The sequence below is a fragment of the Halichoerus grypus genome, chromosome 5 (assembly GCF_964656455.1).
Source record: "Halichoerus grypus chromosome 5, mHalGry1.hap1.1, whole genome shotgun sequence".
NCBI lineage: Eukaryota > Metazoa > Chordata > Mammalia > Carnivora > Phocidae > Halichoerus > Halichoerus grypus.
In genome coordinates this window covers 171,027,779-171,079,045 of record NC_135716.1, presented here as the reverse complement: position 1 = coordinate 171,079,045, position 51,267 = coordinate 171,027,779, and the positions used below count along the sequence as shown (strand labels likewise).

Below are 51,267 nucleotides of genomic sequence, written 5' to 3'. Positions count from 1 at the left end.
CTGGGCAGAGAGCCCGAGGCCCTGGGGAGAGGGCTGAGTGTGGGCTCTCCACGGACTCTGCTCTGGGGTCCTTGGCTCTCTGCTGCTGCCTAGCTTCGTGACCCGGGCAAGGGACCAGGGCTCTGGGCCTCCTCTGCAAGCCGGGATGAGAGTTTTTGCACACACAGCGTGCCGGGAGTAAAGCAAGCTATGACATGAGCGACGCCTGCCCACCATTGCTGCGCAGGAAGTGATCGCCATTCCCCTAACATAACAGCAGCCCCGAGCGGGATCGGCAACCGCCATCACGGACCCGCAGCTGCTTACGCACCAGGCGTTGCTCTAAGCTGTGTCTAGGAAAGCCCATTTCATCCCATTTGACTGCCCGTGGGGAAGCTACTAGTATCCCCATTTTACAGATGAGGAAATGGGGCCAGAGAGGTTAAGTAGCTTGCTCACGCCTCCTCCCTACCGACTGCCCCCCACCCCGCATCCTCCCCTCCTGACACCCTTCAATGTGCCCAACCCCAGGGTCTGGACTTCGGTCCTGAGCCTGCCCCTTGCCACCTGCCTGCTCTTAAATTTCCCCGGGCAACCCTCTGCCTGCCCTTCTGACAGACACGGCCTGCGATCGAGAGCCCATCACCATTCCCTCTGCCTGCCTGGAGTCATCGGACCTTCCAGAAGGGCCTCCCTGCTTTCCCACCATGACCTGTCCCTCCAGCCTGACCTTTTCCACCGCGGATAATCCCTTGCAGTTTGGTCTTATTACAAGCTACCACCAGGCAAGGACAGGGAGTTTTCTGTTCAAATAAATGTTCTTGGCACCTTGCTTCCCGTATCTATGACAGGTGACCCCTGGAAAGATGGAAAATAACTGAGTCAGATGGAAGATTGGGCCCTGAGGCCCTCGTGGGTGGGCGAGAGGGGCCCGCCCAGAAAGGGAACAGTTCCCCGGGAGAGAGCAGCCTGCTTTTTTGCCCTGGCACTTAAGAAGGACAGTGGCCCAGCTGAGCCTGTCTGAAGCCCTGGGCTTTCCAGAACAAGCAGCCCACGGAAGGCGTCTTGGCAGAACTGGCCCCACGTGGCAGGCCCACAGGTGGGGGCCACTGTCCTGAGGTGGGAACCAGTGGGAGCCACAGGAGTATACGCCAGCGTCTGCAACCCTGAGCTGCTCTTGGGTCATTCGTTCCTTCAGCAAGTCCAGGTCCATGCCCACATGCGCCGGGCCAGCCTTGGAGGAGACACCACCCCGGCCCCCTCACGTCCCCAGGTGCCCGGAGAGGAGAAATGGGGTCCAGCAAGGACATGTCACTGTGATACATTCTGTGATGGCAGAAGTTTAGAAGGCTGAGCGGCATGAAGACACGCCTCACCCAGATGTGGGGAACCAGAGGGGGCTTTCTGGAGACCAGGAGTTTGAGTAGGCCAAGGCTGAGTTCCCCAGGCAAAGGGACAGGGCAAGGGAAGAGGAGCGTCCCAGCCGAGGGAGCACAGCAGATGGCGGGGCGGAGGGACTGGAAGTTCAGAGTCTGAGTGGGGAAGTAGGGGTGGTGAGACCCTCACCTGGAGAGGAAAGCAAGAGCCAGGACACAAGACTCTTGGTGGGGAATTGACCCAGAAGAGATTGCCCAGTGCTTCCTGAAAATTCACTGTTACAGGATTTGGTGGCTACATTCGGCCTAACCAACCCTCCCTGAGTATATTCCACATGCCTTTGCTAAGTGCTGTGTGAAGATACATGATTGCCCACGGAGGAAGCTCCCCTCACGGAGCCGCCGCAGCCCCGAGTGCCCAGCGGGCTCCGAGCGGTCCCCGCGCCCAGGCCGCCATCGCTGGCCAGGCTGCCCGAGCCACAGGCCCAGATGACCGATGACCAGGGCAGGCCAGGGACTTTTCACATAAGGAACTAATGTCCAACAGGGGGAGGCCTTGGTCACACAGGCGTGAGTGGTGAGGCCAGAACTCAGGGCCCAGACTCCCCAGGCAGGGCTTTCGACTCAGCCGCGTGGGCCTCAAAGCGCCAGGTTCTCAGGAATCCTCCTCGAGGGTTGATGCAACTGCCTGTCTCCCTTCGGTGCCTCTGTCCCGAGCCTGCGGCGGGCCGGGCACCGCGCTGCGTGTTCGGAGCCCGAGCCGTGGGGCAGGAAGAGGCATGGCTATTAAACAGCATCTGACCCACAGCAAGGCCTCCGGGCAGGATGCAGGGGATGGGCGAGCGCTGTGCAAACACAAAGCGTCATCCAAAAGAGGAGGCGGCCATGAGGGACGCAGGCTAGGGCCTCCACCCCGGCCCCCGTCTCCCCATCCTTAGGCCAAGGGGACTATTGGAACCATTCCGCAGGGTCCCCTAGCCCACCCTCTGCGGTGCTCCCTGAGCCTGTGTGTGCACGCACGCGTGTGTACGCGTGTGCACAGCCCACACGTGTGATGAGCCAGAGCTGCTGACAAGTGCCCCAGGTGTATTTCGGGGGCCGCTAAAGCTCCGTGCTTAATGGCTGGAGCCACAGTGGTCACGGCTGTCATAGGGGATTTCACGAGCTCGTTTACATCTTTAGCTTCTTCCTTCTGGGACGACTCCATCATCCCCAGCAACCCCCCCACCCAGCCCCTCAGCAGCGCTAGGGAGAGGAGGTGGGGCCAGAGCACTAAGCGCCATGTTGGGGTTCAAAGCTCTGGTGGGGGGGGACAGGCTGACAGAACAAGCTCAAGGCCAGACCGATGGCCTGGGGGCAGGGCTTCTGGCAGGGTCCAGGGTCGGAAACGCTTATCCTCCCCCTCCAGCCAGCACAGGGAGCGCGTGAGTTGGAGGGAGGTGGTGCTGAGAGGCTAGTCTGAAATGTGGGGATAGGATTGCATGCAGGAGGCAAGATTGGAAGGCAAGATCCGGACGGAAGCCCAGAGGTCACGCCTGAGCGAGGTCAGGAAATCCAGGATCTGCTGAGGGGCTGCAGAAATGGGGCCAGGAGAGCCAGAGTGGAGACGCTGTGGATTCCCAGCTGTCCTGGGAGCCTCGGCTCCTCCCTGCCCCTGCCCACCCCCCCAATCCCCACCCTCCATGGGAAGCTGCTCAGATGCCCAGAGCTGCCGGCGGTGGGGGATGGGGGGGTGGGGGTGTGTGTGCTGGTCCCTGCCAAAGTCTGGCTGAACAGGGCTGACCTTCAGCCAGAACCGGGGAAAACCCTTAGAGGCTGAAATACCAGAGGTGGGATGTGGCATCAAGTGCGGACAGTCGGGATCCTGGAATTCTTGGCTCACTTCAGCCACTTACCTGCTGGTGCCTTTGAGCAATCACTACCCCCTTTATAAAGTGGGTAAACATAAGGCGCCCCAGTTTGCTGGGTGAAATGGCCACATGGGCATTTACCATGCTCTGGTCAGAGCCAGGAGGGAATGAAGCAATGTGGGTGCTCAGCACATGCCCCGCACCCGTGAGAGCCTACCGCAGCCACACATCAGGACGGGGAGGATGACGAAGGGGTAAGTGCCGGGGACCTGGGGGGCCCTAACCCAGACTGCAGGGCTTCTGTTCAAGGAAGGCCTCAAGGACGAGGTGAGTCCGAGCTGAGACTTGTGGGAGAAGTAGAGGTTAGGCCCCATGGGGAGGTGGCAGGGCGCGGCAGGGTGCCACATGCAAGGGTCTGGAGCAGAGAGAGAAGGGTGTGAGATGCAGCCCCAGAGAGAAGCAGAAGCCATACCACGAAGGGCTTGGCTTTGCAGGCCGAGGAGCTGAGCCTTCTCCTGGGGCAGTGGGCTCGCTGCACACGGTAAGCAGGGGCATGTGGCCATTCAGAAAGATTCCCCTGGCTGTGCGTGGGAGCCGGGTTGGAGGTGGGGCACCTGGAGGCAGGGAGGCCGAGGCCAGGAGAGGGGGAGGCGATGGAGTTGAAGAGGGGACAGATGCAGTGGACGGTCCAGAGCCGGGACCAGGCCGGTGACTGGGTGATTCCCAGGGCTTCTCAGGAGGAGGCATCAGAGAGTCTGAGGCCCTGCCCAGAGGCCAGAGCTGGATCGCTGTCTCCAAGCCATGGGGCCAGGCTGTCTCCACCTCATCAGCACTCCCTCCACAGCCCGGGCCTGTCACCAGGAGCCCCAGGAAACATCCCCTCGGAGAGGCGCCTGATGGACCTGTCACCACAGTGCCATCCCACCCAGCCGGCCCCTCACACTGGCGGGGTAATCTGCTTTCACCGGGAACATTGTCCTTCAGCCTCCCCCAGCTCCCAGCTCAGAGCAGGGAGGGCGGGGCACGCAGGGCTGAGAAGCTGCTTTCTTCCCCGAACAAATGACCTTGGGCCAGGAGTGGGAACAGCCTGGCTAGAATTCAAACAGCTTGGGCCCCCAGCAGCCCCGTGCTCTCAGCCCCCTTTCCACTTGCATCCCAGGGAGTAAATCTGCTTTGGGAACAATTCCAAATCAAACTAGACCCTTGGGAGCTCCTTCTAGGTGACCCCAAGCCACTGAGGGTCTCCAGCTTCCAAGTTACACTCTGTCTCCTTCCCAAGAAACCTGCCCCCAGGGGGTTGCCTGGCCAAGGGGGACAAACCCAGATCTGAGGATCCAATAGCCCTGGGTTCACTTCTCAGTTTGCCTGCTTCCTTGGCTGGGTGACCTTGGAAGCTTGCTCTCCCCCTCTGAGCCTTCCAGGAGCCCAGTGTAAGAGGCATGATACCCCTGAAACCTTGGAGTGAGGTTACTGGAAGAGAGGGGAACTGCAAAGCATCCAGCCTACCATGGGTACCCCACAAACGAGGACCCCTTCCAGCTGACTATTTCCTCCTGCCCTGCTGGGGAGCAGGACAGAGACTCCCCCACCCTGCCTCGCCCCAAGGCTGACATGTGAGCAAACCTACAGCCCTGCCCTTTCTCCACGTTCTGGCTGCTCCACGGTGAGATGGTCTCGTGTGAAGCACTGGACGAGGAGCTGGGCAATTGGGTTCTGGTCCCACATTTGCTGCTGGTTGTGTGACCTTGGGGAAGTCAGCTGCCCTCTCTGGGCCTGTAAGGACTCCCCTCCTCCTCCCCACATGTACACCATCCCCATGCTGTTTAGCATTCCTTCCTTTTGACCCTTCCTTAGCTTCTCGGAGTTCCCACCCACCCTCTGGAAATGGCCTATTCCAGGTCAGACTAGCAGTTCCCGGAGAGCACCACTGGCCCCTGCCCCGACATCGCCCGGCCTCAGAAACCATGGATGGAAGGAATGGGACAGAGGTGGGACAGGGGTTCTTCGCTCCTATGACAGAGCAGCATGGGGGCCCAGGAGGCGGGGGGAGGACGATCGGCCCACATGGAGCAGTGGGTGGCAGCCCTGGGTTCAGCTCAGCGACCTGGCGGCTCAGTGACCAGGATGGCCTAACGCAGGGCCAGGGTTCCCCCTGGGCCGTGGTGACTAGTGACAATAATAGCGGTGGTGGCTGGAAAGGTGGTCATGACCCTGGCTTTGGCTCCTGTCATCAGACCTTCCCCGGCAGCTGCCGCCCCTCCCAGCACACCCTCTGCCTCAGCAGCTTTAATGAAAATCAGACAGAGATCTTTAGAGCTGGTTAGCATTTCAATACTTTCAATAATGGGTATTACCAAGTCACCCTCCTAAAACTACTCCTCTGCTCTGGAGAGGTGCCCCCGCCACCCACCCGCCCGTACACTCACACCCACACAGCCCCGGCCTCCCCACCCGCATGGCACTGTCACCCAGGCTCGCTCGCTCGCTCACACTGTGTGCTCGAGCTCTCCCTCCCCCTCTCTCCTTCCCTCCTTTCCTCCTTCCCTCCCTCTCTCCTTCTCTGTCTCTCTCTCCCGCAAATACCCGCAAACACAGAGAGCTGTTCCCATCTGTCAGAATGCTGATGTGGGCTCATCTCCTCCCGACAAGGCAGAATGATGATAAGGTTATTTTTTAATATCAGGGATATTAATACTCCTCTTTCTGATCATGAGCCATGGCTGATCCCTCCTGCTCCCTGAGGGAGGTGTTGGGGTTGGGCGGGGGGGTGGGGGGAGTGGGGGCGAGGCTGAGATGCAGGAGGGCCTACTGTGTACCAGGAACCCTTTCAATCTTCATCATATGAGGGCAGCGGTGGTGTCCCCATTTGACAGATCGGGGCCTGAGGCTCAGAGAGGGGAAGTGATTTCCCGAAACCACAGAGCGCACAGCGAGTGTCAGGCCTGGGACCCCAACCAGGTCTGACTCCAGAGCCCAAGCTCTTTGCTGCCTCCCAACACATTTAGAGACTTTCCCCCACCTGCTGCCAGGAGCCCCATCCTGATACTCCATAGGGAGGGTCCCTGCTCCACCCCATGGTCAAGCTGAAAGGTCAGGCCCCGTTTGGCCCTGGCCCCAGGCCTGGCCCCATAATCCAGCCTTCCCAAAGGGTGCGGGGCCCTGCAGACCCCAGACTTAGCAGAACCTCCCTGCCCCATCCCCTGCGGTTGCCCAGCCGTGGCCTCTCCTCGGGGCCACGAGCTCCTTTACCTTCCCCCAGAAGTCTGAGGGGCTTAGGGAAGGGTCAGCACACGCACCGGGTAACCCACAAATCAGCAGCCAACATGGCATCTGCTTTCTCCCTCCCTGAGACCAACCCCAAGTTCTGAACTTTCCCCTCTTCTGAGCACCCACCACTGTCCCCGCTTCCAATGCTTCACGACTAAATGCGTGGGCTCTGGAAACACAGATGTGAATTCAAATCCCAAGCCCGCCACTTAGTAGCTGTGGCATCTTGGACAAATATGTCACCTCCCCCCATCCCCGATTATTCTCATTTATAAAGTATAGATAATAATAGAACTTACTTCAAAAGGCTGTAGTTAAGATTAACAGGTATAGTGAATACTGGGCCATGTCATCCTAGATATTCGGAGCCCTTAGAGACCTTCCCCCAGGCTGAGCAGCGCCCCAGAGAGGTACCGAGAGTGGTCTAAAGTTACATAGGCAGTTAGTAGCAAAGGGAATCTAGCTCTAGTTCCGGGCCTGGGCAGGGCTCAAAAGGGAGCCAGGGATGGGGCAAAAAAGCCCTTACGGAGTGTGCCAAATGTTGAAGGTTTGGTGCCCAGGAGGAGCAGAGGAAGTCCCTGCTCTCACAAGATGGTGTCTCGAATCAAGGAATCAGATACGTGCAGGTAGGATTCCGAGCTGAGCCAAGGGTTCTGCTGGAGATGGGCAAGATTCCGTGAGAGCACTGACCTGGGCCAGGGCTCAGGCAGGGCTCCCTGAGGATGAACGGGGATACAGAGGTGGGAGAATGTTCCAGAAGAGGGACCTGAGGACAAAGTCTGTGTGCAAGAGGGGGCACAGTACATTCAAGAAAGTACAGAAGGGGAAGAGCAGGTGCCTGGAGAGTGTCCAGACCACCTGCACTGGGCCTTGCAGGTGTGATAAGGATTTGGGTCTTTATCCAGAGAGAAGAGTAGAAGCCTCTGGAAAGGCGCTACTCAGGGGAGGAGAAGGTGTGGGGCAGTGGCTGATCATGATCTTTGGCACTGCATGGCCTTCTGGCTACAGTGTGGGGTGTGGCTGAAGGGACCCAGGGAGGGTGCACGGAGCCAGTCACCCCGGTGAGAGGTGAGGGCGGCTCAGACCAGGCTGGTAGCCATGGTGAGGAGGAGATGGATTCAAGGTATGTTTTGGTGGTAAAATCAAAGGATTTGGGATGTCCTGGATACTTGGCTGATGGAGAAGGAGGTACAAAGTTCAGTTTCCTGACTGGTGCAGCTGGGTAGATGGTAATGCCATCCGAGGCCAGGCACGGGGCAGAGAAGCGGGTGCGTGGGTCTGGGGCAGGTGGTGTTTGAGGGGCGGTGGAGGTGATGGGAGCTGAGGCGGGACTGAGAGAGAAAGCCGTGGAGTCTGTGGAATACACAGTTTCTTCAAGAAGTTTCCTGGGAGCGGGGAGGAGAGAGGGAGACAGCATAGGCCAGGGGAGTGAGGGACAAAGGGATGGCGTGGTTTGGTTTCTCGGGACAGGAAAGACTTGTGCACGAGGAATAAGCAGCCCAGATCTCAGAGACCCATCCCAGTGTGGTCCTCCTTCCCCCCTGTTCTGCTGCTTCCCGGGGCTCCAAACTGTGCAAGTGATTGATTATATATAAACAGGAGGAAGCAATTAGTCTGTGCATGCCCGGCCATTAATAAGCCTCTTAGGTATTTATAACAACACCTCATTTACCCTCCAACCTGAGAACAAATCTCCTGAGAGCAGTGAGAGATACCTGAAGAGACCTCTGAGCCACCACCTCACCGACATTAAACTCGGTCTCCACTAATAGGGGAGCCCCTCGCTTAGAGCCCACTGAGTCTTACTCTACGTACAATTCTAATAGCGTTTGTGTTTTTTCAGGCCACCTTAGAAGCAGCAGCTCAGGAGGCCATCGAGACACGCAGAGGCAGGAGCCCAGCAGCGGGGAGCCGGGGAAGACGCGGTCACACCAGGGAAGCAGAGAAGCCCGGGGTCACATCGAGGTGGGTCACCCGCCATCAGTTGGCCTGCAGGCGCCTCTGGCCCACACGGGCCCACCACCGGTGGCTGGGACGAACTCATCTCGAAGTCCTTTCCCACATCAATATTCAAGGATTCTTTGTTCACAGGGATGATTCTGAGCCACCGAGCAAGGGCTAAATTACATTCAGTATTTTTTGCTTAAAGAGGACTTTTTTTTTTTTGAAATATTTTAAATTGTAAATTTTATTTTAAGTTTTCCTACAGTTTCTGAAATATTCCCTTATGTGGAAAGGGATTTTGTAATTGCCTAGTTAATTATCTGCTTCCCCGGTAGGCTGAAGATCCGGGAGAATGAGGACCACGTCCGTGTGGCCCCACCATCTTCATCCCAGCACCTGGCACGGTGAGCCAGGATGGGCTCGACAACAGAGTTGTTGAATTAGTGAATTGATTAGTAAATTAACATTGCATACCAGGCAACATTCACTCAACAAATATATTATGATGTTCGATGCGGCCTATTTCTTGTTACTTTTATAATATGGCTACTAGAAAAAATGTGAATTACAAATGTGGTGCTCACTCTATTTCTACCTGACAGGTTTGTCTTAGGCTTTCCTGCCCCAGCTCTACAGGCAAAGTACAAAGTGTAAACACATTGCCCACGTTCCGGGTGAATCTTTCCTATGTAACGTGAGCTACTTCCTCCGTTGTGTTTGGGGGGCTGCCTCCCCTCTAGCCTGCGAGCATGTTCCTGGGGGGGCGGTGGTCAGATCTCCAGTGGAGTGCCAGCACCACGTTCCCTCCGTGCCGGTTACAACTCGGGAAAACAGGTGCAGTGGGCACATTACAGATGGGAACACTGAGGCCCTAAGTGAGGAGGCAACATGGGCCTCATACTAGGAATCTGGCTCTTCCTAAGACCTCCCAGGGCTCCATCCTCCAGCCTGGGGAGAAGGCAAAGTTTCTATATGCAAAGGTGAAGAATGTGCCCCCCTCCAGTCCCCTGACAGTGGAGGGTGAGAAGGGACTGTGGGGTGGGCTTCTCTGCAGGAGTCTGGATGAGACAGCCTGGGGCAACAAGATGTCCAGGGCAGGGCTTAGAGTGGGGGTGAACCACAAACCACTGTCCCCACTCCGAACACTCACACCCACCCACCCCCCCACCAGAGCATCTCTTCTACTTGTCCCTGAAGGGGCGCCCCACGGAGTTCTTCCCTTGGGGTGTAGGACTGCCCAGAGCCAGCCCCATCCTCTCAAATACAGTAGCCCCTTCCCACCCCAGATCTCTTGACAGGTTGCCAAGCATGCGTGCAACTCACTCATGTGAGCCTCATAGCAACCCTTTGAGTTGCACATCCTCATCATCCTCATGTAGTCGGGGAAACTGAGGCTCCAAAAGGCAAAGTGAGAATAAATACTCCTGAGAGGGTATTTCTCCCAGGAAATGGAGAATGTCATGGGGCTTTTGTCATGCTCCCTTCAACCTTCCTTTCCACTCCTGGATGGAAAAGTCAAAAAGTCGTGGGTTGGGGGAGGAGCCATGAAGTGGGGGAAGGAGTCAGAAGCTGTCCTGCTTGGCCAGGTCCAGTTCTCCCCACTCGCCCCGCACCTTGCCTGTTCCGTTGGAGTGAAGTCCCAAGGGGCCCACGTGCTGGTGGGAGAAGGTGAGGTGAGCACTGTTCGGATTCACCCCTCGGAGAGCTGAGGTCAAGCCCACTTAGCAGGGCTGGCTAGCATACCTGCACAGTGTTCTAGAAAGCAAGCTGTCCTGCAGCCCAGAAATGGCCTTCAGCAACGGCGGCCTCAAGCACTTGGCCAGTGAGGCGTGGGCCCCTTGGGTGGCTGCTCATTCATTCACTCACTCAGCAAATGTTCCCGCAGCACCCAGCCAGGACCCTTCATGGCTGCTGCCCTTGAGAGGCTCAGAGTCCGGTCGGGGAGGAGACACAAGCTAACCACAGCCATCCCAGATCCCACCCGTGCACCTCACAGAGCTTCCTATTCCCTACTTCCGTCCTCACGAATCTCACTCTCCTTGCCTTTGAAATGGGGAAAAAGCAGGGATTGGATGAGAGAAGGGATGCAGAGTCTAGCCCAGGAGATGTGCTGATGGTGACAGGGACGCTGGGGAAGGCTTGTCCCTGCCCGGGGGGGTCCTCCCCAGCTGCCCTGCCTGCCCGACCACTCAGGAGAGGAGAGAAGGCATCATCTTCCCAAAGGCTCTCCTGAGACACCCATTTCTTTAGGAGAAGGGTCTAATGGCTTCTTTCTTCCCACTGGCGGGTGGGCAAGTTGCTACTTTGCGACACAAGGACAGACGGAGGGGAAAGGGTGGGAGGGAGAGACCAGGGACAGGGCACACCCGGGCTGGGGCATCCTGGGAGTTTTGGGGGTCGAGGAGACGCCTGAAAGCAAGCGGCTCTTACCCCCACAGAACTCCAGTGAAATGCAGTTCTAATTTCGCTAAAGAGCATTCGGAATATGGAGCAGACCCCTGACAGAGAACCGCCCCTCATGCTTACGGAGTCCTTCAAGGAGTCCCCAGCTCCACAAGACTGCAATACGGGCAAAACCCAGGCTCAGCTGGCTCCACCTCGACCTGGAAATGCAGAACCCCAGCCCGCAGCAAAGCCTCCTCCCATCAATAAATATTTCTGGGAGCCCTGGCCGGGGTAGGCGATGCCCACGAGTGCTGGTGACTGCATCCTGCACTCTGTGTGCAGTTTCTGTCCCGCCGCGCCCACTTCCCCAGTGCCCCAGGAGCGAGTTGCCAGCCACGAACTCTTGCACCTGAGGAGCCCTGCAGGGAGGTCTAGAGTCCTGGGAGCTGTGGCCGCTCCACCACAGGCTTGCCCACACTGCGTTGTTATGAAAATGTTTGCGTTAGCTGCCAACTTTAAATATTAGGAGATAGCACATAAAAATTCCAGCTATAAAACCTCACTTGAAAGCACAGAAATCGGGCCCCCATCCCTACAGCGATGTGAGCTAGAGCTCAGAAGACCCCCCCCCCCCAGTGGGTTTCATAAGGATGCCCGCCTGTCTCATGTGGGCATTTGAGTTTGCCTCTCCGGGTCTAGTCCAGTCTGCTCCCTCTAACCCCCACCCCCTTCACAGCATCCCTGAACAGCCTTTAGCTAGTGTCTGCTTGAATGCCTCTGGTAACAGGGGGCTTACCTCGTCTTTGAGATAGTTGTTCTGAGCTGTTGGTGCTAGGAAAGGGCTCCTAATCTGAGCTATCTCCCCCCTTTCTGTAACTAAGAAAGATGCACAGGAAAGAAGTGGGTTTTAGAGTCCAGTGGATCTGGATCTGAGCTCCCCTCTAGCATTTAACCAGCTGTGTGATGTAAGGTGAGTGATGCTCTTTCTTCACTTCGGTTTCCTTAGCTGCACCTCCGCTGCAGGACTGCGTGAGGCTCAAAGTAGAGCAAGTTTATAAAGCGCCTAAAGCAGGGTCTGGAACGCCCTCCCCAAATGGGCTTGATCATTCTATGTAACCTCCAGCCATGGGTCCAACCAACTCTTCCCAGTGAGTTCAAGGGCTGGGAGTGCAGTTGGAGAGAGCTGAGCAACGGTCTGTGCCAGCTAAGTCAGAGGCAGAGTCCCAACTTGAGGGCCAGCCCCCTAGGAGCTGCAGGTCTCTTATCTGCCTCCCGGACAGCTTGGCCCTCCAGGTGCTCAGGGAGCTTGAAGGTGGTAGGCAGGGCCCCGGGAGGGAGCCCCCACATCCCTGTCTCTGCTGTCTGCCCATAGCCTGTAGCCCTCCCAGGACGGGATCCCTACTGCTGGGAATGGAACTGGAGGTGGGGAAGTCAGGGGAGGCAAACACAGGGAACGAGCATCACCATCATCTGGAACGGCTGCCATTACCGGGCACCTGGCAGTGTGCCTGGCAGTATGCTGGACCCTCACCTGAGTCCTCGAACAGGATTCTCATAACAACCCGAGGACATGGAGACGGTTGTTCCTGTTCTACAGATACGGAAGTTGAGGCTCAGAGAGGCTAAGAAACATGCCCAAGGCCACACAGCCAGGATTTAAAATCCTGTACGCGTCTGGTGTCTGAGCCTGCGCTCCCGACCACTGCACTCTACCGCTCCCTAAACTCGGGGTGCCTTCTTCATGCCCTCTCGTTGGGCTGTGGGAGGGGAGGGCGAGAGAGTTTTTACCCCAAAGTGCTTCTGAATTGGTCTCGGAGCCTCTGCCGCGGGAACTAGCGAGGGTGCATCCGAGGGTGTCACCGCGCGAGGCACTTCGGGCGCGTGTGTCTGAGGGTCATGCGTGTAAGCGTGAGTGTGCGGGAGGACGCCTCGCCTGTGCGTGAGTGTCCACGCGTCCCGGTGTCGCGGGGGGCGTCCTGAGCGCGGCTCGGCGCGCGGTGGCTCCGACTCCACGTGCGGACGCGGGGCGCGCGCCGCCCCCCGAAGGTGCGGGCGGGTGAGTGCGAGCGTGCGCACGTGCGGCGGCGAGGTCCGCGGGGCCGGTGTCCGCGGGGCGGCTCCGAGTCCCCCACCCCCACCCCCGCCTCGGTGCTGATTGGCTCGGCGCCGTGACGGGCCGGCCCCCGCCCGGGGCGGCGGCGGCGGCGGCGGCGGCGGGCGCGGGTGCCCGCGTGTGCGCTGTGTGCCGGCGTGTGCGCCGGGGTGTGCGCCCGGCCGCCGGCTGTGCGGGAGAGCCGCGGAGCGCGCCGACGCGCCGGCCGCTGCGGCCGAGCTGGAGGGTGCGCGGCGCTCCCGCCCGCCCGGCCCGGCCATGGCCCCCGCCCGGGGCCGCCTGCCCCCCGCGCTCTGGGTCGTCACGGCCGCGGCGGCGGCGGCCACCTGCGTGTCCGCGGCGCGCGGCGAAGGTGAGCGGCGGCGGCGGCGGCGGGGCGGGGGCGGCCGAGGGGCCCGGGGCGCGGTGCCCGCTGCCGGAGGCTCAACTTCCTTCCCCTCGACCCTGAGAGCCAAAGGGGATGGGATCCCTGGGCTGGGGGGCGGGGGGAGGCAGGGATGGCACCGCGGGAGAGAGCCGAGGTCAAGGGACAGCGCGATGGAGATGGGGACAGGACTGGGGGATAGGAACCCGGACCCGAGGGCTTGAGGATGGGGGACAGAGGCCCCCGGGGTCTGGGGGGACGGGGAGGGAGGATGGGACTGAGGGATTGGGAGCTGGGGACGGAGAACTGACGGTTGGACCCTGGGGATGAGGGAACAGGACTGGGGACAGAAGACAAGAGAAGAGGTATAGAGGAGAGAGGGGACAGGACCAGGGGACATGGCAGGGACAGAGGACAGAGAACGGACACAGGGATGCGAGATGAGGTTCAGAAGGCTGAAGAAGAGGAAAGGGGTGCCATTGAGAAAGGAGACCAAGAACTAAGGAAGGAGGAGCAGAGAGCAGGAGCGGGTTGCGGGAAGCGGGAGAGAGGGGCAGGGAGTGAGTCTTAGGTGGGAGGGCTGGACGGCTGGGGAAGTCACTGCTGGAGGGGAGGGGCGGGAGGGTGGCCCTGGGAGGAGGGGACAGTGACGAGCAGGCCGCGGGGCTGCAGAGGGGCTGAGGCAGGCAAGGCCCTGGAGAGCAGAGTCCTGTCCAGGGGCAAGGCTGGGGCAGTCTGGTCACTCAGGGGACCCAGGGGTGGGGGGCAGGAGCAGGAGCGTGGGCTGAGCCGTCAGGACAAAAAAGGTCTGGGAGGTGACCTCCTGGTGGTGGGAGGGAACAAGGAAAGCTGGGACGAGACACCCATCAGGGTTCCTCAACACCCAGGGCCTCACATCTGCACATGTGCACACACACACACACACACACACACACACACACACACACATACAGTTAGCCCCACTGAAGTCCAGGTCCAGCCCCGGATGCTGCCCTGGGTTCTGTTCTGCACCCCACCTCCTATCCCCCAGGATCTCCTCTGCTCCTACAGCTCAGCCCAGAGGAGGCCCAACGTGGTGCTCTGGGCAGGATCCAGGGGCAGGATCTACAGCTGGGTCCAGAGCCGTGTTCTTGCCCTGGCAGGATGAACTTCTTCCACACGCGAGGGAGCTCCAGCGCCGGTGTTCCTCATCCACACTCAGATACGCCAAAGATCCACCCCCTCACGCACGAACAGCTCAGAGACATAGCCGTCCCCGAAAGCACACATGCACACACGGACTCACATCAGGATTTACACACACAGACTCAGGCCTGTAGAGACTCACACGCATGGACAGCTCCCCACCTCCAACATCACCTACAGTCAGACACACAGAAGTGCAGCCAGGATACGTGTGCACAGACACGCATGTGCACACACATACATGTGCAGAGGCACGCACAGGAGAATATGCACAGCCATGGGCAGATACTACATATATAAGAAGCCTCCCAAGCTTGCGTTCATGCCCACGGAAATGCATGTGCACATAATAAATGCACGCATAGTGTCTCCGGTGGGAGAAGGACTAGGGCAGGGGAGCTGAGAGCTGAGGTGAGGTGGCAGGCAGAGCAGGGCCAGCTGGGGTGGCTGGTGAGCAGGCGCAGGTTCCTGGGACACCAGAAGAGAATTGAGGTGGGGGCCCGGTGAGTAGGGAAGAGGGCAGGACTGGGGCACAAGGGCCTGGGGGCTCCCAGGTTTGGGTTGGGGGAAGGGGACGGTTTCTTACCAGCCGGATGCTGTGGGGTCCACATTGAGGCTCTGGGCTTTGGACAGTACACCCTCAACTCCTCTAGGAAGGAGGCGGCACCTTCCAGAATGGCAGACTGGCACACCCCAGATCCCCCTGGGGAGGTGACTTAGAGCAGGCTCACCTGCAGAAGACAGGCCATTGGCCTGAGAGGGAGAGGAGGACATGTCCGGGGGGAGGGCGCAGCAGCTGGGGAAGAGGCAAGGTCCACAAAAAGAGGCAAGCGGGGATGTCTTTGTCCAGGGCTGAGGGAAGCATAGTCCGAGGGCCGGTCCTCGCCTGTCCAGCCAGCGCAGCAGAGGACCCACAGCGGGGCGGGGGTGGACCGTGCAGGCTGGAGAGCCTGGGGCCGAGGTTCCACAAAGGCCGGCCCTCCCTCCCGAAGGACAGGAGTCCCTCCCAGTATCATTCCTGGGCTGGTGCAGTGCCAGGATTGGCCAGGGAGACTGTGGGCGCTCAGGGAGGGGTATCTGCTCCCAGCTAGGCTCCCGAAAAGGAGCAGTGCCCCAGCCTGGTCATGTGCCCCCGTACCAGGTCCCTCATAGGACAGGAGAGGGCCCCACACCTGCAGAGATGCCCCCCAAGCCCCACCAGGCTCATAGCCCCTTATCACTCTCTGTGGGGATTATCCACCACTTTGGGGTGATCGCCGAGGCGTTCACATCCTGGCTGACATCCCCTGGCCACCGGAATTCTCTAGCCTCACCATCATGCAGTGCGTCCTCAGGGAATGTAAATCAATTTAAGTATTAGTCTCAGCGAAATGGAATGGGGGAAGGTGACGGTGCTGGAGAAAAAAAGAAATCGCATAATGCTTTCCACAGTGGAACAGGAAAGGCTTAGGAATTATCTGTGCTTCTCAGAGCAGGAGAGGGACCCGTTTGATCTCCCAGAACAGCCCGGGCGGGTAGGCCCAAGAAGGATGCCTACAGACATCTTGCAGATGAGGAAACTGAGCACAGAGGGGTTAAGTGATTCGCTTCATGAAGGCCCTGAGAGACCATGAGTCCAGTCCTCCCATTGGCAAACGGTGAGATGGGCCCAGAGAGGAGAACTGACTTCACGGATGGCACACAGACCTACAGGCCAGCAGTGCAAGAGGGGGAGAGAGCCCAGGCCGGGTGACCAGAAAGGTTTGCATTTCCAAGGGGATGCAGGGGGAGTGGGCCTCATGCTGGACTTGTCTCTGGCCCTGAAGCAATCTCCTGTGGGCCCGGAGCTTCCTGTGACAGGCATTCTGGGTCTCCTCCCCAGCCCCCCATGGGAGGGTATGTGAGGTAGGGAAGAAGGGGGACAAAGGGAGAGGAGAGGAGGGCAGGGACAGGGAAGCGTCTGGAAGGAGTTGGAACAAGCAGCCGTAGAATCCTATAGCTCTTCCCGAATCTGATAGAATCGACTTTTCACTTATCTTTGGATTATCTGAGCCCCCTGGCTGGCTGATCAAGAATCAGCTGCAAATGTGGTGAGGTTTCCCGGGGTGGGAAGGGCCTGGAAAGTGGGGTCTGCAGGCGGCTGCCCCACGAGTCACGAGTCACGGTGCTCCCGTGGGGAGGAGTCTAAGTGGTGGACATTTATGCTGACTGCCCCTGGGTTAGGGGCAGGACTGAGCTGTGTTCAGGAGACTGGAGAACGGGCCCTCCAGCTCTGAGACCACATCTGCAATGTGGGTTGGAATGGGGGAGCCCACTGGTCCCCTGTCCTCATCCTCTCCCCCGACGAGGCTCTGCTGGTCTGGGGGAAACTGCAGTGCGGCCCCCTCCCCCTCCCACCAGCCAGCAGGAGGAGAGAGCTTGCCTGACCCAGTTTTCTCTCCATTGCCTGAGAGGGAGGGAGGGAGGCGGGAAGGCTTCTCTGCCTGCGCCCGTGGCGTGGGGCCGGCTGGGGAGGGGAGGCCCTTCTGCGGACGCTGGTTCCATCCCCTGATCCCCACCTGACCCCTGGGGACCCAGGGAGGAGGGCAGAGGCCCCTCCCCTGGTTCTGCAAGCTCTCTCCAGCTGGCCTCCCCTCTGGGGCCCCTGACAATGGGGTGGGAGGGTAAGAGGAGGGAGAAAATCAGCAAATAAGAGCATCCTCACTCCAACGTTTCCTGAAGACACTTGTCTCCATCTTTGAGGGGCACGCGCAGAGCTATGCAAATTTCAGGCAGCAGGACACCCAGCCTCCCTGCAGAAAAGTTCCAGGAGGGCCCCAGCGGTGTTAACCCTCTGGAACCTGCCCCAGCCAGCCTAGGTAGCAGCCCGTGATTGCAGGCTGGGAGAGGGGGTATGTGGAAGAGAGCGTGAAACGGGAGGCATTGGGAACGTGGAGCCAAGAGCCCTCTCATATTCCCATCACCAGATAGACCAAAGGGAGCAGGGGCCCAGAGAGGTGAAGGGACTCACTGGAGGACACACAGCAGTCGAGACTCAAACCCCGATTTCTTAACAGTTGAGTGCGCCTTCATCACCTTAAAGTGAGTGGGTAGGTCTGAGTACAAGGAGAGAGGCAGGAGGGGCAGGACTTTGGGAAAGGGAATTAGCTTTAATAAGGCAGCGACTCCAGGCTTTACAGTTTACTCTCTAGGTGTTATTATCCCCATTTTACAGATGAGGAAACAGGATCAGAGAAGCCAAGGTCAACTACTATGTAGCCGCACTGCGATCTGAGCCCAGCCGTGTCTGGCTCCAAAGGCAAGGTCTTCTCCATTGTGTTGTTGAGACTTTTCAGGGTCCCCTTTGGGGGTCTGGCTCGGAATAGACTTGCCTTTCGGGCCAGCGCTCCTTCCCAGCCACGGTGACTTGCTCACAGGTTCTGCTTCCTGGCCTCAGGCTGCCGGGGCTCGCGGCGCCGGCTGTGGTTGCCTCCCCGGGTGTTCTGAACACCAGGCCTGCCGGCTACCCCCGGGGGGGGCACTGAGCACGTTCCCGAATGTCCCCGAGGCCCAGGGTCTTCATTGGTCAAATGGAGACGAGAGTCACCACCTCGCGGCGGCTGTCATCGTGCAGGTCAGGGCGAGACGTCTAAAGCGCCCCTCACAGAGCTCAGCACACGGTGGGGGCCGGGAGGCAGTTCTTACTGCTCCAGGTCCCCCCACCTCAGATGTGCTCAGAGGACCCGGTAGGTGCCAGGCATGTCCTGTGGGACACTGGTGATTGCAAAGCTGGGACCGGTCCTCCCGCAGGAGGTATGACCCCACGGTGCAAACCTTGCTGGGTGCTTTTAAAGCCCTCATGTCCCATGAATGAGACGAGGATGAGGCTGTGTGGAAAACAGGACCCATCGTCATGCCCATTTTTCACAGGAGGAAACTGAGCCTCAGGGAGGGGCAGGGACTTGTTCAGGGACACACAGCCCCTACATGGCAGGGCTGGGAACGTGGCCCGGGCCTCCTGGACTCCTGAGGCCATCTCTTAGCCATTCCACTGCATCACCAACCAGGGAAGCCCCGCGCTTGGGGCAGCTTGTGTTCCGGGGGTTTGGAAGGTCACATTTGGGCCGAGGTGGTGGAGGATGGCCTCAAGCAAGAGGGACAACTTGAACCGGGCCCCAGAGGAGAGGGGAAGTGAGGCGTGGAGCTGGCGTGTTCGGGGCTGAGAGCAGACCAGTGTGGCCAGGTTGGGCTGCGCTGTGGGACTGGGGAGGAGTGTCCTAGGCTCTGATGCTCTCTCCTCTCCTGTTTTACAGTAAACTTGCTGGACACGTCCACCATCCACGGAGACTGGGGCTGGCTCACATATCCGGCTCACGGGGTAGGTGACCAGCCGTGGGGCCAGCATCATCCTCTGTGAGCAGAGAAAGCCTGTGACTCATGCTCTTACCATCAGATCAAAAGGAAGCAGATGCCCAGAGAGGTGAAGGGACTTACCCAAGGCCACACAGCAGTTAGAAACAGAATTGCTGATTCCTTCCCTCCGTTCCTCCCTCCCTCCGTCCCTTTCTTCCTATCTTCCTACCTTCCTACCTTCCTTCCTTCATGCAGACCCCTGGGATTACAGAACCAAGCCTGGTGCTGGGTTCCCGATTCTTAAGTCTAAGACCCTAGGTGTGGGATCCTGATGTCTGTGTTCTGGGCCTACAGATTCATGATAGGCCCCAGTCGGGCCTTTCACCCCTTCGGGATTGGTCCCCTCCCTCATGCCCTGCCTTCACCAGGAGCTGCCCGGGCCCCTGTTACTCTGTTCCCTAGAGTCATCTGGGTGGCAGCTGCCAGCAGGTGTAGCCGAGCCCCCAGGCCCCTCTGGCCTCCATGGTGACCTGGGGCTGAGCCCAGCAGGTCTCCATGGGTCCCATCCTCCTGGGGAGTGGCCATGGTAGCCCCAGGACATCCAGAGACAAAGCTGCACTGCCCGGCCCTCCGCTTCTCTTATCCAGACCTGGGGGCGGGGGGAGGATCCATGAGCCTGGCGGAGGCCCGATTCTGCCACTGACAAGCGGGGTGGCCCTGGTGGTCGCCACCTCACTCCCTGAGTCTCAGCTCCCCATCTGTGGCAAGGGATGAGCATGTGACGACCTCGTGGGCTTTGCTGTCAGGCTGAGGGGAGGTGACACCTGGTCTTGGCGCTGTGCCTGGTACCTGGTGAGCCCTCACTGAATGTACTGTCACTGTCATTGTCATTAGTGTGTGTTAGGGTTCTGTGTCACAGACATTTCTTCCTGCAGGCATGCTCAGAAATGCACACACACATCCCCCCCCCCACAGACGCAGGCGTGTCACGTACACGTGACTTCTCTCGTGAACGCTGGTTTCCACGGCTCTGGAGACAAGGGTAATAATATTAATAATGATGGTGACAATGACATCAAGAGTGACTATGTGTGAAGGGAGTGGGAGTATTTCTTCACTTTTCATCCGGGCCATTTGTGGCTGGCTGGGGGCAGGCTGGAGCCCCCCTCCCCTCCCTCTGGAGCAGAAAGCCGAGTCCGCTGTCATTAGCCCCCGTGTACCAGGCTTCAGGAAGCTTCACAGCAGGCCACATGGGCCCAAGAGCCAGGAGGGAACTCCTTTCTGCCTGAGCAGATGAGCCCCGCCTAAGGGCAAAGGCTGGGTCCTTGAGGTGTCTTTACCTCCCTGGGCCTCAGTTTCTCCCTGTGAGTTTCTCCTCTGTGTGTGCCCCAGCTGGCTGTCTCCCGGGGGTGAGCAGGGTGTGAAAGGGCTTGAGAAAGTGAGCCAGCTCTGCCAGTGGCAGGGGGTTGGCCCTTGAGGAGGTGACCGCCTGGCCGATGGCTGGGTCAGCTTTTCCCCCGAGACCCAGCAGCTAGGAAGGAGTGGGCCTGGCCCCAGGTCCTCCTCAGAGCTTAGGACTTGGTTTTTAGAGTTCCTTACAAGGAATTGTAAGGGTTTTAAGCAGGTGGGGAGCGTGGCTGGGCTTGTGTTTTCACTGACCGTGCTGCAAATCTAAGGTTCTTTTGCTTCCAAGGTGCCGTGAAGCATGGCTCAGAGTTACCTTATCCTGTTAGAACAAATAGCGTATATTCACACAGCTCTGAACAGTTCACAGGCATGATCTCATTTAATCCCCACGACCAATCCTGTGAGTAGGCACAGCCACCCCATTTCACAGATGAGGAAGCTGAGGCTCAGAGCAGCAAGGAATAGCTTACCCACCATCAGACAGTTTCCAAAGGATGGACTCAAACTGCAATTGCGCGGGCCTAGAGCCTGTGTTGAGTCCCTGATCTTCTCTTTGGTCTATGTCCTCGTCGTGAGAGGGTGGGAGGCCCTCCAGCGTTGTCTGCTGAGCCGGGGGCCACCTCCCATCTTTATGGGGGCTGGAGATTGCGCTTGCCTGGAGGGGAAAGAAGGCTGGGTGAGATCCCTGGTTCCCAAACTCTAGACCTTGAACCCGTTCCAGGCTAGCAAGTGAGGCAAACAGGGCCCCGTGTCCCCGGGGTATGGGGAGGTGCCTGGGAATCTGGGTTCATAAGCTTTCCAGGCGATTCTCCTGCCCAGCTGGCTAGGGAGCCTGTGGACATGGTCCTTGAGGCTCCGTGAGGTTCCTCTGATTCTGAAAGCTCTTAAACAGCCTGGGAGCAAGGGCCATCCAGGGCTGTGTCCAGCATCAGCAGAGTGATTGGATTGTCAGCCAGGGCCGCACAGCTTCAAGGCCAAGGGTGCTGCTGGGTCTGGATGAGCCGGTACTCTGCTGCCTCTGATCAGTGTGACCCAGGCAAGTCACTTCCCTGGCCTCCACCTCCCCGTTTATAACATGGGAACGAGCACAGAGCCTGCTCCGTGCACTTGTCATCCATGAGGATGCACGAAAGGGACATTTTCCTGGTGAGAAACCTGAAGCTCTGAGAGGTTAAGCAACTCTGCTAAGGTCGGGGGACGTCTGGCCCCAGGCCCCAGGCTCTTCATCAGGCCGTGCGCCTCCCTCCACACGCTGGGACCTGCTCGTCGCTTCTGGTGAATTAACAGGCGCTAACCAGCACTGCCTTAGATGAGAGGCACATTCTGTTGTCCCCCCTGACCCTCAGCACCCCCTGGAGTAGGGGGAAGGGGCAGGCATCAGCCGGCCCATTTCACACTTCAGAGAGGGGAGGGGAGATGCCCAGGGCTGCACAGCTGGGGCAGGGCATTCTGTCCAGACGGACGACAGAGCTGCAGAGCAATGGCAGGGGTTGGAGGAGGAGGGCACCGGGGCTTGGGGGGGCGGGGTGGGGAGGTTTGCCCAGGTGGAGAACAGGGCTCATTCCATCCTTGCACCAGCCTCCAGGAATTCGTGCCACTCTGGGCATCTGCAGCAGCCCCTGGGGCTGGCAGCGCGAGGCCAGGCCACTGGCCTTGGTGGAGCGGCTGGAGCAGATCCGAGGGAGCTGATGAATTTATCCAGGTCCCTGGCAGGAAACAGACAGAGGGCAGCTGGCTGGCTCTTTGGTGCTCCAGTAACTGTGACAATGACTTTAACCCCAGATGTGGCACAGTACTGCCCAGAGGCCCTGGCTGCAGCGTGGGGTCCAGGGGGGTCCTGTGGGGGTAGGGGGTATAGGAGGCATAAGCTTTTAGGTGAGGCTGGCACACCCTGGACCTCTTGTGCTGGGGTCCCTGGAGGCAGGCACAGGTGGGCTGGGAAGATGCTGCCAGGTCGGCATCATGGCAGTCCCGTTCCGCTGGTGCCCTATTGTGCCAGGCCCAAGCCAAGCGTTTGGCAGCCTACTTCTCCTTTCATCCTCTCAAGCCTCGCTGAGGTGGGCCTGTCTGAGCCCCATTTTACAGATGTGGGCCCCGAGGGTTGAGACCACATGCTGGCCAAGATGAGATGAGATGGAGGGGCTTTTGTCGGATAGGAAAGACTTGAGACCACCGTGGTCCCACTTCAGCACTTGCGGGTCACTCAGAACCCCCCAGATTCTCAGAACATCACGAGGAGTGGTTTTTACCTCCCCCATCCCCCTTAAGCAATAGAATCTCTAGTTCAAGGACAGTTGCGCATAGAGGCCCAAGAGAGAAGAGCAAGGCATTGCATCTTGGGCCAACCCAAGGCAGGCACCCAGAGCCCATCCCCTCCATCTGCTCTCAGCCTCCAGTCCCTCCTCAGGGCTCTCGGGAGTCCACGGGACTCAGCCCACTGTGACTGCTCCCGGCCAACCAGCATTCTGCAGTTGAGGAAGCTAGGGCCCAGAGAGGAAGAGCGACTTGCTCAAGGTCACACAGCAGGTTAGAGACCAAGAGGTCTTGACCTCTAACTCCTGGCCCATTTCTCGGCACTGGGTCTTGCACGTGAATCCTCTGCGGCTGATCTGGGCTATCTGGTGCTCGCTGAACATTGCTTATTCTTCCTGGCCTCTCGGGGGCTCTTCCCTCCCATCCCTGCAAGAGCTTCCTGCTTTAGTCTGCAGGAAGTTTCCACCACCCCTTAGATGCCCACCCACTTTGGCATGGAGCCCTCCACCACCTTGTCTGTTGGACTGTGAGGCACTCAAGGGGAGGGAGTATTTCTGGAGTGTTCCTTCCTTTCTTTTTAAAAAAGTTGTGGTAAAATGCATATAACATTTATCATTGTAACCACTTTTTAAGTGTTTAGTTCAGTGACATTAAGTATATTCACCGTGTTGTGTGACCGTCACCGCTGTCCATCTCCAGAACTCTTTTCATCTTCCCAAACTGAAGCTCTGTCCCCATGAACTGCCAGCTCACCATTCTCCAGTCCCCCAGCCCCTGGCCACCACCATTCTGTTCTCAGTTTCTATGGCTCTAAGGACCTCATTTAAGTGGAATCATACAATATTTGTTCTTTCACAACTGGCTTATTTCACTTTGCGTAACGTCCTCAAGGTTCACCCGTGTGGTAGCATGCATCTGAATTTTCTTCCCTTTTAAGGCTGAATACTGTCCCGTTGTTTGGATACACCATGTTTTGTTTATCCAGTCATCCAACGATGGACACATTTGGGTTGTTTCTACCTTTTGGCTACCGCGAATAATGCTGCTGTGAACTTGAGTGTATGCGTATCTGTTTGAGACCCTGCTTTCAGTTCTTTTGCGTATATACCCAGAAGTGGAATTGCTGGGTCACAGGATAGGTCTATTTTTAACTTTCTGAGGAACCTCCACTCTGGTTTTCACAGCAGCTGCACCATTTTACACTCCCACCAACAAGGCACAAGCGTTCCAGTTTCTCCACATCCTCCCCAACATTTGTTATTTCCTGTTGTTTAGATAATCGTCATCCTCGTGAGTGTGAAATGGTCTCTCGTTGTGGTTTTGATTTGTATTTCCCTAATGATGAGTGACGGTGAGCATCTTTCTGTGGACTATTTACCCATCTGTATATCTTCTTTGGGAAAATGTCTATTCAAGTCTTTTGCCGATTTTCCAACTGGGCTGTTCGGGTTTTTGGTTGTTGAGTTGTAGGAGTTCTTTATATATTCTGGATATTAATCCCTTATCAGACACATGATTTTCAGGTATGTTGTCCCCGTTCTGTGGGTTGCCTTTCACTCTGTTGATCGTGTCTGATTTATTTCTGAATCACTGATACCTGGCCAGCACCTGGCACAGAAGCCACCACATTCAGGTGTCCCACTGGTACTCCCTTGCTGAAGGATTTGAGGCATAGTCAGGTCCATGCATTAGAAGGATCCCTCTGGCAACTAATACGGAAACTGGACCCGTGGGCTCCCTGACTTACCCAAGCAAAGTTGACCCCCCTGCAACCTCCCACCCTGGGACTGTTTGGAGCCGCCATATAGACACAAGGTTGGGTTTTGTAGCTTTGGAATCAATTCCAGTCCTGGCTCCACCACTCTCTAGCTGGGTGACTTCAGACATGGGGCTCGCACCTATTTCCTCATCAGTAAACTGCAGCAAATAACACTTTCTCGGAAGGATGGGGCACCTCTGGGATCACATCTCATAGTCGTAGAAGGTCAGCAACTGAAGGGCAGAGAACATTCCGTCTTCCTCCCAGGGATGCCCCCGGCCCTGTGCGCATGTGGCAGGGGTGACTGGCAGGAGGGGGCGAGGTGCTCACGCTCATCTCAGTGCTGTGCTCTCTCTGCCCGCAGTGGGACTCCATCAACGAGGTGGACGAGTCCTTCCAGCCCATCCACACGTACCAGGTCTGCAACGTCATGAGCCCCAACCAGAACAACTGGCTACGCACGAGCTGGGTGCCCCGTGACGGCGCCCGGCGCGTCTACGCCGAGATCAAGTTCACCCTGCGTGACTGCAACAGCATGCCCGGCGTGCTGGGCACCTGTAAGGAGACCTTCAACCTCTACTACCTGGAGTCGGACCGTGACCTGGGCGCCAGCACGCAAGAAAGCCAGTTCCTCAAAATCGACACCATCGCAGCCGACGAGAGCTTCACGGGTGCTGACCTGGGCGTGCGGCGCCTCAAGTTGAACACGGAGGTGCGCGGCGTGGGCCCCCTCAGCAAGCGCGGCTTCTACCTGGCCTTCCAGGACATCGGCGCGTGCCTCGCCATCCTGTCTCTCCGCATCTATTACAAGAAGTGCCCCACTATGGTGCGCAACCTGGCTGCCTTCTCGGAGGCGGTGACGGGTGCCGACTCGTCCTCGCTGGTGGAGGTGCGGGGCCAGTGCGTGCGGCACTCCGAGGAGCGGGACACGCCCAAGATGTACTGCAGCGCTGAGGGCGAGTGGCTGGTGCCCATTGGCAAGTGCGTGTGTAGCGCCGGCTACGAGGAGCGGCGGGATGCCTGTGAGGGTGAGCGGGCCGTGCGGGGGCGGCCAGCGGGCCTGGGGCTCAGTCCGGGAGGGGGCTGCCCAGCTGTAGGGGGGCATTGCGGGCAGCACGCGTTGGGGGGCAACAGCATCTGGGAAGAGGGGTGACCCTCCAGCATTTCCATGTCAGCAAATACACCAGGCGGTGCGTGCGTGTGCGTGTGCGGAGCAGGGGAGGGAGAAGACAGGGAGACACACGACAACCAGGTGCTAGGCTCTGTGGGTGTTGTAGAGACATACCTCTGAGGACACCTGCAGGACTGGGCGTCCAGCTGCGTGAGGGGACAATACCGTGAGCTAACTTAGCTCAGGCATCGTTGTAGGCACTTTTCACGTGTTAACTCATTTAGTCCCCAGAGCTGCCCTATGAAATAGAAGCTACTGTTATCCTGGCTTTGTAGATGAGACTGAGGCACAGAGAGGCAAAGCAACTTGCCCAGGGGCACCCAGCTAGGAAGCAGCAGGGCTGTGATTTGACCCCGGAGGTCTGGCTCCGGAGTCCATGCTCAAAACCACTGAACTTGAGTGGAGGGAAGTGGCCGCAGTCCCTGGGTGCAGGAGGGCAGCATGGGGCTCCTGGGAAGGTGTGCAGGCAGGGACACCCGGGGAGCCCTGTCTAGGTGTGTCCCTGGGCCACCTGAACCGGCCTGCCTGGGTCTAGGGGGATCTTACCCAGGGACCTGTGGGAGAGGACAGCCAAGGTCCTTGAGAAGAGGAAGGCTGAGGATGGAACAGCATGGCACCTGTTCCCATGAGTGCGCTGCTCGGGTTCCCACGCCAGAGACCAAGAGCAGGGCCCAGACCCCAGGCTGAGTGTGTGTGTCACACTTGTACTGTGTGGTGTAGCGGGGGTATCCCAAGCACTGGGGACACTGTGAGAGTTGGTTGGACAGACAGCTGGTGCCTCAGCTGGTTGCCCTCTGCCCTTCCGTGGCTTCCCCGGGGGGCTGGACACATGGCTGCTCAGCACTCAGAGCATAGTGAAGCCTGCTGTTGGGACCCCTGGTCTCCTGGGGTGGGGGAGGATGTTCCTAGGCAGGGATCAGAGAGGCTGGGGCCTGGCCCCAGATAGGACCTGGGATGGGGTCCGTCCCTCAGCCCCAAGTGGGCAGGAAAGACCCCTTGGTGCTCACAGGGCGGAGTAAGGCACGGGCCGAGAATTTTGGGTGGTGCTCAAGGTAGTTCTCTGGGATCAGGATACTCCATCCAGCCACGAGGCCCCTTCCAGCCCCTCTCTGGGGCTCTCTGGTTTCCATAAGAAGTCCTTCACACTCCCAACTGCTACGAGCCTTCACCTCTCGGGGACCCTAACTTCCAAAGCACCTTCTGTGATGTTCGCCCGTTTCTGGACTTGTTCTGCCCCCTGTGGCCTCATTTGTCAGGCTCCCAGGCTTCCAGCCTCTTCTGGTTCCCATCACAATCATCCCTGCACTTCTCAGCTCCCTGCTGGATGATAACCAACATCCCCAGTGCCTTTGCAGCTCACAAAGGGAGGCTCACACATCAACTCATTTGCTCCCTGGAGCAAGGCAGGTGTTACAGATCCATTTTACCAATGGGGAAACTGAGGCTCAAGAGGTAGCATCACTGCGTAGGCCTCACAGCTGGTGAGAGGTGGAGCTGGGACCTGAGTCGGGTCTGTCTTGCTGGGAGCCACGTGTAGGCATTTAGCTTATCTCTGGCCCAGGCTGACTGCTCTCCCCACCAGAGCTGGCTTCCAGCACCCCCTCCTGATGGGGACAGTAAAGTCCCTCAGCAATTTTCAAGTGTTTGCCACGTACGAGGCACATTAATAAGCACTTTCTCCTTGTCATGGCAGTTACTCATTCTGTTGAGCATCTGGTGTGTCCCAGGCATTGGAATTTAGGCACAGGGAGTCCCTGCACTCGAGAAGTTCACACACCTTCTCATGCTTACAGAAGTCCTCTAAGCTAGGTGGCATATCCCCATCCTACAGATGCGACAAACTGAGTCCTTCAACCTAAATCACAGAGTAGGGCTCTGATCCCAGGCTGGCTCCCTCCAGAGGCCTGAACTGCTTCCTCTGTCAACAGAGCCCTCTCCCAAACCCTGCTTCCCCCTTCCCTGGGGTAACAGCAGAACAGTTCTAACTAGTACAGCATAGGCCATAATAATCAGGCCAGCTGGTCAGTGGATCCCTGCTCAAGGTCAGCCACTGACTGCAGCTCTGGGTTTAGCCAGCCAGTGCAAGTGAGCCATTTGTCTGTCCAGCGTGCAGTGAGGCACCCTTACCTTGGGAGGGAGACTGGTCCTCCTGACGGTGGGGTCCGAGGTCTCGGGGCCTACTCCAGCCCCTTGTTTGACAGGGGTGGGAAGTGGAGCCCAGAGAGGGAATGTGTCTTGCCCCAGGCCCCACAGCAGGTCAAGGACAGGACTCCTGGTAAAAGCTCCCAAGTCCCGAGCAGCGGGACCTTCCCAGGGCTGGGAGAGGCCAAGGCCATTCCCATTGCCTGGCCCTGCTGGCGTATTAATAAAAAATAATAAAGAAATGCTAATGCAGGGTTAGGAAATTGCAGCGTATTTTGAACTTTACATTTAAATCACAATGCAACATAATTATGCCAGTTGCAGGATAATTACAGGTTTTATAAAAAATATTAATTCCTAATGCCCTGGAGGCAGAGAGGTTTGGGGACGGAATGCCAGGGGCAAGTCGCACGAGGAGAGACTTTTCTCACTCCTGTGAGTGGGATTCTGGGATTGTCTGTGTAACCTCCTTGGAAGAAGCAGCACGGGTCTGACGCTGAGCCCCTCCACCAACGGGAGACCCCGGCTGGCGGCCCTGCCAGGGGCCCCTGACCCCACCCCTCCTTGGGTGGGTAGCCCGAGAATGGCGAGATTGGGGACCAAGCAGGAGCCGGGAACAGAGTGGGGTTCCTTTCTGGGCTACGTGAGTTGTCCTCTCAAAGCTGCAGCTCCCCTCTGCCGCCGACCAACCTGAGAGGGACACCCTGAGGACCGTGGGTCCCCCTGGCCTTCTCCATCAGGCAGTTGTCTCTGAGCAAACAGTTGAGGAGGAAGGGCTGGGCTCCGGGGTCCCGGCTTGCCCAGCCTGATCCCACCGCCTTCCTTCTAGCAAAAGGAGGGGATCCAGAGCCTGAGGCCTGCGGCAGAGACCAGCCCACACGGCGACGGCCACCCTCCCAGCCTGCAGGTCCCCTTACCCCTGCTTTCACCCTCACAGCTCTGCACATACGTGGCCAGGGAGCACTTGATTTCATAGAGAAGACAGTGGAGCCCAGAAGGGACCAAGGCAGTCACAGGGCTTTGTGAGGCCTTACCGAGGCTGCCCTCAGGCCTCAGAGACCCGCAGAAGGACGTCAGAGCCATGGGGAGGCCGTCCAGTTTACCAGTGGGAAAGTGGGGGCCCGGAGAGCTCAAGTGACTGGCCCAAGGGCACACTGCTAGGAGTGGTCGATTGGATCCTAAAGCTCCCAACCAGAGCGCCCCCCTCACGACACAGTGCCAGGCCCCGTGACCTGTCCCCACAGCTGGCCACAGTCCCCACCCCCCCAGTCTGGGCAGGGGAAAGACCTCTCAGAACATCACCCAACAGAGCTGCAGCCCCGAGTCTGAAGCCCTGGTTGCCGTCCTTCCCATCACCTGGATGCAGAATACAAACCACCCTCGGAGGCCCTAATCATTTTTCTATAAATATCAGAGAGTCTCGCTTCGGAGGGGGAACACGAGCGCCGAGCTCTTTTGCCTTCCTGACGGTGTTTAAAATCTGATTTAGAATTAATTTCCTTTGGTCATCCACCGGCAGACACCTTATTTGTCAAGTCTCAGGCTCCTGGCGGGGGCGCGGGGAGAGGTGGTAGGGCCACAGGCAGCTGCCGGCCGGGCGGGCGGCCTGGGCAAGGTGCCCTCGGCAGGGGCAGCGGCCCCTCCTGGCACTCGGCCCGCTCGCCGGGCACGCGGGCTCCGGAAGCGCCCTGGGTCGGCGGGCAGGGCCGGGCCCCAGCCCAGAGCTGCTCCATCTGTCTCAGCCATTAATTCCCAGCTCTGCCTCCAGGTCTCCGGGCTCCCCGAGGCCTGGTGATTAGTATTCTTATTAAAGATTATTTTATTTTCATTGCACGGATTAATCTGGCTTTGACACGTTATAGCCATATGGGTATTTGCAGAGCGTGTGAGAACCGCCCACTGGCGAGCAGCAGGAAGGCCGGGTCATCTCTAAGCCCTGGACGCATGTTGAGAGGCTGGTGGGGGAAAGGCCCAGGCCCCAGAGGCTCCCCACCTGGGTTTGCCTTCTGGCCCAATGGGGAGCCTTGGGCAAGGTACTCCAAAAGAGATGTATTATCGCCACCACACAGCATTGTGACTAAGTGCCAGGCACGGTCCTGGCGTGAATTCACCTGTGCTCACTCAGGTCACCCTGGCAACAGCCCTAGGAGGTGGGTCCTATTATTATCCCCATTTTACAGATGAAGAAACTGAGGCCCAGCAACCTGCCCAAAGTCCCATAGCCTAGGTGAAGGGGTCAGACCAGAAGAGGAACCGAGGCAGCCTGCTCCCGAGTTTCTGCTCTTAACTGACGAGAACAAGATGAACTCTGTGGTCGGTAGGGACTCAGGAACTGTGGGCCATCTCGCCATACTTCCTTCATGCCACAGATCGCACCAAGGTGTCACCACATGTTTTCTGTGTGCCTGTCACAGCCCAGACAGCTCCTTGAAAGCAGGACCAGCTCTTGCTTATCTCAGCTCCATAGTAGCAGCTCAGTAAATTTGGGGGAAGGAATAAATGCAGGATAGAATGAGCAAACGGTCCCTGAAATGCTAATCGACCTGGATCTGATCATGACAGTGAGGATTACTGTCATTCAGCTCAACAACGGGTTGAAGAAATATTTGCTGATGAAGTGCAAAGCCCGATTTCCTAGGCCCCGAGGAAGGCTCTTCCGCTTGCCCCAGGACTCTGTCTCCTGGGGGGGGCTTCTGGGAGGAGGAGGTGAGATCATAGTGCGTCAGCTTGGAGCCCTACAACCCCGAGCTCCCAGCCCCCTGTCAGGCCCGAGACGTCTTGGGGTCTCTCCAGGTGGGAAGGAAGAAGTCTCAAAGTGGAGGCACATTTCCTTCAGCTCTCTAGCCTGTAGGCCCCGTCGGCTCTGCGGCCTCTGAGTCTGTGACGCAAACGTGAGGGCAGAGTCATTCCTCCTGGTTCCAGGTTTTCTCTCGAGCTGGGAGAATTTTACAAATCAACTTGATTTTAGCTATTATAATAAAGAGATTCTTTTTTTTAAACGACATGACATCTTTTCAAGCGAAGCTTCTCTCAAGCACCAAGTTTTCCAGAATGGGACTTAATGGATAGAAATCCCATAAACTGCCCAGTGGTCCCTGTTGCAAAGGAGGTCAGGTCCATGGTGCAGCCGGAAGCCGCCCGGCTGGGTGGCATTCGGTCCTCCTGAACTCCCGGGTTCGCGCTCTGTCCAGAGCAGATAATGGGAGGATTAGCTCACCTTGAAAACTCCTACAAGTGCTGACAGCTTCTGCTCTGAGCCAGACACTAGGAACGTTGAGATGAATAAGGCAGCTCTGCCCTTATTCACAAGGAGCTGCCCCCAAACACCTCTGGTTTAGGAGGTGAGTCAGACATACAGATAAAACAGTATAGCCATAGTGTGATAGGTGGTGGTCCTGAGCAGGGGCTGCAGAATTAGGGCAGGGAGCGGTGGCCTCTCTGTTCCTCCGTGCGTGTGTGTGTGTGTGTGTGTGTGTGTGTGTGTAGGTGTAGAGAAAGGCTTCGTTCAAAGGGACAATTAAAATGAATCTTGGAAGAGTTCAACAGGTTGACCAAAGGGATAAGCCATCCCAGGAAGAAGGCACAGTACATGCAAAGGCCCTGAGGCAGGAAGCAAACTGCTGGATGTGGGGAATGGCCAGTCCTTTAGTTCGGCCTGTAGGTGGGGAGGGAGCGGTGACCCTGGAGGAGGCTGCAGGAGGGCTTCGAATGCCGGGCATTGCTCTTCAGGCCCTGGGGGGCCCGTGAGGGTTTGAACTGGCAGTGATGGACCCAGGCATCATTTTAGGGAGTTCCTCAACCTAGAAAGTCTCCACTCCCTGCAAGGCTGACTTGTTCTTATTGTTTAGACAAGACTCAAATATCATTTCCTTCTCCAGGAAGGTAGCTCCTCCCAGCACTCACCCTTTGCCACATCACCCGCTTCATTTCCTTCCTGGAAATGATCACAGCCTCATTTACTGTATGTCTCTCCCTCAAAGAGGCTGAGTCCCCGAGGGCAGAGACCATGTCGATCTTGTTCATGGCTGTGTCTCTGGCACCCGGATAAGTGCCTGGCACAGAGTGGGCGCTCATGAATGCTGCTTTGAATGAACGGCAGTCAGGCCGGCAGGCGGGGCTGGGGAGGCAAGGCTGGAGGCTGGGGCATCCAGGTGAGAGATGATGCAGGTGTGGCGGGGGCTGGGGAGAGGGTCACATACAGGACAGGTGTGTCCCTGTCACGGTAACAGTGACGCAGGCTCTGGGAGGGGCGGGAACCTGAGATTCCGGGTAGTCATTGCTTTGGGAGCTTGGAAAAGAGAGTCCCACGCCCCACGCCTGGCTCTTCTAACCAGGTGGCCGTGGTGGGGCCTGGAATCTGTACTTTTATGGGGGTCTCATCACCTGGGTCTCTTATCCGGTCACATTGCCACCCACCCCATTCCCTTCCAGCTTTCGTTTCTCCCCAAGTCACAACCCTTGGGTGCTTAGCCTCTTGACCCCCACATCCGAGGCAGTGTCTCACTCAGGGACCGGGGTCCTGTGATGGACAGATTGAGGCTGGAGACGGGCCTGGGCAGGAAGGGCCACTGGAGGAGATGTGACTCTGGTTTGAAGAGGCTCTTTCCTGGGCCGACTTCGGGGCTGGGACTCGCCTCAGCTCTGTCCCCCACTAGCTGTGCAACCCTCTGTAAGTCACAGGCCCTCTCTGTGCTTCAGTCCCTCCATCTGCCAATGAGGTGATGCTCAGGGTCTGCACCCATGTCCCTTGGGAGATCCCTCTGGAAGTCCTGGGTCAGAGTGAGAGCTGTCCCGGGGCTGGCCAGGGCGGCCCGGCTGACTCCTCTGAAGCCGCCTTGTCCCCCGCAGCCTGTGAGCTGGGCTTCTACAAGTCGGCCCCTGGGGACCAGCTCTGCGCCCGCTGCCCTCCCCACAGCCACTCTGCAGCCCCCGCTGCCCAGACCTGCCGCTGTGACCTCAGCTACTACCGCGCAGCCCTGGACCCACCATCTGCAGCCTGCACCCGTGAGTACCGCCCTGAGCCCCAAAATCCTGGAGACCAAGACCGGGCCAGGACCCCATGCTTCCAGGACTCCAGGGAGCCAGTGCTCTGGGGGTGAGGCAGGGACGGGTGGCTGTCTTGGACCAGGGGCCTATGTAGGGTTGGGGGGGTGACTCTAACTCTGACTCCTCAGGGGTGGCCTTGACCTCTCTGGGAGGGGGTCCCTACCTCCTGTCCTATATCACCTGTCACCTCTCCAGGGACATCTTTCCTTCCTTCCCTCTGTCTTTCCTCTCTGCTTCAGAGGGCAGATGAGAGGAGGCTTTGGTCGTCTCCTGGCCCGGCAGTGATACTGATGTCCCGGGAGCTGGGGTGGGCAAGCCAGAGGAGCCCCCCGATCGCTGTCATCCCCGATGGACCGTTCAGAGCTGCCTTAGTGTGTGGGGGGCTGTGCATGCATGGGTGTGTATCAGGAATATGCGTGGCTGCCTGCTTGGATGAGGGCGTGCGTGTGTCGGGCTGTGTGTGTGCCCTGGGACACCTGCAGTGAGGATGACACGTGCGTCTGTGTCGGCAGCTGCTCCCATAGAAGATGCCTGCGTAGTGTGCGTAGGCTCGAGTGTGAACGTCGGAGTCTTGTGCCCATGTGGGTGTAAAGGATTGTTAGGGGGGTGTGTGCACCTCTGGGTCCCTGGAGCTCCGAGTCCCCGTAGAGCTTGATTGAATGTGCCTTGTGGGTTCTGCGTGTGGACAGCTGGCCCTGCAGGGAGGCGTGTGGGCCTGGAGAAGTGTGCTCGCATGTGCTCGCGCCCTGTGTACCTGAGGGGACTCCGAGGGGCTCTGGCACGTGCCTGCCGGGCTGCGCGACTGTCGCGGTGTCCTGCTCACGGGGCCTGAAGGGGCCTCTCACACTCCCATCTCAGCTCAGCCCACCCCATCTGCCAACCCCGGTCTCTTGGGGTGGGGTGACGGGCGCTTCTCACGGTTCTGACCTGTTCTGCCCCCCAGTCCATCCCAGCCTCAGTCCCCAACCTCCCTCTCCCCCCACCTCCATCACGCCGAGCCCCCAGGCTCCCTGTACATGGCAGGTGAGAGTGTGTGTGCACGCGTGCGCACACACACACACACACACACACACAGTCTCCTTCCCTCCCTCCCCTCTTCTGTCCAGACCCATGCATTTACCCCATGTGGGACCTGCCAGGGCAGAAAGGGTGGCTGAGTGACATGGTGACTACTGTGGGCTTCGCAGGCAACGTGAGCCCCGCTCTAGGTCATGGACACTTGTACTCAGCGACTCCAGTTTTCCTCCAAATCCGCAATTCAGTGCCCTCAGGTTCTGGAAATCTTAAGACTGCAGAAGACTAGGCTTTTAGTATTCCATATCCTTCAGATTCTATGATTCTCTATGATTCTGAGATTCTTCCCTTCTATTTTCTTAAGATCTAAGAGTCCCTGCCTGGGGTGCTGAGAACTGAAATTCTAAATCCCAGGGCTCCCCACAGCCTCCCATGTCCTCCAGACTCAAATCCCCACCCCCAGGAGCCTACCCCAGCCCCCAGCCCCAGCTCTCCAGAATCTCTGCACTGCCCAGACTGGGGCTCCCGTGGGGGTGGGCTCACCCTTCTGCGGAGACCCCGCTGGGCTGCCCGGCGCCTCCACTGCTCTCCACAGCAGTACTCAATGATGTGCCCAGTAAACCCAGTACAGGGGTTAAGGAGTGCAGTGTGGATCGCAAATGGCAGGGGCCTTTCACACCCAGGGTAGCTGCTGTGGGCACCCCCCAGGGTTGTCAGTCTCTCACCCTGCTCTGGATGGAAACTGGGAAACACAAACCCGGGATCCCCGTGGTCCGGCAGTGGGATGGTGAGGGGCAAGGGCTTAGCTTTCTGGACACAGACCTGACCCTGTGGTCCAGTCTGATGCTACCTCTGCCGTTAGGGAGCTCTCAGAGGCTGGGGAAGGCCATGACCTTACCCTTGAGGAACCCCCGAAAATATCACGGGGGAGTCCCAGCCCTCCCCTGGCCTGATGGGGGGTTGGGGCTGGACCAGCCCAGATAAATGCCCTCCGCTGCCACCAGTCACTCTCTGCTCCCCAGGGCCACCCTCAGCACCGGTGAATCTGATCTCCAGTGTGAACGGCACATCCGTGACCCTGGAATGGGCCCCTCCCCTGGATCCAGGCGGCCGCAACGACATCACATACAACGCAGTGTGCCGCCGCTGCCCTTGGGCGCTGGGCCACTGCGAGACCTGCGGGGGCGGCCCCCGCTTCGTGCCGCGGCAGACAAGCCTGGTGCGGGCCAGTCTGATGGTGGCCAACCTGCTGGCCCACATGAACTACTCCTTCTGGATCGAGGCCGTCAACGGTGTGTCCGACCTGAGCCCCGAGCCCCGCCGGGCGGCTGTCGTCAACATCACCACGAACCAGGCAGGTAGGCGGAGAGGCTCTGTCCCGCAGCTGCCCCGGCTCCTGGCCCTGGCGGGATCGAGTGCTACCACGGGCTCGCTGTGGCCTTCCGGGCGAGGGCCTGTCTCCCCTGGCCCTGCCTTCCTCCCCAGGACTCGGAGCTCCAGGCTCTCCACGCCCTTAGAAGAGTAGAACATATCCTGTAGGTGGGAGGAAGCCAACCAGGTCAGAGACAGGCCGGCCCGGCATTCGTAGGTTCCAGAACTTTCTCTCTGCCTCTGTTTCTTCCCTGGTGCAATGGCAATAATAGTACCTGCCTCGGGTACCAGGATGAAGCTTAAGTGAGAGAAATGAAAATGCTTAGCCCGGCACCTGGCGCAAGGTACCTGCTCCATAAATGTCATTAAAAAATAAAATCACTCCGATTATCATTTTCCAGAACACCTGCCACTGCTGCCCCTGGGATGGATTTAGTTGCACTGGTTTGGACAATAGCCATTTATCTCTGGGTTCCTAGCCAGTTGTTGGGCTGAGTTCAGCCCCTGGAGCCCCTCTCTTTCCCAATTCTGGTGGGTCCTGCCTGTCAAGTGACGGCCCGACCCAAGAGCCCACCAGCCCACGGCAGCTTCGCCATCAACAGCCACCCCAGCACACGTCTAGGACTGCTGTGGCCCTCACCCCGTCCCTGGCCCAACAGAAACCTCACCATGTCACCGAGGAGGAGACCAAGGCTCTGTGTCACCATGTAGGAAGTAGCAGAGTTGGGATTCGAACCCAGGTCTGTCTCGCCCCCAAGTGAAAGGGGCCTCCCGACTGTGAGCCCAGGGCACCCCCTCTCTGATGCCAGGGCTTCACCTACTCAAGGGACTCTCATCCGGCCAGCGTTTGTAGGGCACCCACAGAGTGCGCAGCCTTGTCCCCGGGGCTGGTGACACGGTGGGAATAGGCCTGTGTGTCTGGTGCTTGTGGCCGTGCCCTTGCCCACTGGTCTCCAGGGAGACGGGTGCGGGTGGCTGGCTGGCGGGGGGAAGGGGGAGCCCCAGAGCCCACCACCATTTCTGACACCATCAGTATGCTTCATCATGGAGAGAAAAACCCTCCCTTGAAGGCATGCTCCCTTCTAGCCACCAGACCCATTCTCTTCCCAGGGAACCTTCCTGAAAGAGCTGTCTGTGTGGCCTTCTCTGCGTCCTCTCTCTGTGAGCCTCTTCAGGCAGCTCCAGTCAGGCGCATTTCTCCAGCTGTCCACTGAAGCTCAGTGTCCCCACCTGGCCACATGCAGTGGGGACTTCTCTCCCTGGTCTTTCCTCCCTCGTGGAACACTTTTGTCTTGCCCCCATGCCCTGCCCTTCTCCATCCCTGCCAGCCCCTCTTCTTGAAACAGCCTCGGAAGGCTGGAGGACCCCACGCTTGTCCCGGACCCTCCTCTCTTCCCTATTCAGCCGGGGCCATCTTTTCTGAGTGACCTTACCAGGGCCCATGGCTAGGAACCCCACTGTCATGCTGACATTTTGTCACCAGCACAGACCTCTCCCCTGAGGACCAGCCCCCGGCACCCCCAGACCTGCACCTCCCACAGGCCCTGCCCCAGGACATGGCACCACTGTTCATGGGGTCACTCAAGCCCCAAAGCGCATTGTCATCCGGACTCTCCCTCCCTGTCTCCGTACCACGTCCACCCACCTGCCAGGCTCACTGGGCCTCCCTCCAGGTGACCATCTCCGCTTCAGCCTCCTTCCGATCCATCTCTCTGAGCTCAGGCTGCCATAACAAAATACCATAGGTTGGGGGCTTAAACCACAGAAATGTATTGATCACAGTTCTTGAGGCTGGAGGTCCAAGATCAAGGTGCTGGCCAATTTGGTTTCTAGTGAGAACCCTCTTCCTGCCTTCTGGCTGTGTCCTCACAAGGCAGAGAAAGAGAGAAGTCCGGTGTCTCTTCTAATAAAGGCACTAATCCCACAGGGAGGACCTCGCCTGCATGACCCCATCTACACCTAATAATCCCCCTAAGGCCATGATGACAAATACTATCAAGTTGGGGGTTAGGGCTTCAATGTATGAATTTGGGGAGGGGACACAGTCCAGTCCACAGCACATCCCCACCCCCATCCTGTGTTGTCTGGACAACCCCAGGAGCCCGCTCCCCCTCGCCCCATGATGCCGTCCCACACCACCTCCTGAATGAGCTTTAAAAGTGTAAGTGAGGTCTGGTCACACGTGAGCCCTTTACCAGCTTCAGCCTGAGCTCAGATCCCACTGAGACCCTCCCAGGGCCAGGCCAGGGCGCACCCATACCACCCACCCTGCCCACCTCTCCAGCCTCACCCACCTACTTTCGCCTGGCTCCCTCCCTTGCATCCACACCGGCCTCTCGTCCCTCTGTCCATCTCTTGGAGCCACCGAGCCCTTCCGTGCCTTGGCCTTTTCCGTCAGAGTGACAGGCTCCTCTCTGTGATGTTGGGTGGCTGGTTCCTTCAGTCCTCGGTTCCACTGTCATCCTGCCTTGGGGAGGCCCACCCTGACCACCCCGGCTAAAATGGCCCCGTTTCCCCCAGCCTTCTATGCATACAAGGTCTGCTCCATCACACACCGTGCCTTTTTCCTGTCCCTCCTGTGATTACGTATCGATTCGTTTTCTTATTTACTTTCTGTCTCTCTATAGATCATAAGCTCCTTGAGGGCTGCCTTGCTCACTATGGATCCCCAGGTCCTAGTGGACCACAATGCATGTGGAAGGCATTCAGGAATTCTGGGGGGGCCTGGGGCAGACAACAGCCCTGAGCAAATGGGTGAGGTCTGGCCTCAGGGACTGCAGGGCCTCCCCTCTCCTTCCCCTCCCCCTCCCCTCTTCCTCTTCCTCCCCTCTCCTCCTCTCTGTCCCCCTTCTCTACAGCCATCTCCTCCTTGGAGCCGCTCTGGTGCCCCCACCCTGTTTCCCTCCCACCTCTGTGCTCCGGTCCCCTCACAGGGCACCTCTTGCCTTGGAAGTTCTTTGTTTTTTAAGGGGCACCCACATGCTGCTGGCAGTATCTGATCCTCACCTCCGGGCAGGTGGCGCTGCTGGCTTCCGTTTCTGGATGGGGAAACTGCCACCCCAGACAGTCACGGTCCCAGCCAGCCAGCCAGAGGAGGCCGGGTTGTGACCCAGGCCCAATGCCCAGGCTCATGGGGGCCCGGTACCACACACTCCAACTTAACTCTGGAGTTACTTCTTTCTTTTTCACATCAAAGTCACCCAGCAACATTTGGTGGGCACCTACCCTGTGTAGCCCCTGCCTTCAGGGAGCTCCAGGTGTGTGGGGGGTGCAGGGGGGGACAGGATGCCCAGATAGGGGGACAGGGGAGGTGTTGGGCAGAGAGTCAGCCTGGCTGCACCCAGCTATATCTGGCACTTTCCAGCAGACTCACCTCGGGAGTAGGGGCAGTGAACGCAGGAGGGAAGGAGGGAATGGGTGACTTAGTCACTGTGTGAGGGGGTGAACGGGTGACCTGGTGTGACACAGGAATCCTGGGGCTCAGGTGTGCCCAGCTCATGGCCTTTCCCCGAGTATCAGAGCTGCTGCCATCCTACCCTCCAAACCCAGGCAGTGAGGACGTGGGGTCCTTCCTTCTTCCCCTCTCCTTCCTCTTCCTCAGGTACTCCTGAGAGCCTGTCCCACCCCAGGCCCTTGGTGATAGAGACATCCGGTGATGGGGCCCCAGGGCGGCGAGAGTGTCTGCTTGACGGGGGCTGGGGGCGGGGGGTCCAGCATTCTTCCAGGGGATGGGCCTGGCCAGCGAGAAGGAGGAGGCAGTGAAAGTTGGGGGAGCCGGGCCTCGTCTGGGTCAGGGTAGCCCCAGCATCCTAGAGCAGAGCCAGGCTGTGCCGCCCCCAGGGGGGCAACCAGAGCGGCCGCCGATGATTTGCTAGGAGGATTGGAGGGTGCTGGCTCCCCTGGATGGGGGGCAGGGGGGGGCAGGACAGTTGGCAAGGTGAGCACGGCCCAAGCCAGCATCCCTGGGACAGAGACCAGTCTCCGTTATCCCCGATGCACCCATCTGATGGCGGCTGGCCTCCGTCCCCTAGCCCCGTCCCAGGTGGTGGTGATCCGCCAGGAGCGGGCCGGGCAGACCAGCGTCTCCCTGCTGTGGCAGGAACCAGAGCAGCCCAATGGCATCATCCTGGAGTACGAGATCAAGTACTATGAGAAGGTACCAGCGGGGAAGGGCAGAAGGGGGAGGGGAAGCAGGCGGGAGGACCCTGGGCTGACCACCCCTCTCCTGGGCAGGACAAGGAGATGCAGAGCTACTCCACCCTCAAGGCTGTCACCACCAGGGCCACCGTCTCGGGCCTCAAGCCGGGCACCCGCTACATGTTCCAGGTCCGAGCCCGCACGTCCGCCGGCTGCGGCCGCTTCAGCCAGGCCATGGAGGTGGAGACCGGGAAACCCCGTGAGTGCGGGGAGTGGGGAGGGCAAGGGAGCCGGGCCAGGCCAGGTGCCGGGGGCCCTGGTGGCCAAGCTGGTGCCTGTGCTGGAGTGGCATTTTTACAGGTGAAACACTGAGGCTCAGAGAAGGGAGGTGACTTGCCCAAGGTGACGGAGCCAGGGACGGCCCACCAAACACTTGGCTGTCGCTGAGTTATCAGTGAGTCTGGCCGGCATCATGGTGCCCTTTGCCAAGATCACTTATACTTGTCCTAGAGACCCTCCAGTGAGTTGCCATTATCCACATCCCCATTTCACAGATGAGGAAAACGAGGACCAGAGCAGTAAAGTGAATTGGCCAAGGTCACCCAGCAGAGCAGGATTTGAACCTGGTCAGTCTGGGGACAAATTCCGTGCCCCTTCCCCAGTCTCCTCCTGCCCCCAGGCTCCAGAACAGTGGTTCTCACAGCACGGGCTGGGACCAGCAGCAGCACCTGGGAGGTTTTGGAAATGCTGATTCTCAGGCCCTACCCCAGACCTTCTGAATCAGAAACCCTGGAGTGGGGGCCCAATAATTCAGGTTTTATCAAGGCCTCAGGGTGATTCTGAGGCACATTCAAGCTTGGGAATGCCCTGCCCCCATCTCCAGCTTCTTGGAGTCTTCTCTACGCTCTCTATACTGGGGCACGCTCCAGGGTGTGGTGCTAGGATTGAAAGGTTCAGGGCCGAGTTGATGGTGTGTCTCAAGTGCTCTGAGGTCTGACACCTTGTTGAGACTGCCCAGCTCGGAATCCTGCCCGGCTCCATCCCATTTACCGTGTGGTCTTGAGTAAGTTCCCCAAGTCTCTGAACCTCAGTGTTCTTGTCTAAAAACTGAAGATAATACTAGGATCTCTTGTAATTGGGACTGGAACGTGCACCTCTCAGCACATTTGGCTTTGTTACTGTTCGAACAACAGGCAGGACAGGCACATTACAGGTGGAAAACACAGGCTCAGGGAAGTCTAGAGCTTCTCTGGGGCTCACACAGTCCCGGGAAGTGCTGACACCAGGGTGGGAAGCCGGGAAGCCTGCGGCAGCAGGGTCCTGAAGGGGCAGCTTAGTAGAGGGGAAGGTGGGGGCAGAGGAGGAGGCGGCCTGTGACCCTGACCCAGGGTTGACTCACAGCTGAGGATGCTGCCCACCGGGCCCACCCGGGAGAGCCACCAGATCCCTGGGCCTGAGAGGCCGGTTCCCCCACGCTGCTCTCCCCCTACTAGGGCCCCGCTACGACACCCGGACCATTGTCTGGATCTGCCTGACGCTCATCACGGGCCTGGTCGTGCTTCTGCTCCTGCTCATCTGCAAAAAGAGGTGGGTGGTCCTGGTCCCCGCCACCCGAAGGCCCTCCTCTGGAGCCCCGTGTCTCCCGCCTGTCCCAAGCCCCGCCAAGACAGTGGTCCCCTTGCACCTAGGTCTGGGTTCACTTCCGGGTATACCTGTTCTTCTTTCCTCCCCCGTGAAACACTTTTGTCTTGCCCCCATGCCCTGCCCTTCTCCATCCCTGCCAGCCCCTCTTCTCGAAACAGCCTCGGAAGGCTGGAGGACCCCACGCTTGTCCCGGACCCTCCTCTCTTCCCTATTCAGCCGGGGCCATCTTTTCTGAGTGACCTTACCAGGGCCCGTGGCTAGGAACCCCACTGTCATGCTGACATTTTGTCACCAGCACAGACCTCTCCCCTGAGGACCCGCTCCTGGCACCCCCAGGCCTGCACCTCCCACAGCCTCCCCCCAGGACATGGCACCACTGTTCGTGGGGTCGCTCAAGCCCCAAAGCCCGTTGTCATCCAGACTCTCCCTCCCTGACGCCATACCACATCCACCCACCTGCCAGGCCCACGGGGACTCCCTCCAGGTGACCTCCTCCACCTCATTTAATCCTGTGATGCGGACATTCTGGTGTCACTTTGCAGGTGAGCTAGTTGGGGTCAGAGAGGTTAGACCTCTTCTGCCAGGTAGATGTCAGAACTGGGACAGAAACCCAGGTCTGTAAAAACTAAAGTCATCGCTCCCTCCCCCACTCCATCCCAGAGAGAGGTGGAGACAGGACGCTGTGCCTCGTGGGGGCTTAGGAGCCCAGTCAGCGAGGCCTGGAAACATCGTCCTGTACATGGAGACACGGGCCCAGGGAAGGGAGGGGGCTGGCCAAGGTCACACAGTGTTATAAATACCGGAAGCCTCCTGTCCCCACCCGCCAAGGGTGGTTTCATGTAAAATGGGGCTTATGGTGTGTAGACTGCTGTGCGGGCCAAGTGCACTTGACTTCGCAAACTGCAATTGTCAGAAATGTCACCATCCAGCCGGGTTGAGAGCCTGAGGGCGGGGACTCCCCTAGGAGGGAGGGGTTCTGATCTGTCCCCGAATGGGGTCAGGGCTGAGGCTAGGGCTGCCCTCCACAGGCACTGCGGCTACAGCAAGGCCTTCCAGGACTCGGACGAGGAGAAGATGCAGTATCAGAATGGGCAGGGTGAGTGCAGGGGCCCAGGCACACGGGCCAGAGAGGAGGTCGTGGTGGGAGCCGGCGCTGGTCTGGGGAGGGGACAGGTGGGGAGGAGCAGGGTGCCCACGGAAAAGACGAGAGCCCCGGAGATAGCAGGATGTCAGAACCCCGAGACCTCAGAGGCAGAGTGCTGTTCACCCTTACTGGGTGGGCAGACCCCAGCAAGGATGCTAGAAACCCTCTGCCCGGGGAAATGCACACATTTGTGCACTCACACACAGTTTTGCCTACAGTTTGGGAGGCGGCGTGTCATATTCTCTTGGATAAGAACCCATGCTACAGAGAGCTTTCCCAGGACCCTGCAGAGACCCCAGAAAACGAGGCAAATAGGAGAGAGCCTACCTCCGTGCCTCACGTCTGTGCCCGTGGTAGACATTAGTATTAATTATGGTACCGATTCTCAGTGAGCTTCGTGCAGCTTCAGAATCCTTCTCAACGCAGTTTTCTAAAGAACTACTTTCAATCAAATTTGGCGTTTGTGATGAAAACGCTTTTGCTACATTTCTACCCCAGAGCAATTTAAAAAGACCTTAAAGACTCTAGAAGTGACCCCCCCAAAACAACAGATATGCTCAGAACTCACTGGAGACCCCAAAGTCCCCTAGAAAGCCCATAGCTCCTCCATAGAGAGCCCGTTTTCACTTGGTAAGCACGTATTGGACACCTGCTGTTTGCCCCCACAACCTGAGCTTCCTGGGGACGCTCCTTACCCTCCACGCCCCACCCCAGACCTATCCCAGGCCCACGGAATGCTGCGAGAGACAGTCTCCTGCGTCCCACTGATGGCCCTCTCTCCTGGCCCCTCAGCACCCCCACCTGTCTTCCTGCCCCTGCACCACCCCCCGGGGAAGATCCCAGAGCCCCCGTTCTATGCAGAACCCCACAATTATGAGGAGCCAGGCCGGGCGGGCCGCAGTTTCACCCAAGAGATTGAAGCCTCCAGGATCCACATCGAGAAAATTATCGGCTCTGGTGAGCCTTGGGGGTTGTGAAGGTGGGGACAGCACAGAGGGGTGCCTGGGGGAGGGGCGCCCAGGGCAGGGCGAGGGGGGATCACGGAGCACACGCTGGGGAAGGGGGGAGTGCCGGGGTCCAGGTGCAGAGCGGAGGGTCCCACAGCCGTCCCTTGCCTGCCCCACTCGGGGCCCACAGGGGAGTCCGGGGAAGTCTGCTGTGGGCGGCTGCAGGTGCCGGGGCAGCGGGACGTGCCCGTGGCCATCAAGACCCTCAAAGCCGGCTACACCGAGAGACAGCGGCGGGACTTTCTGAGTGAGGCGTCCATCATGGGTCAGTTTGACCACCCCAATATCATCCGCCTGGAAGGTGTCGTCACCCGTGGTAGGTGCCAGGCGAGAGCAGCCTCACCCTACAAGGTCCCTCCTGCCCCAGGACAGAAGTCTGGGTCCATCCCTGGACCACCGTGCTCTGCCCCTGCCCTGCCCCTGTCCCCCCTCCATCCCCCTGGTTCAGGTCCCCGGATGACTTGGTTGGGGAGGGGGGCCAGAGCCCGGGACCCCAGTGGGAACCCTAGGCTCCCTGAAGCCCTCCGTGCTGGCCCACCTCTTGGCAGCTCACAGAGGGGCCATGTTCCTGGGGTCTCTGATCAACAGACCTGATCCCCCACCAAGAGCCACCCCCTCCTTCTACCCCTCCCCAGGCCGCCTGGCAATGATCGTGACCGAGTACATGGAGAACGGCTCTCTGGACGCCTTCCTGCGGGTGTGTGCCCCACCCTGCCTTCCCCGTGGGTTGGGAGGGGGTAGGGAAGTTCAGTCTGGGTGATGGGAGATAACGTCAGGCCTCCAAACACCCGCAGGAGCTTGGACCCAATGGACCTGGGGTAGGGGAGTGAGGAATAGGGAGGGGTCTTAATCAAATTGCCTAGCAGCCCCCCTTCACATGAAGGGCCCTCCGCAGCATGGGGTCCTCTGCCCTGCACACAGGCTAAGAGGGGTGCCTCCGTGGAGACCCAGTGCCCCAGCCAGCTGGGAGGCATGGCGGGTGTGGTGGAAATGGCTAGCCTCCAGCCCCCGCCCTGTCATTTATTTGCTGAGTGTTCAGGCCCAGGGCTTCACCTCTCTGGGCCTCCATTTCTCCTTCTGCAAAATGGGTAAGAAGTCATCACAGCCCCACCTCCCTCTCAGGGTCGCTATGAGCGTAAACGAGACCATGAGAAGGAGCTGAAACAGGAACGTGCTTCATAAGAAGTGAAGATACTTTGCAAGCGGCGCGAGCCTTGCTGAAGCCCAGCCATGTCCCCCTACAGACTCACGACGGGCAGTTCACCATCGTGCAGCTGGTGGGCATGCTCAGAGGCGTGGGGGCTGGCATGTGCTACCTCTCGGACCTGGGCTACGTCCACCGAGACCTGGCTGCCCGCAACGTCCTGGTTGACAGCAACCTGGTGTGCAAGGTGTCCGACTTCGGGCTCTCCCGGGTGCTGGAGGACGACCCTGACGCGGCCTACACCACCACGGTGCGTGGTCCCCCCGCTTTCCAGTGGGACTGGGGAGGGCTCCCCCACACGTAGTGAAGTGAAGCTGGAAATGTTGGGGTTGCCTTCAACCTGGGGCAAGTCCTACCTCTTCTCTGTACCTCGGTTTCCCCCTCTGGGAATTGGGAGCCCCCTTTCCCACCTTGCCTGTATACTGGGTAGCCTGGAGAGACACCAGGGCTGGTCCCCACTGTCACTCACTCTCTGGGAGGTTTTGGGAGGGTCCGTGTCTGTCTGAATCACAAATCTACTGCACATCTGTCTGTAAGGATTGGCTAAACTAGTGTCTGCAGAACCTGTTCCATAGAGACGCGGGCTTCTCGAGAGAAGCCTTGGGGGCCACCTTCAAGGCAGGAGGCTGAGTGGGCCGGGGCTCGGGCCTGCCCACCCTGCCTCAGTGAGAAGCTTCCCTCGGGGTCTGAGCATCCGAGCATCTGAGCATCTGGACGAGGTTTCCCTTAGAGAAAGGATTTTGTGACAAAAACAGAAACAAACAAGAAGGAAAGGAAGGAAGAGCAGTGAGATAATGAGCAAGCCGTGTCCCGCGGGCTTCGTCCCTTGTCGGGGCATCAGCCTGTTAACTAACTGGCGCTTACTGAGCAGCTACTATGTTCCAGGCACGCCACACACTTCCTTCGCTCAGTCTTCAAAACAGCCATGAGTGCGGGTCCCCCGAGCAGAACAGGGGCTCTAGGCAGGTGGAGGCCGTGGCTCCGCTCCTGGGCTGCCCAGTTCCCAGCCCTGACCCAGCGCTCAGCTCCCCGCCTCGGGCTGGGGAGAAGCCCTCAGGACTTGTGTGTGTCTTGCAGGGAGGCAAGATCCCGATCCGCTGGACGGCCCCCGAGGCCATCGCTTTCCGGACCTTCTCCTCGGCCAGCGACGTGTGGAGTTTCGGTGTGGTCATGTGGGAGGTGCTGGCCTACGGGGAGAGGCCCTACTGGAACATGACAAACCGTGACGTGAGTCCAGGACCCTGGCTGGGCAGAGGCCACATGGGACGTCAGAGGGGGCGGGCGGCCTCCAGCCCAGCATTGTGCTTGCCCCCCCAACCCCAGGTCATCAGCTCCGTGGAGGAGGGGTACCGCTTGCCCGCGCCCATGGGCTGTCCCCGCGCCCTGCACCAGCTCATGCTCGACTGCTGGCAGAAGGACAGGGCCCAGCGGCCTCGCTTTTCCCAGATCGTCAGCGTCCTCGATGCCCTCATCCAGAGCCCTGAGAGTCTCAGGGCCACTGCCACTGTCAACAGGTGCCTGGGGCCCACCCCAGCTCTGCCCAAGCCCAGCTGCTCTCCCAGCATTTCCCCAGATAAGGCCCAGACTTAGTGTCAGCCCTGACAATGGGACCACACCTAGCCGGGGTCTCAAAGCCCTGACCTGCCTTGTCCCCTGACCCTTGTCAAGGCTGGACCCCTGACCCCTGCCTTACCTGGGCCCCTGAGCCCTGAGCTTCCTGGGCCCCTGAGCCCTGTCCTGCCTGGGCCCCTGAGCCCTGAGCTTCCTGGGTCTCAACCCGGTCCTGCCTGAGCTTTCCTCAGCCCTCTGCTTTTCAGGCTTGGGGCTAGCCTGTCAGACCCTTTGCCCACTACCGAGCCTGCATGGAGGCTGAGGGTGGCTAGTCCCAGGGTCCCTGTGGAGGGCAGAGGCCCTGGCAGGCCACTTACCAAGGGCCCTTGTGCCTCAGGTGCCCGCCCCCTGCCTTTGCCCAGAGCTGCTTTGACCTTCGTGGGGGCGGGGGTGGCGGCGGGGGCCTCACCGTGGGGGACTGGCTGGACTCCATCCGCATGGGCCGCTACCGGGACCACTTCGCCGCCGGCGGGTACTCCTCCCTGGGCATGGTGCTGCGTATGAATGCTCAGTGAGTGAAGGGTCGGGCGGGGCCCTTGGGGGTGCGGACAGGGGAGGAGGGCAGGGGACCAGAGGCAGGGCCACCGAGGAGGTTGGAAGCTCCAGGGAATGGGTCTACCCTGGCCCCATGGTTCCCGGCCTCCCAGGCCGACCAGGTCAGCACCACTCTTCCTTCACAGGGACGTGCGTGCGCTGGGCATCACCCTCATGGGCCACCAGAAGAAGATCCTGGGCAGCATCCAGACCATGAGGGCCCAGCTGACAAGCACCCAGGGGCCCCGCCAGCACCTCTGACCCAAGGCCATTGGGGCCTGGGCAGCAACTAAAGCAGACCCGGGACATGTCGCCCATCAGGGGACTTGCAGGGTTGGCGGGGGGTCAGGCAGCCCCCCAAGCCTCTGTCCCTCCTCTCAGGTGCCAAGATCTCCACCGCAGGACCTGGACTTAGCAGGGGTCAGGCTGCCTGGGAAGGGGCGTTCGGTGCCCAGCTTGGCTGCGACATCTGCCCCCAGGGCGGAGGGGCTTCTCTTCCCCAGAGGCTGGGGCCTCAGTGACACGGAGCCTGACAGAGACGTCACTCACCTGCCTCCGTGTGTGCGTGTATGTGCGTGTGTGTGTGTGTGTGTGTGTGTGTGTGTGTGTAGGGATGTTTTCATGAGGTCGTGGGAGCCTTTGTGAACATTTGTGACCATGTGTGCGTGTCCACCCATCAGGTCCGAGCACGGATGTGTGCTTACGGCGTGCATGCTTTTCCATTATGGTGGGGGGCACACGTGCGTGACCGTGGATGAATGAGGACATGTGTCACAGGCCTGTGAGCACAGAACTTAGTGTGACGCTGCCCACTGAGTATGGGCCCAGGCCCCAGCACCCACAGGGACTAGGGAGAGGCTCATGCCCACCTCCCCCCACACCTGGAGGCTGGAATTAGGGGCCACTTTGGAACTGCACCAGCACCAGGCCCACCCTCATTTCAGCCCGGGTGAGCCCTCGCCCGGCTCTATCTCAGGTCTGAGCCCTCCCTCTAGCAGGTGGGGGGCCACCTGCAGCCTCCACCTGGCTCCCACCGCTGCTTCCACAGGAAAACAGGGTTCCTGGCCAGCCCCTCTGGCTGCCTACTGTGTAGACATCGCTGTAGAGTACACAAGATGCCCTCAGCTGGACTTGGCTGCCTGGTCAGCGGCCAGGGCCGTGAACTTCCCTCTGGGCCCCAATACCCCTCCATGTCCCAGGGCTCCTCACTTGGAAGACTTTCTGCCAACCTCTCACTGCCCAGCCCTGGCCTGCGCCCCTCCCTTCTCAATCCTAAGATCAGGGACCATAAGATCCCAGATTTTCAGCCCCACGTCCACCCCCTCTTGTGCCACCTGAGGAGACCAAGACCTAGAGAGGGGGTGTGCCTTGTCCAAGGTCACACAGCAACCAAGTTTTAGAGCTGAGGCCGCCTGCCTCCCAGCCCAGGGCTCTTTCCCCCACACACCATCCCACACTGACAGCTGTGGGTGAGAGGGGGCTTCGGAAGCTCCCCCACCCTGAGACTGACCCTCCCCTTTACGGCCCACCAGGGTATGTAAATATCTTTTTTCTACCATGCCAGAATATTTTTTCCTCACTCCTGACAATGCAAAAATGGTCTTCAAAGCACATAAAGAGCACCCAGGGTGAGAAAGCACCATCCCAGGGGAAGCTTGGTGGGCAGGGCCCAAGGAACCCCACTGGGCAGGATGCCTTGTGCCCCCTGCCGGCCCCAGAGGGAGGGGCAAGCCCAGCTCCCCACCCCCTGCCCAGCCCTCCCCCTAGCCAGCACAGCTGTTCCGCAGAGACACCAGCACTGAGCCCCCCCCTTCCTCCTGCAATAATTTGGGGAGTCTCAGCCCCGCCTAGGTGCTGCGGCCAGCTCTCTACACCTCTATATATTATATTACTATATAGCTGAGCTGTTCTTCCTTCCTATGGAAGTCGGAAACATGGTCAGGACACGATCCAGGGAGGACCCTGTCTGCCTCCCACCCCCACCCCACTCTCACCCAGTTCCTGGTCTCTGATCCTCACAGTCAGGGTGGACATGGAGGGCCCGGCACTTGCAAAAGTGTGGCCCCTGCCCCGGGCGTGAGGTACCCTTGGGGTCCCAGGGATCTGCTTCTCTGTGGTCTTCATTCTGAGTCTTGAACTTGCCCACAATGAGAATAAATTCTGCCTCATTCTGCCTCACCTTTGCCTGTGTCCCCATTTTTTCCCCATCCTTTCAACCTCAACATCACCTGGTAAGAGAGCAGCCTATGCTGTGCACCTACTGTGTGCATCCCATACATTTTTTCTGCTCTGATCTTCTCATCTATCCCAGGAGAGAGGATTCATGCACCAATTTTATATATGGGGAGGCTGAGTCTTACAGAGGTCAAGTCACCTGAAGTCAGGTTTGGGGGACGCTGAGCCAGGACCCTGGTTTTTCCAACTCCAAAGCCCATGCTCTGCTAGGAAGCACCCCCACAGGCCCCAAATTCTCTCTTTCAAGATGTGCGGATGGTGCTTAGCACTGGAGCACGGTTGCTTGCAAGCGAGCATCGCCCTTGCCTCAAGTGCTCTTATGGAAGAAAGATCTCCTCTGGAGGAGGAACACATGAGGAAGGAGCATTTCATAGGAACAACTTCCTCGGGACCAACGGGTCCGTTGAGAGACCTGGGTGCCATGGGCAGGGGAGGGATGCAAGCACGTGCTATAGTGACATCAGGGGCTGAGGACCCATCTCTGCTCTGGGGGAGGGCGCTCAGCAGGAGCCAGGGCAGTGGCATTGGGGGCAGAGCAGAGCCCGACTGTGTCCATTTGGGGAAGATGCCCCTGGGGATCCTACTGATGAGCAAGCAAATGATCTCCAGCGGCTCATCAAGCTGAGGGAAGGATCTTCATTCCTGCACCTCCCTCAAATTGGAAACGTAGACCAAGGAGAAAGAAAGCATTTTACTGTGTTCCCTTCATTGTCTCACTAATAATGCCAGCAGCCCTATGAGATTGGTGATTTTGTCTCCATCCTACAGTTGGGCACAAGCATGCTCAGAGAGGCCAGTGTCCCAACTGGCAGAATTAGCATGTAAAGCTAGAACTGTCTGATTTCTAGCCAGGTGTGTTTCTCCTGAAACTCTAAACTCTGCTCCAGGCCTCCTCCCCATGGCACTAGCCATTTCCTATGAGGAAGAATGTGTTACTACACACTTCCTTCCCTAAGGGAAGGAATCGTCAGGGCCTCTGGAGCACCTGCCATGTGCTGGGTGACACTGGGGGATACAAAGATGAAGACAGACCCTTCAGAAGCCGAAACTAGGTGGAGGTATGGAATGCACAAGAGTGGCTCCCCAGCCAGATGGCTATGCTAAGTGTCCAGGAAATGGGGCACACAAAAGGATTAGAGGAAATTAGAGGAGAGAAAGCCTGGAGGGCCAGGGCTGTCACCAAGGACTTCCTGGAGGAGGAAGCATTCAGCTGGGCATTGAAGGATGAGAAGGATTTGGAGGTTCATTTCCCTTGTGTGAGGATGGATGCAGAGAAGAGGAAGAATAATAGCCAGAGAAGAAACAATGGGGTTCCTGTCTAGGAAGCCTTGCTATCATAAAGTCAGCTAGTCCCCTCCAATTTAATCTATACATTGTATTTCCAATAAAATTTGCAGTGGTGTTTTCTCTGCAACTTGACAAGGTCATCCAAAATGTATATGGAATAATAACCTAGAATAGCCAAGACAATTTTGAAGAAGAAAAAAGAGGAAGAGGAAAGGAACCTCGCCCTACCAAATGTCAATAATTACTATACAGCTCTAATAATTAAGATAGTTTTATTTGGTTCTGGGAATACAGAAACAGTTAAAAAGAATAGAGAATAATAATGCCTAGGGATGGATCCAAATATATATGAGAGTTTGAAACATGACAAGGGGCAAAGGACGGTCTAGTTAATGGGTGATACTAGGACAATTAAATACCCCCATAGAAAAAGATAAAATTGGATCCCTGCTCATACCACTCACAAAATAAATTCCAGGTTGATTAAGATTTAAATGTAAAGAGCAGACTATAAAACTTGCAAAGGAAAACAAGAAGATAACTTTATAACCTTAGAGCAGAAAATAAGCAAGACACCAAAAAGCACAAATGATAAAGGAAAACAATGTTAAACCTTATTTCAATCAAATTGGAAACTTCTACATGGCAAAAAAGAAATAGATTTGTTAGAGCCATGGCTGGGGAAATATTTGCAAGCTGTATAACCAACCAAGAGAGAATTCGTTTCCAAAACAAATTTTTTTTAATTTCAAAGATTCAATTTACCAAAACATTTCAAAGCATAAGAAAGTGGGCAAAGATTCAAACAGACAAATAAAAGAAGAAGAAATTTGAATGGCCAATAAAGGTATAAAAGATATTCTCAACATCACTAGTAAACATGGAAATGCAAATTAAAACAATAACGACATAGGTATTACACCAATTTGATTGGGAAACTTAGTCTATAACGCAGGCATTGATGAAGGTGTTGGGGGAATAGGAATGTTTATAAACCACTAGTGGAAATGTAATTTGGTGCGACTACTTTGGAGAGCAATTTGGAAACACTTAGTAAATTTTAAGATGAGCAAATCTAAGACCAAGCAGCTCCACCTTAGTGTGTGTTTGTCTTAGATTAAGTTCCCTAAGTAGTGCCTGAGATTCTTGTACAGGTGATTTACTGAGGGAGTGCTCCCAGGTGAAAGAGAGAGGGAAAGGCAGATAGGGTGGGAGGGAATGCTAGGTACCAATATGTTCTTGTTGGAGATTAGCTGCAATCTGATGCCACAGGGAGCTCTGGAGCATTAATAGCAACACAGAGTTGATCTGCCTTGAAGCAAGGGGGCCAGACTTGTACCCTTGTCAGTCATTGATTACCCATAGGCTGCCTGCCCCATTGTGGGAGGGTGGGTGGTGTTGTATAGTATATCTTCTTGGGCGAGGAGGTTCCCAGGAAGGGAGCAGCTATGGGCTCTTAGCAGCCAACCCTTAGGGCAGCTGCAGAATGAGTGCACCTGCAGGTCAAAGGAATCTGGGCAGGTCACC

At 58.2% G+C, this 51,267-nt stretch overlaps 1 protein-coding gene across 1 annotated transcript; it reads left to right on the top strand.

Annotated features, from left to right (window-relative positions):
* Positions 1-13,172: 13,172 nt before the first annotated feature.
* Positions 13,173-48,377, top strand: EPHA8 (EPH receptor A8). The gene is made up of 17 exons (XM_036093084.2): positions 13,173-13,266; positions 18,735-18,799; positions 24,558-25,221; positions 32,355-32,510; positions 34,589-34,924; positions 38,969-39,093; positions 39,171-39,333; positions 40,568-40,661; positions 41,747-41,814; positions 42,655-42,819; positions 43,000-43,185; positions 43,505-43,566; positions 44,114-44,323; positions 45,151-45,300; positions 45,397-45,587; positions 46,022-46,195; positions 46,365-48,377. The coding sequence occupies exons 1-17, from the start codon at positions 13,173-13,175 to the stop codon at positions 46,477-46,479; spliced, it is 3,018 nt and encodes a 1,005-aa protein (XP_035948977.2). The 3' UTR covers positions 46,480-48,377.
* The last annotated feature ends 2,890 nt before the right edge of the window (positions 48,378-51,267 follow it).

Bases quoted from the DNA above. Each gene is read 5' to 3' on its own strand.
- EPHA8 (XM_036093084.2), top strand. From the start codon at position 13,173: ATGGCCCCCGCCCGGGGCCGCCTGCCCCCCGCGCTCTGGGTCGTCACG. The intron at 41,815-42,654 runs GTGAGTGCAGGG...CTGGCCCCTCAG, and splicing joins GCAGTATCAGAATGGGCAGG to CACCCCCACCTGTCTTCCTG. The intron at 43,567-44,113 runs GTGTGTGCCCCA...GTCCCCCTACAG, and splicing joins CTCTGGACGCCTTCCTGCGG to ACTCACGACGGGCAGTTCAC.